This window comes from Bos indicus x Bos taurus, chromosome 27 (assembly GCF_003369695.1).
Source record: "Bos indicus x Bos taurus breed Angus x Brahman F1 hybrid chromosome 27, Bos_hybrid_MaternalHap_v2.0, whole genome shotgun sequence".
Classification (NCBI taxonomy): domain Eukaryota; kingdom Metazoa; phylum Chordata; class Mammalia; order Artiodactyla; family Bovidae; genus Bos; species Bos indicus x Bos taurus.
The window spans coordinates 6,178,681-6,249,507 of record NC_040102.1 but is presented as its reverse complement, the minus strand read 5'-3'; the positions used below and the strand labels follow the sequence as shown (position 1 = coordinate 6,249,507).

General features: G+C 43.3%; 3 protein-coding genes and 1 long non-coding RNA gene across 10 annotated transcripts; 1 reads left to right on the top strand and 3 right to left on the bottom strand.

Moving 5' to 3' along the window:
• Nucleotides 1–16,181: 16,181 nt before the first annotated feature.
• LOC113884826 (zinc finger protein 596-like) lies at nucleotides 16,182–33,855 on the bottom strand. Of its 7 annotated transcripts, none has more exons than XM_027529826.1 (10): nucleotides 33,787–33,853; nucleotides 29,962–30,120; nucleotides 29,428–29,756; nucleotides 24,555–24,831; nucleotides 24,223–24,293; nucleotides 21,797–21,883; nucleotides 19,611–19,737; nucleotides 18,806–18,901; nucleotides 18,260–18,339; nucleotides 16,729–17,810 (listed from the first exon to the last, which is right to left on the bottom strand). In XM_027529826.1, the coding sequence occupies exons 6-10, from the start codon at nucleotides 21,806–21,808 to the stop codon at nucleotides 17,160–17,162; spliced, it is 966 nt and encodes a 321-aa protein (XP_027385627.1). In that variant the 5' UTR covers nucleotides 21,809–21,883; nucleotides 24,223–24,293; nucleotides 24,555–24,831; nucleotides 29,428–29,756; nucleotides 29,962–30,120; nucleotides 33,787–33,853; the 3' UTR covers nucleotides 16,729–17,159. The 7 variants fall into 7 exon arrangements, with proteins under 7 accessions (XP_027385631.1, XP_027385627.1, XP_027385628.1 ...); XM_027529827.1 differs by lacking the exon at nucleotides 29,428–29,756 and adding an exon at nucleotides 23,102–23,111; XM_027529830.1 differs by lacking the exon at nucleotides 29,428–29,756 and having other exon boundaries at nucleotides 16,182–17,807; nucleotides 33,787–33,855.
• A 59-nt stretch (nucleotides 33,856–33,914) lies between these two features.
• Nucleotides 33,915–48,666, top strand: LOC113884830. The gene is made up of 3 exons (XR_003509023.1): nucleotides 33,915–34,025; nucleotides 34,808–34,968; nucleotides 48,493–48,666. It is a non-coding gene; the product is annotated as an uncharacterized LOC113884830 (long non-coding RNA).
• LOC113884829 (beta-defensin 107A-like) lies at nucleotides 46,894–51,788 on the bottom strand. Its single transcript, XM_027529832.1, has 2 exons — nucleotides 50,762–51,788; nucleotides 46,894–47,090 (listed from the first exon to the last, which is right to left on the bottom strand). The coding sequence occupies exons 1-2, from the start codon at nucleotides 50,829–50,831 to the stop codon at nucleotides 46,948–46,950; spliced, it is 213 nt and encodes a 70-aa protein (XP_027385633.1). The 5' UTR covers nucleotides 50,832–51,788; the 3' UTR covers nucleotides 46,894–46,947.
• Nucleotides 51,789–57,552: 5,764 nt separating this feature from the next.
• Nucleotides 57,553–60,095, bottom strand: LOC113884827 (beta-defensin 105-like). Its single transcript, XM_027529831.1, has 3 exons — nucleotides 59,475–60,095; nucleotides 59,095–59,136; nucleotides 57,553–57,913 (listed from the first exon to the last, which is right to left on the bottom strand). The coding sequence occupies exons 1-3, from the start codon at nucleotides 59,542–59,544 to the stop codon at nucleotides 57,786–57,788; spliced, it is 240 nt and encodes a 79-aa protein (XP_027385632.1). The 5' UTR covers nucleotides 59,545–60,095; the 3' UTR covers nucleotides 57,553–57,785.
• Nucleotides 60,096–70,827: the final 10,732 nt, after the last annotated feature.

The following is a 70,827-nucleotide window of genomic DNA, read 5'->3' as shown; positions in this document are numbered from 1 at the left end:
GGGCTGGTGCACTGGGATGATCCTGAGGGATGAGATGGGGCAGGAGGTGGGAGGGGAGTTCAGGATAGGGAACACATGTACATCCATGGCTGATTCATGTCAATGTATGGCAAAAACCACTACAATATTGTATAGTAATTAGCCTCCAATTAGAATAAAAAAAAAAAAAAAGAATCCCTGTGATTGCACATGTGGAAATTGGCCTTGCATTTCTGTTGCCTCCTGGGGTTAGTAGTCCTTGCCTTCAGGGGACACTTTTCATTGTGTAACCGACACTGTGATTCCAACCATCTCCAAGAAGTCCAGGATCTGTACTTGTCATTCCCTTAAGGGAACCTGTACTCTTGTCTACCCTCTTTGTAGTTTGAGTGCTATTGTCAGAATTATATTGTTAGTATCACTAGGATGATAATGATCACAGTTACTGTTGACATTCATGATGATTTTTATTAATGCATATGTTGCCTTTATGTATTGTGTTTCAGTTATATTCATAAAAAATGAATAGAGTCTCTTTATTCATCAAGGGTGTCTGATTTTCTGAAAATGTCTGTGAGGGGTCCCCAACACAAATACTCATACATTGCAGCTCCAAGCTCCTGATACACCTGACTGAACCCTTCGGTTGGAAGACACTCCTGAAATACACCTTGTTCCCCTTCTGGGGCAGAGGTTCTGCATGTTGGGATCTGAGGACCAAGGATGACGTCATGGGCCCTTTTGAGACTAGAAAGATTCACAAGTCCCTGTGAAACCCAGCAATTGTTTGTAGACATCTGGGATCTCCAGCTGAGGGCATCTTTGTACATCTCGAGAAACCACTACATTTCTTACTTCAACTCAGGGACCCAGAGGCAGCTTTTAATGACACAGAATGTGACGGAGTGAATGGTGGGCATAATACTCCAGAAATCTTTCTCAGATGCCCCTAACGACACAAGAACCATCTTGGAAAGGCTACCGAGAAAACTTTTCTCCCTCTTCAGAAATGTTTACTTCAGCTTAAAAGCCAGGGAACTGCCATTGGTCAAAATGGCTGCTCAGAGATAGCTACCTACCTCTTCTTAAGTTGATGAAAACTTTCTAGGTCACCTCTGGTGTCCAGGAAATGTTGATACTGGCCTGGAAGTCCTGAAGAAAGTGACCACCTCTCTCGGGCAACTGCAGAACTTTGTAAGTACTCCAGGGAATCTTGGAATTTTGTGGAGTTTAGTTCATTGGGATATAGCCAATGATTTTTCTTATGATCACATTGGCTTTTGTGTTTTATTGTTTGTTGGGTTTTTAAAATAATTTTTAAAATTATTTATTTTTGGCTGTGCTGGGTCTTTGTTACTATATGTACTTTTCTCTAGTTGTTGCGAGATGGAGCTACTCTTTACTTGCGGTGTGAGGGCTTCTCATTGCTGAGGCATCTCTTGTTGCCAAACACAGGCTCTACAGCATTCAGACTTCAGCAGTTGTGGCCTGTGAGCTTGGTTGCTCTGTGGCATGTAGGATCTTCCTGGACTGGGGATAGAACAAATTCTTTACCACTAAGCCACCTGGAAGCCCCTGTTTGTTGGATTTTTATTTAATTTGTTTTTTGAGAAAGATGGCAGAGGTACCATCCACCATTCTCATCATTTCATTTCAAGGCTACAAGTCTGAAACGACTTAATACTAGGATACTAGTGTTGTTAGTCCAGCTACTTAGATTAGATTTCTCCAGTGTAAAGTTATGCTTATATCATGTCCAAAAATGTGTTGTTTTGGAAGGATTTCACTACGTACAGCCTTTGAGGCATGGAGAGTTATGCTCCACCTCCTTGACTGCTGATATCCACATAAATTATCAGGAATTCCTCTCCACGGGAGATTTGTACTGTCCTCCAATTTGTTTATATAGATAATCCTTTATACATTTATTTATTTATTTTGGCTACACCATGCAGCATGTGGGATCTTAGTTACCTGACTAGGGATCAAACTGTGTCCCCTGCCTTGAGAGAGCAGAAGCTTAACCACTGGACCACCAGGGAAGTCCCATTTTTTATTTAAATCAGTATGAACTCTTGGATATTTACTTTGTATCCTAGGATATAGTGAGTACAACTTTATCCTGTTGCTCAAAATGTTCCAGTTTGGGCCCTTGGGAACTCTTTTAGTTGACTTCTGTTTTCTTTTGACATAATCCCATTTATGCCTCTATGTGTGTGTGTGTGTGTGTGTGTGTGTATGTGTGTGTGTGTGTGTGTGTGTGTGTGTAGCTGTTTTGTTGAATTAACACTTCCTCACTTTCTGGAACTACAAGAATCTACAAATCTGTATATTTCCTGCTCCAACCCTATACTATGCTATGCTATGCTAAGTCACTTCAGTCGTATCCAACTCTCTGCGACCCCATAGACGGCAGCCCACCAGGCTCCTCCGTCCCTGGGATTCTCCAGGCAAGAACACTGGAGTGGGTTGCCATTTCCTTCTCCAATGCATGAAAGTGAAAAGTGAAAGTGAAGTCGCTCAGTCGTGTCCGACTCTGAGAGACCCCATGGACTGCAGCCCACCAGGCTCCTCCGTCCATGGGATTTTCCAGGCAAGAGTACTAGAGTGGGGTGCCATTGCCTTCTCCTGCTCCAACCCTAGAATGAACTATTTATCCAAGGAATATGGTTTTGTTTTTATTAGCAAATATGATTTCAAAAACAACAGCATAGGTCTGAATGTGTTCATTGCTAGAGGGGAGTTCTTGTTTCTTGGCTTTTCAGCGGACAGTGTGAGGAAATTTTTGTTTGTCCTGACCTGTGTATTCCCACCTAAGTTGTGTCTATCAATCCACTGATCAATATATACAAATAGACAAAGACATGGCTTCCCTAGTGGCTCAGATAGTAAAGAATCTGCCTGCAATGCGGGAGGTGGGTCTCAAAAAGTCAGACACAGCTGAGCGAGTAACACACACATAGACAGAGATGCATGTCCGTAAAGAATAACTGTCGTTTATATTAACATAGACCGAGCTTAATAATTCATCCTGATGTTCTCGTCTGTCATCCACGGGCACACGGGATCTTCTAGCCGGCCCCCGGCCCCCCGCTCCCCCCTCACCACCCGCACTCCCGACCTCCGAGCATCCTGTACTGCGCCCAGCCGCCTGCAAAGGGCACCAGAGCGCGCCACCTGGAGAATGCGTTGCTGCGCGGGGAGCTCGACACCGTCTCCTGGTGAGAGGACAGGAGTTTCGAACCCTGGGGACCCACAGGGACCAGGAGATATTTCTCTCAAATGGAATGTGCTTTTCATTTTCTGGGCTTTTTCCGTGTCCTATTATTCACGTTCTTGTGCACTATAAATTAGACTCCTATGCACTATGAACCAGAGAAGGCAATGGCGACCCACTCCAGTACTCTTGCCTGGAAAATTCCATGGATGGAGGAGCCTGGTAGGCTGCAATCCATGGGGTCGCTAAGAGTCGGACACGACTGAGCGACTTCACTTTCACTCTTCACTTTCATGCACTGGAGAAGGACATGGCAACCCACTCCAGTGTTCTTGCCTGGAGAATCCCAGGGACGGAGGAGCCTGGTGGGCTGCCATCTATGGGGTCGCACAGAGTCGGACACGACTGAAGCAACTTAGCAGAAGCAGCAGCAGCACTATGAACAAGACTTCTTTTACAGAAGTATTCTTTCATTAAGTGGTTTGGGGTGAAAAATCACAGCCTGCTTTAGTATTTTTATGGATTCGGAATGGCTTCTGAGGAGAAATCTCTCTACAAGTTTGGAGGAAGGGAACCATGTAGACGTGTGGATGGTGGGAGCAACCATGAGCGGCGGTTCGTCGCATGTCTTGGGGACGCAGAAGGGTCTGGTCAGCAGTCACCCGGTCTCGGGGGAAAGGAAAGTGTTTGCAACACTACAAGCGTTTGTTTATTTTTAGAGGGTAATTTTTCTGTAAAGTGGAAATAGTTGGAATATTGAAAAATTGAAGAGTGGGTGTTTTAAAACTTCCAACCATATTTAAATATTGATTCCCCTCCCCCGACATCCAAATCAGAATATATCGTAAGTTCACTTTCCAGGCTTTAAAGAAAATTGTCTTCTCTCTCATACCTTTAAAGTAATGCTTCTCCACGTATCCCAGTTTCAAGTTGAATTATTGCATGATTAACTTTTTTTGTGTTGTGACCCAATAACAGTTTTTTTATAATTCTGAGTTAATTTCATCCTAGGGCAGGTCTTCTGCAGAACCTAGGTGTGGTAGGAATTGTTGAAAGAAACCTAGGACAGTTGGAAGTTTATAAAATTGTCATAAAAAGAAATGAAGGGAAAATACTGATTTTGAAACAAAAGCTTAGACTCACAATGATAATCGGTTAACACTTTTTCAAAATTGCATGTTCTTTCTTGAGACGGAGGGCGGAGGGCAGGTGGAGGGGTCAGCAGGATCGGCGAACAAGAAAGACCTGCCAGGCTGCCATCATAGCCGGATAGCCTGAGACATCTCAGTTCTATTTTTTTTTTTTAAGGAAAAATTTTTTTTTATTTTTGGCTGCCCTGGGTCTTCACTGCTGCATATCAGCTTTCTCTAGTTGCTATGAGCAGGGCTTATTGTCTAGTTGCGGTTTGGGGGCTTAGTTGCTCAGTGGCAGGTGGAATCTTCCCGGGTCAGGGATTGAACCCATGTCTCCTGCACTGGCAGGCAGATTATTAACCACTGGACCACCAGGGAAGTCCCTAAGTTTTACTTTTTAAAATATTAGTTAAGACACACTTTATTTATACCAAAAACATTTGTAAGTTGTGATTCAATTATTCTGAAAGGGCATAATATTTTAAAAATTTGTAGTAGTGATTTACATAGTTAGGGTATAGCTAAAGCATAGCATAAATATGCTTGCAGAAATGCATCCTGGGTTGACTCTCTCTTACTTTGAATTAAAATATGAACTCTTCATAATCACCAAAATGTTTGCTTCTTGGCAGTGTCCCCAGTGTGTTTTTATCTGAAAAAAATTTTTTTAACAATTTCAAATCAGGTGACAGGAAACTAGCTAAAGACTCAGAGTTGTTGAATAAAGATAGTCATTTTTGTTTTACTTCTTTTTTTTTTTTCTGTGACTAAGAGAATCTCCACATGGCAGGAGTCAGGTTCTCTTAGGATTTGCTGCCAGTGAAAGTGAGTGAAGTGAAAGTCACTAAGTCATGTCCGACTCTTTGCGACTCCATGGACTATACAGTCCATGGAATTCTCCAGGCCGGAATACTGGAGTGGGTAGCCTTTCCCTTCTCCAGGGGATCTTCCCAACCCAGGAATCTAACTGGGGTCTCCTGCATTGCAGGCGGATTCTTTACCAACTGAGCTATCAGAGAAGCCCTGATAGCTGCCAGGGATGGGATTAAATAATCCATCTGAATAACATGCCTAATTAAACCGTAAAGCCCCATGCTTCTGCTTTGTTATCTTTTTAATGAGGATGTTAATATCTTCTTTATGACTGTCAAGAGCCAAAGACTTATTGCTGCCCCTTCGAGAGGAGAGCCCCCTCCCCATTTGTCTTTGCTCCCTCTCTCTGCAGGTACTTGTGGGTTGTACTGAGGTGGGGAGCATTACCATGTGAAGGTTTGCAGATTCAAGATGGTGGGCTTTTCTGGGGATGTTAGAAATGACTGGAGTCTCTCGGCTTCTTTCTCTTTCCTCAACTTTGTCTGTTTAGTCATTGAACTGTCCTTTGGTGAGAATACACACGAAGACAGGGCGACCAAGTTCCAGACAATGGAACCCCAGGTGAGTAGGACTTGCTCCTTCTTGTGAATTGATACCTATCTTTTCTTTTTTTTTTCCCTGGGGATGAGTGGGTTTTGAGTCTTGGCCTGGATTTCCTGGGGCCCCCATGAAATTAAATTACTGTCAGTCATTTTTCCTCAGGACTCTGGGAGGCTTAGGGCAGGTCGGGGACTAATTGAGAAATTCCCTACCCAGTATTTACACTGCTTTACTCCATTCCTCACTCCCTTAAGGATGTCCTTGAAGAAAAGGTAAAAAGTTGTTTCTTTGAATTTATCCCATGTTAGTGTCTGCGGTGGGCTTAGGCATGTGGTGAACATAGGCAGCAGAAACGAGTAAGAGCAAAAGTGTCTAGTCCTGCAGGGAGGCAGCTGTTTGTTTTTCAAGTGAGTTTAGTCCATCCAGTAATTTGGATGCTGCAGAGGAGGGCTCTGCAGCATGGAGATTGGGGTGAGAGGAGGCAAGCAAGAGAGCAATAAGGAATCATTATTTTCCCCCAATTTTAAATTTTTCAAAATTTTATAGAATATACTTGCACATTTAAATAACTTAAAAAAAGAAAAAAAAATCTCCTTATCCCTTTTGTCCCCAACAACCCAGTTTCCTTCTTTGTAATCAAAACTGCAAACAGAAAGAAATGTCTGGTACTGTTTTATTATTTTGGGCTGTGCATTAAGAAGAAGGATTATATCAGCATAAACCTAGGGTCCTGTAGCAATTTTTGAAGGGCTGGAAAGATCAGGTTCCACTGAGAGGCCTCTATTTCCTGTTAGCATATAAACAGCTTGGTGGTACAGGAGGGACCTTGATAACCCATGCTTGAAGGTCCTAGAGAAGATGGAGATGCAAGGTCCCATCACAGGAGGGTCGGGTCAGGACACTCCTTCTGTGTAGCAGTTCTAGGGCCCCTTGGGGTTTGCTTCTGAACTGTACGTCTTATTCTGTGTCATGAACATATGAGTTGTGCAGAGATGGGAGAAGCCACCTAATTATCACGTTCTCCAGGAGAGTGTTCAGTTCTGCAGAATTTGGCCATTGCTTTGCCAGATTATTTCCACTACAATTACCTCATTCACTGTAATGATATTTTGTTTTCAAAGAAAGTGAAAGTGAAAGTGACTCAGTCGTGTCCGACTCTTTGCGACCCCATAGGTTGTACAGTCCCTGGAATTCCCCCGGCCAGAATACTGGAGTGGGTAGCCTTTCCTTTCTCCAGGGGATCTTGCCAACCCAGGGATCGAACCCAGGTCTCCTGTAATGCAGGAGGATTCTTTACCAGCTGAGCCACCAGGGAAAGCATTTTGTTTTCAAAGTGGTGCGTCTGTGAGTATGTGTGAGAGACACACGGCATGTCAGCCTAGAGAAATGTTTGACCAGAACCCCAAACAAGGTTGAGCTTTTTCTTACACAGCAATCTAACCACAGCCCTACTGCATACAGTATCTTTCCATGGCACTTCGTGGGGAAGGCCCTGGCTGCACAAAATGCCCATGTTTTAGGAAACAGTGACCCTCAAGGATATAGCTGTAGACTTCACCGAGGAAGAGTGTGCCCTGCTGGACACCTCCCAGAGAAAGCTGTTCAGAGAAGTGATGCTGGAGAGCATTAGCCATCTGGTCTCTGTGGGTGAGTCTGTCAACATTGATGCATTTTTAAAACAAGAATCCAGAACAGCTTCTACATATTCCCCTCCCTTCTCAGCCCTCATTCACATTCTTTCATGGTTCTTAAAACTCCTTGAAGTTAATTCGTTTATTTATTTACTTATACCTGTTTTTTGTCAGCCCCAAAGATTATAGTTTTCCTGACCACTCTTCCCTGCCTTTCTTGCTTCTTTTTTTTATTTTTATTTTTTAACTTTACAATATTGTATTGGTTTTGCCATATATCAAAATGAATCCGCCACAGGTATACATGTGTTCCCCATCCTGAACCCTCCTCCCTCCTCCCTCCCCATACCATCCCTCTGGGTCGTCCCAGTGCACCAGCCCCAAGCATCCAGTATCGTGCATCGAACCTGGACTGGCGACTCGTTTCATATATGACATTATACATATATGCCATATATGTATATGTGTATATGTATAAATAACTCTGTTTACTTACCTGATAGTTAAAAATGCATTAATGAAAATTATACCAGCGATCTATTTCCAAAGAGAAATTAGATTGTTCCTGTGGAGCTTCTGTGTTTTGGATTCTTTTTTAAAAGTAAAGTTTATCTTACTGTTGTTGTTCCGTCGCTTAGTCGTGTTCAACTCTTTGCGACCCCATGGACCTATCCTACTGTGGGAAGATTTAATTTCTCCATTGAAAACACTGAGGCTTCTTCACTCTACCTTTGACCTCAGGCCCACACATCAGCAAGAAGAGTCTTCCTGCTCAGAAGGAACAGCTTCCTGAAAGAAGCTTTAGTGTTGTCAGGGGTGCTCTTCCTGGGCTGTTCTCCGGTATTCACCATGTCCTTCCTTGGCAGCCTGCCCTGAAATGAAAGAATGCGCATAATTCTTTAACCCTGAATTAAATCCAAGACAAAAATACCTTTTCCCACCTCTAAACAGGGCATCAACTCTGCAAGTCAGATGTGATTTCCCAGCTGGAGCAGGGAGCAGAGTTGTGGAAGGAAGAGAAAGGATTTCCCCAGTGCCCGAGTTCAGGTGAGTTCCAGGCTCCCGTGTGGTCAGTATCAGGAAGATCCTGATACTAGGGGAGCAGATGCCTGTAAATGTCAGCGGCAGAGGTTCCTGAGTGAATTCTGTTTTCAGGAAAGTGGTGGAGGCCACTGGGACCTGTACTCTCTTTCGCATTTTCCTTGGGCCTCAGAAAGGAACTGTTCATGTCCTCTTAAAGTTTTGTATAATGTTCTTTGTCCTGTTTTCTTACCTTTGACAAATTTCCTTCTCTTTACCTTATCAACAACCAATCTTGATTTTATTTTGTCTCTTATTGAAATCCTGAAAATACTTTTTAATTTTCAGTTTTCTAAAATGGGTTTTAACTCACTTTACCTCCTTTCCACATTCTTGCTCTGTGTCAGGGTCAGTATTTGAAACATACTCACGCAGGCCTTGCATGCTTTCAACCGTTTTCTTCCTCCAGTGCCACACTAGCATTTTTTTTTAACATTATTTTAGACAGGAAAGGTGACCCTGTGAGACAAGAAGAAATATTCCTGCAAGATACCTACAAGGAAGACTTATCTAATTGTAAATGGTAAGTCTCAAGGGGGTGAACCCATCCCTTTTCATTAAAGGCATGGAAACTGAAAGGCTTTAGAATGCAGGACACCATGGTTATTTGAGGTGAACGTAAATGCTGCTGCAGCAGAAAGTTTAGATGGTTTCAATTTAGGGAAAAAAATTAATTCATACTTGCAACCATAACCTGAGTACTTATAAAATAATTGCATAAACATGGCTTCGAAACTAATGAAATATTTAATAGATTTGCAGTTGAGATGTTATGAAACAGGAAATCTCTCTGTGTTGTAGAAAATAACACACAATGAGTATGTAAATAGCATTCAACAGGAGCCTATTCATGGCATGGTCAAACTAGAAGTTGTGTAGAGAAAAATTAACGTCTCCTTGTCTCCTTGGAACAGCAGAGATTTCACACTAGAGAGGATATACATGGATATAATGATTTGGGGGACATTTTCACCCACAGATATACAGTGGCAAGACATGTGCTAAATCATATGGGGGGGAAAAAACTGTAAATGTAATAAACATGGGAAAGAATTCTACCAGAGCACTCAGCTCTCTATACATGAAAGGACACACACTGGAGAAAAACCCTATAAACCTAACAAATGTGGTAAATGCTTCAGCCATCAATTCAGTTCAGTTGCTCAGTTGTGTCCGAATCTTTGCAACCCCATGGACTGCAGTGCACCAGGCTTCCCTGTCCATCACCAACTCCTGGAGCTTGCTCAAACTCATGTCCATTGAGTCGGTAATTCCATCCAGCCATCTCATCCTCTGTCGTCCCCTTCTCCTCCTGCCTTCAATCTTTCTCAGCATCAGAATCTTTTCCAATGAGTCAATTGTTTGCATCAGGGGGCCAGAGTATTGGAGTTTCAGCTTCAGCAATAGTCCTTCCAATGAATATTCAGGACTGATTTCCTTTAGGACTGACTGGTTTGATCTCCTTGCAGTCCAAGGGACTCTCAAGTCTTCTCCAACAGCTTCAGCCATAGGGCTAATGTTTACTTGCATGAAGAATTCATGTGGGAGAGAAACCATGTAAATGTAAGGTATGTGGGAAGCAGTTCAGCCAAAGCACTTACTTACATTCACACAGAACAACTCACCCAGGAGAGAAACCCTGTAAATGCAACACATGTGGCAAAGAATTCCATCAGTGCACTCAGCTTTGTGTACACTGAAGAACACACACTGCAGAGAAACCCTATAAATGTCATGAATATGCGAAGTGTTTCAGTCAAAAGGCTAACTTACATTCATACAAAAGAAATCCTCTGTCTGTAATAAACATGGTAAAGCTTCCTGTCATCCTTTCCTTCATCTTTAGTCAACAAAAGAGAATCACACTGGGGAAAAACTAGGAATCCTTTGGTTAAAACTCTGGCCTTAGATAGCACGAGAGAGTTCACACCAAAGAGGAATCCTACATGTGAAATAAATGTGGCCAAAATTCCAGGCATATGTCCAATCCTTAAAGAAAATAATCACGTTATGGAAAAGCTTTCAAATAGTTCTTTAACCTTAGTTGATGTGAAAGAACTCACACTATAAATGTAATGAAGGACTGTCTTCATCCTCAATTTTAATATTTATACACACCAGAGAACCTACACAGGGACAAATTGTGTGTCTGCAATTAATGTGGAAATGCCCTCAAAGAAGATGAGGACAGCAGGTGAGCTAGAGCTTTCAGGGTGTCTGCTCTGCACTCTAGGTCCAAGAGAAAACAGAAATGGAGTAAAAACCTGATGGAAAATATGGGAGCCAGAGAGCCTACTGGAGGAGGATGGGAGCTGGGCTGGTGGTAACAGCGACCTTCAGCAAAGGGATGAGCCAGGGTCCAGGCCGCCCGTGAGCCCTGGTTCATTCCCCTTAGGGCTGATCCCTCCGCAGTTTCTCCTGATGTTGGTCTCTCACTTTCCCTTGCACCAGGAACAGATGTCAGTTTTCTCTCTGCACCCCAACTTGGGTATCACTGCACTCAGCTCAGTCTCAGAAGCTGCTTTAATGCCCGCCCTGTCAGATTCAGGGCTGGTAAGTGCAGAGCCTGCCTTACTCCAGATGCCAGCTTGGAGTGAGTGAGATATTCAAAGGCTGATCAGTGACCTACGTTTATGTGCCACAGTGGCTTCCCTAGTCTCATTTGAGAACATTTAAGTAGTAAGTGAATTGATACAAAATAGACATTTCTATCACAAAATTCATTTTGTATGGAGCATTCATGACAGTGAAAAACTAGTTGAAATGAAAACAAACGAAAAACCCCTTTGGCTTTTACTCTGAATGTGTAAACTGTATGTGATGTAACAATGAAACGCCAGTGCACGTGGGATCCACCAAGCCTGTGTGGGTGTGCTGGCAGGCACGCTCACAGCACACGCTCTGGGCACTGCAGCACTCACCTGGGCCTAGTGGGCTGAATCTCCCAGAGGAAAATGGCCTCAAGTGTTTACAGTTTATCTCACCAACTATCGTACAATAATACGTTCACTCCTGCTTTCTGGGGACCAGTGGTCATTTTCTCCAACAGAAAGGTGAACTTTCTATTTCCCAAACTTCTCTAGTTTTTTAATTTGATTGAGGAGAATAACAAGGAAAGTTATGAATGATTGCTAAGTCACTTCAGTCGTGTCCGACTCTGTGCGACCCCATAGACGGCAGCCCACCAGACTCCCCCATCCCTGGGAGTCTCCAGGCAAGAATGCTGGAATGGGTTGCCATTTCCTTCTCCAATGCATGAAAGTGAAGAGTGAAAGTGAAGTCGCTCAGTCTTGTCCGACTCTTAGCGACCCCATGGATTGCAGCCTAACAGGCTCCTCCATCCATGGGATTTTCCAAGCAAGAGTACTGGAGTGGGGTGCCACTGCCTTCTCCGTATGAATGATTACTAAATGCTATTGTATGCTCTGTAACATAGTATAGGAATGTGTGCTGTTTTGTTATTGTCACTATTAAATCTGGATTATCATATTTAGAACATACATTAAAAGTTTACTTTTTTGTGCCACGTGGTTTGAGGGATCTTAAGTCCCCCATTTAGGGACTGAACCTAGGCCAGGGTAGTGAGAGCACCAAGTCCCTAACCACTGGGCAGTCAGGGAACTCCCAAAAGCTGATTTTGGAAATCTATTACAGCTTATTTTTTAGAGAGCCAGCATAGTGGAAAAATAAATGTGTTTTGATTTATGCATAATGTACCCTGCTAATTCATGTGATAATATGTGGATTTTTATGTTCCAGGCATATAAAGAATAAAATAATGTCTATTTTTAATTCTATCTTAGGGTCTGTCATCTAGCAACATTTCATGCTAGGTTCATTCACGTACCCACATAACTGTTGATGTACAGAGGACATTCCTCCAAAAGAACTGAAATCAAAAAATTACATAAAATGAAAATTTTACATCAAAATATAATCAGTTATTATGAAATTTAAAATCAATGGTATTAACCTAACAAATCTTTTTTTTAGCACACATAGATTAAGTTGTAGATTAAGATAATCTAGTTAATAGTAATAAAACATTCAGATAAAGTGTTCTTTACCAAGAAATGATATATGTAAAGTATGCCAGAGTGTGAATTACTTGACATTTCAGATGAGAACATTAACCATTCTAGGAATTCTTCATAAATAAATGGTGGCAATAATTTTATTACATGGAAAATTAAAACTATTAAAATATAACTTCAGATAACTCATTCTTTTGTAAATGTACACTTTTTAAAAAGTTCATCAGCAAAGAGGACTTTTAGAGCAGTGAAAATACTCTGTATGACATTATAATGATGGACACACATCATTATACATTTGTCCAAATTCACAGAATGTACACCACCAAGAGCAAACTGTAGACCATGGATGGTTATGGGGCGTCAGTGCAGCTTCATCTTTACTAAAAAATGGACCATCTAGTAGTGGTGCCCATACTGTGGGAGACTGCATGGTTTGGGGGAAGGAGCAGTCTCTGTACCTTCTCAATTTTGTTGTAAACCTAAAACTGATGTTGAGAAATGTTACTTTATTTGTTGAATAAATATCTCACACAACTTTTGTATAACTATTACTGAGAATGTTAGAAAGCATTCTATTAAAATTTTATTAACGTATCTTTCAAATTCTGATATACTAGTAATATAGACTATGTTAACAGCACTTCATTATTTGATATTATCATTGTTTAATTACTGCATAATTCAGTATAAGCACATATTACATGTTAATGAAATTGAAATGTTTACCATTAAAATATTCCATCATTATTTAATATTTTCATTAATTACTGTATTATCATTATTGTAGTTAGTATCATTTAAATTCACCTTCTACTTTAATACTGGAAGTTCTAGTATAGGTTATCTAAAATCTTACTGGTTTTTCTTTTGAATTCCAGACATGACTATAGTCAACCTGTCCTCAAATCCTGTTCTAGTCTCTGAGGGCTCTCACTGCCTGGGGGCTGCAAGAAGAAATTCACTTTGTTTTCATCTCAATCCTATTTGACTTGTAACACTGTAATTAAGTTTTTAAAATGTGAAAATCCCTAAGAAATACTGTCTTTATTCAATGCAGTTTAACTTGAATACAACTATAGTTCTCAGTCAATTCAGAGATGCTTTTCAGAAGGTTCCATACACGTGATCATGAATCACCAGTTGGTCACCTTCCTCTGGGCTAGTTTTCCCTAAAGGACAGATTTGTCTTCAGGAACTAATAAACTGAGTAAGGGGTACCTTTGAATATTAAATGTGGTGGTGATATCAGTCTTCTGAGTCCAGTCCAGTTATCACCTGGAGGTTGTCCTCCCATATGGAAAAGGCTGGAGACCCGGTGGTTGCTCTCTTGCCGCAGTTATGGCTGACTGCTCACAAGGCTGTGACTAGACTACGGGCGTTGTGATGAGGAGGGTCACGGAGCGCTGGGGAAGGGGAGACCCGTGCACGTGGATGGCTTTTTCTCTGATGTGGCAACACTAGAGCCAGCCTTAGAGGCAGTTCTGCATATCATTCAATCTTTCATGTATTTAAACTTAGAGGAGTTTCTAGATCTTACACGTCATATAGAAGAACTTCTCAAAGGATTTGAGGATCTGCTTTCTTACCTATTTCTAGGTTTTAGTTCATGTTATTGGGGAGGCCTCTCACTGGTGTTTTCCACACAGGAAATGAAAACCACCCTCTGTGCTACCTACCTGTGTGTTTTCAGATGGTGCAGGCTTTCTATCCTTGGTGTAGTCCATCATCTCACACTATAGTTATATATACGAGGACAGTGCTTCTCAAAGAAGGTGGATCCTCAAATCTTGCACGGTGATGCAAGACAGTAAGAGCGAGCAGTGAGTGAAGGCTGAGACAGAGTTGTAAACTTCCTGGCTAAGCTTTAAGCACCAACACGGAGATCTGTTAATACTGGCAGAGTATTTTGTGCGGGGCAGGGGGGGGGGGGCACTTTTTGGTTTTGGCTCTAGTATTTAAGGAGATCTCTCTCAAATCACAAGGTGGCCACCAAACTAATACAGACCTCAATAGCATATCATACATAACAAAACCTTTTACACAAAGTTCAGAAAATCATTAAACAAATAAGCACAAACCACATAAAATGTCAACAAATCTCAGGAAGGCAGGAGAGTCTCATTTCTAGACACATTATAATATTCAAAATATCCAGTATTTCATGCAAAGAGATAAGAAAATACATCCCATCCTTAGAGAAAAAGAAAACTAATGGATACTGTCCCTGAGGAAGGACAGACATTGGAGCTACTAGAAAAAGGCTTTCAATAACTGTCTCAGTGTTGCTCAAAGAAGTAAACCAGGCAAATGATGCTTCATCACATCACAAGTTTCAATTAAGAGGTGTTTTTTTTTTTTTTTTGGCTGTGCCCTCGGGATATGGGACTTTAGTTTTCCAACCAGGGATTGAACCTGGGCCCTCTGCAATCAGAGCACAGTCCTAATCCCTGGACCACAAGGGAATTCCCAACATAGAGATCATAAAATGGAGTCAAATAGATATTCTGGAGTTAAAAGTACTATGGGCTTTCACCTGTGTTTATTATATAAAATATTAATAGGGACTTCCCTGATCACAGCCGATCCCTCTCCCGCCAGAACACCAAGATGTTGAATTTTGCTCATCATCCTCACACATGACCTGTTTCCACCCTAGTTGAACAGTACAATCACTTTTCAAAAAATTATGTCAGTTTCACCCTGGGATGTGCTTATTTAATTGGCCTCAGGCTATGATCTGTTAGTAGTTGTAATTGTGTTAGTTTGGGAAGTAGTAATTGTGTTAGTTTGGGAAGAACACCCATCTGCTTAGTATTGAGAGCACTTCCCCTATAGATATAGGTTCAGTGTGGAAGTCTGTTGAAAGGCAATACATTTCCAAGCCTTGGGAGCAAAGCAGGGGAGACCTCCTTTGAAAAAACTTTCATTTTTGCTTGGGGAAAAGAACATTAAGTTAATGATAAGAAGGGCTTCTGTGGTGTCTGAGAGGTTAGGGGATATTATAATATATTGCTTGGGTATTCTTTCCAGGGCTGCTATGTGGGGGGGAGGGCAGGGGTGGCACAGCATTGACTCTTTGGAGGGTGCTGCTGCTGCTGCTAAGTCGCTTCAGTCGTGTCCGACTCTGTGCAACCCCATAGACGGCAGCCCACCAGGCTCCCCCGTCCCTGGGATTCTCCAGGCAAGAACACTGGAGTGGGTTGCCATTTCCTTCTCCAGGAAGTGAGTAGGTGCATAACTAAGGACTCACCTGAATAAAATGTGGAATGGGGTCATACAATGAACTCTGATTTTTCAGAGGCTTCACAGAAAAATCCTACTAAGGAGTGTTCTTGGCCTGCAACGGCAGAGCTGGCTGTCTCTCTGGCCCCATGTAGTTGCCCCAGGGCAGAGACAGGCTGGGGACTGCCCAGCGGTTTACACTCAGTGTCTATGACACTGTGCACAAGGTCAGCCAGGGTCACGTGCCTGAGAAACCAGCCAGCGGGGTGAATATTGTCACCAGGGTGTGGATGTAGACAGCTGATGGTGGTGGGAAGCTGGAATGAGTGGAGCTGAGCTGTGTGGAAGGAGCTGTTAGAGAAACAGGGAAGACTCAGAGTTAGGCTGAATCTTACCCACATGTCACCAAATGCAGAGCCAGATCTGTGTTTACAGCTGCATGAAGAAAACTGGAACTTCATCAACATACTAGATTTTTCAGCAACAGACTTTATTATTTAAATATTTACAAATAATAATCTATTGAAAAAAGTTTAGTTTCTTACAAAATTTGGCATTCAGCGTTCCCAGATCACTTTACTATCTTGTATTTATATGTCAGATTTTTCTTCATAAATAGTTCACTCAAAATCCTGAATTACTTGCTAAATTGTACATTAAAAGCTCTTTTAAAGGATTTTTCACCCCACCTTAGTTTTCTGAAATCTAGATGAAGTTTTCTCCACTTGACTTTAGGATCACTTGTTTCTTCAACATGAGAGCCTTAATGTTGATTATGAAATGAGGTCACTGAAGACTTTCCTTCTTTCATGACAGTGTTTTGTACAGTCTGAATCCACACATGTACCTCAGGTGTGGTTCTTATGAATAAAGGATTTGTCATATTTTTCAGTGAATCACTTCTTTAGGATGAATTATTTGGTATTTCTCAAGAGCCTTCACCCTCTTACTTCCTGTCATAGTGATTATTCCTTCACTGAGTCTTCTTGTGCACATCGACTGTGCTTGGCTTAATGTTTGTTCAGTGATTAGACCCAGAGGCTTTCCCAGATGGAGTCTGTTCATGTTGTTTACCATGGATTATAAATGAAAGCATTTTCACACTGATTGCAGACTTGGATTCTCCCCTATGCAAATCCTCCAGTATGTTGAAAGTTTAGAGCTGTTGTTAAAGACGTCCACATTCCTTATATTTACAGTGCAAGTTCTCTCATGACATCTATGGCCACACAACAGACTGAAGGTTTTGCTATATAAATGTCACACATGTGGATTCTTTCATATAAATGTGCATATGTCAAATGGAGTAAGGATGACTGAAGGGTCTTCCCCACTGATCAGTGTTTTACAGTGATTACAGCTTTCTTTGATGTGACTCTCTGATGTGTTCAAATATTAAAACTATGGTTGAAGTCTTGTCCATGTTTATTACATTTACAATACCATGTCATCTAAGGTCAGAATACTTACTGAAAACATTCATAATTTTCTCTCCATTGTGGGTTCCCTCATGTCGCCTAAGGGCGGAACACTGACTGAAGGCTTTTCCACAGAGATGACATTCATACGGCTTCTCTCCAGTGTGAGTTCTCTCGTGACGTCTAAGAGCAGAACATTTACTGAAGGTTTTCCCACAGAGCTGACATTCATACGGTTGCTCTCCAGTGTGCGTCCTTTCATGCTGTCTGAGGTTGGAGGACTGACTAAAGGCTTTTCCACAGAGATGACATTCATACGGCTTCTCTCCAGTGTGAGTCAGATTGTGTTTTCTAAGGTCAGAGCTTTGAATAAAGGCATTCCCACAGATATGGCATTCATAAGGTTTCTCTCCAGTATGGGTCATCTCATGTCTTCTAAGGCTAGAGCAATTGCTGAAGGCTTTACCACACAGATGGCACTCGCATGATTTACCTCTGCTGTGGATCTGCTTATGTGGATTAAGGTATGACTGGTCACTCTGGGATTTTTGATACTGTTTGCTGATATTGGGTGTCTTTTCTGTGTGAGTTAACAAATGTTGACTCAGTGTGGAGCTAGGACTGAAATCTTCTCCCAAATCATTACATTCACAGGGATCCTCTGGAGTGTGAAATGTCTGCTTTTAGAAAGGAGATGAAAGGCTGTTAGTGGTTTGTCTACATACATTCATACACTCCTTGCTCTACATACAAATCCAAAACAAATCATTCAGTGAGAGCTTCCATTTACAATCTTTCCAATATTACCTGCATACATACAGTGATTTGCTTTTTATGTGTTGCAAAGACTTTCTCTAAATAGTATCCCAACTTCAGTTTGAGCTTATAGGTTAATTTGGAAGACTGCAATATGTTTCAAAAACTAGACATATGAACAATTTGTGCATTTGCCCACCCCCTCTTTTTTTTTTTTAAAGATCTGAGTTTATGGTTTTGAGGTCAGGTTAATTTCTCCACTAAATGCAAACCATTTAAAACTTTTTGCTCAGATATACCTTAATCCAAATTATTAATACCCACTGCCAGGTTTTTAATGTTGATGACCAGGGTTAACACTCAGGAAACTGACCATTGGGATGATTGTAGATGTGTCCTTCTTGCTGATATGCTGTGTGGCTAACAATTCTTCTTTAAAGGCACTTTCCCTGCCTAAAATAATTGGGGAAAAAAAATTAGAATGGCATTAGTGAAATGAAAATGTTGAAAAACTCTGACCTCTATGTTTCAAAAACTGGCATGTCGATGGGGAACACTCCAAGAAACAGAAACACATTTATAGGGCATTGACAATTAGTAAAGATTTTCAGGAATGAAATATGAAAAAATGGAGATAAGATGCTGAGTAGGTAAAGAGGGAAAACCTTCAGAGGGGAGGATGAGAACAAGAGTTATATGTGAAAGTTTAATAAGTACATGAATGTCCTTTTCCCTAAAGCCAAAAAAAAGATAATGGCAGGAGGACACATGAGTGAGCCTGAAATATGTAAGGAATAACAACATCTAAAGAATTTTGCACCTACATCTTAGAAAATATCACTCAGTTAACAAAATCTTCAGTTGATGTTTGCTAAGTATGTACTCACTCACTGACTAGGCACAGGCCCCTGATGCATACCTGGACTGTGGCTTTGGAAAAATCCTCTTCCTTCAATCCACAGCTCTTCACCTTGCTCCAACTGGAAAATCACATCCAATTTGCAATGCTGATACCCTGTTCATAGAAAAAAGGTGGATTTTGAGTTTTGTGTTACTAAAAGCACATTATCATCAAGTCCAGGACAGGCTACTGAGAAATAAGGAGGCTGACCACTGAAGTTTGGCTCAGGCAACACCTTGAACACAGAAAACACTGAAATACAGATCGTGTGTCCAAAATAGTGAAGACCTCTAGATGCTGATGTCCATGTTCGAAGACAGGACACACAGAATCCCTTAGTCTTTCCAAAAATGGAAAAATTAAATGTCTCCATAGTGGGTTGAATATTATTTTCAAACAGATGCCAGTAAGTTCCACGAGTATAATCAAGGTTTTACTATTTTCTCTAGTCTGCTGTCAATCCTCAGCACAGTGACTAAAGCAGAATAATTAGAAAATATTTACTCAATTTATTGATACATCAAAAATATTAAGTTCCCAGGTCTGTTCTGAATATTAGAGACTGAATAGGAAGAAAGAGATTCAACTGTGGTCAAGATTACATTTAGTGGGGTAACAAACTAGATGTATTACATAAAGAAACAACTTGAATGTAGTTATAAGGCCTACAAAAGAATCAGGACAAAGACTGGGTGAGTATGTAGAAGCTGTTCTAGATACTTATTGACTGAATCAATAAATATCTACCTACCTACCTACCAACCAACCTACCTACCTCCTTATCTACTCACCTGCATACATACATAAATGTTGACAGACTCACCCACGAAGACCAGGTGACTGATATTTTCCAGCATCACATCTCTGAATAGCTTTCTCTGGGATGTGTCCAGCAGGGCCCACTCTTCCTGGGTGAAGTCTACAGCTACATCTTCAAATGTCACTGATTCCTACAACATGGATATTATGGTTCTGACAGAACAATCTCTATTAATGTCCAGGGCAAGAGGGTTGATATGGCAGCGCTGAGTAAGGGGGTGGAGACACTGGGTGTACAGAAGGATCAAACCAAGTTTGGGTTCTTGCTGAGCTGGTATTTGCTTTTCAGATATGTCACAGAGATATACACAGTCTGAATTAATACAGACTTTATTAATTTCTTTGTCATAAAGAAATATCACATGAAGTGTGGTATGATAAAACCTGAAAAATCTCCCCTAAACTGGTAATTATGAGTTCAGACATGTAATTAAAACTTTCATTTGAAAATTCATAACTCTCTTCTTAATTTCAAATAACTTACAGACATATCACAAGGCAAACATTAACCATGATTTGCCACCTTTAAACCATAACTATGGTTATATCATTCCCCTAAAAGAACTTCAGACTCCTCATCTATTAAATGGTTTACTAACCAACCTAGATAGCACATTCAAAAGCAGAGACATTACTTTGCCAACAAAGGTCCATCTAGTCAAGGCTATGGTTTTTCCAGTGGTCATGTATGGATGTGAGAGTTGGACTATGAAGAAGGCTGAGCGCCGAAGAATTGATGCTTTTGAACTGTGGTGTTGGAGAAGACTCTTGAGAGTCCCTTGGACTGCAGGGAGATCCAACCAGTCCATCCTGAAGGAGATCAGCCCTGGGATTTCTTTGGAAGGAATGATGCTAAAGCTGAAACTCCAGTACTTTGGCCACCTCATGCGAAGAGTTGACTCATTGGAAAAGACTCTGATGCTGGGAGGGATTGGGGGCAGGAGGAGAAGGGGACGACAGAGGATGAGATGGCTGGATGGCATCACTGATTCGATGGACGTGAGTTTGGGTGAACTCCAAGAGTTGGTGATGGACAGGGAGGCCTGGCGTGCTGCAATTCATGGGGTCGCAAAGAGTCAGACACAACTGAGCGACTGAACTGAACTGAATGTGCTATGAGTGTTGAATGATCCGATGAACTAATGAATGAAGTTCTTCCTATCTAAGTAAACATGCATTAAATACAAACCTCAGTCTATTACTCAGTAAAGTGTCCAAGAACCTTGAAACCATCTCCATCATTCTTCAGAAATGAACAAGTTTCATATAGAACTTGGTATCAGTAAATGTGGTCTCACTGAACTCAGTAAGAGTTGGATGTTCACAATAAGGTATGGGGTCAGATGGTTCAGCAGCATAGGCCAGGGACTCTGAGAGAGCTCTCTTGAAGGACAGTTCTAGCCTGACCATGCCTGTTCTCAGTTTTCTCTGGGACCTCAAACACCACTCATCACTCTCTCCTGTCTTCGGCTTGCCTCTCTGCTAAAGGATAACAGAAGCCTCTTGATTGGGTTTGGGCTATCTAGCTCTTCAAAACTATCCACAGGGTCTTAAATTTTTACTCTGCTATCCTCCTCCTGAACATGCAGCCACAATAAAGGAAATAATACCCCCCTATATATTAATTTCAGTTACCAAGTATGAAAAAAGGGTTAATTTTCTTTTTAAGACGTTCCCAAAAGAGCAGATATATTCTATCAAAACTTTAAAATTAGAAAAAAAATAAATGAATGATTCCTCATGCCTTCTCTGTCCTCAACTTCTCTCGTCCTCCTTTCAGAGCCCCCACCGAGGACCGGTGAAGACTGGACTCACTGAATTCAGGTGATGAGACCTCAGCCTCTCCACTGGATGGTAATCTTCTGCTCCTCCCTCATCTCTGGTCACCACAACCTTAGGCTATTATAGCCAATAACATGATTAACAAGTGAATTATTCCCTGATGAGACCAGGGACAGATTAGAGAAAGAATACTTCTCTCACCTCTTCTATAAATACACAAGCTGCACGGAGGCTGAAATAAATCAGTGTGATGTTAGGAAGGATACTAGTTACTACATTTCACTGGTGCTCAGACCCATGAATACTTTCTGATTGCACTTAGAACATCCATCCAATAAGAGAAACCTGCCCATTTCCTCTCAGGAGCAGGGTATGCAGTTTCAGCAGAAAAAGGCATTCCCTACTCACCAATGGCTGCATTGTCAATAACTCAGTTGCCAGCAGTCTTTCTCTGGGTTTTCACTCACAGACAGTCCAAGCATTAAGCAGGCAAAGCTGAGGATGGAGAGAAAAGTCAAAAGACTCCAGTCTTATGCACAAGTTCCAGTCCAACATCTCATGAAATCCCAAATCTTCACCTGGTTGTTGACTCCCAGTCACACCAACAAACATGCCGTGCACATTCTATGAGAAACACACAGAGGATGCTACTCCTCTCCCAGGGTCAAAACTAAGAAGACTGTAACTATAGTCATTAACAACAATGGAAGAAACACAGATAACTTATGGACATTTATGGACAAGAACATCAAAGCTCAAAGTATTGACCTTCATATCAATAAGTAACTTCAATAACTCTGTGATATCCAGAGTTATTCTCTCCCTGACTCCAAATCACAGTGACCCCTGACTCATGCCACATGTAGATTTTGGTTTTCATTTGTAGGTAACACTATGGACATTCTCAGATTTCATTATTCTTGATTTATGCACCCATAATGGTTCTTCAGCATTCACGGTGGCTCTCTGAAAACTCACTCCCTTCCAGCTCTCCCTTCAACTCTTCTAGATCTGTCCCCCATGAACTCAGAAGTCAGTTAACTAAAAATCTGCATTATGATGAAATTAATTTAAGAATTTATTCCATTTGGAGGAATCATGGCACCTATCCTGCCAGCCTTGTCCTTAACATCCCCTGTGCCAGAAAGTAGCAGGAGTCCAAGAGTCATAGTGTTACCATCATGGACTGTTTCAACCCTGTAGGTCAAGGGTGGTTGGAGTTTAGGAGGAAATCTAGTTAAGGCCACGTGATTATCTTAGTAAAGGGGTAGCCGAAATTCTTGAAATCCCTGCATTAATCTTCATTGGCTGCCATACGCCTGCATTTCATTATATACAAACACACTTATGTGTATAGGCATACATATACATATGCACACAAATGTGTGTGAGACACACAGAGAAAGCATTTATAAAGTGTAAATTCTCCCCTTTGTTGTTTAGTTGCTAAGTCATGTCCAACTCTTGCGACGCCAAGAACTGCAACCCTCCAGGCTTCACTGTCCGTGGGATTTCCCAGGCAAGAATGCTAGAGTGGGTTGCCACTTCCTTCTCCACCATCCTAAGTACTGAACCCATGTCTCCTGCATTGGCAGGCGGATTCTTCACCACTGATCCACCAGGGAGTTCTCCTCTAAAATACCAATAATAACTAAATACATTTTATGGAAAAATGATGATAATGGATCATAAATGAAAGTAAGATTAACTCACCCATTTGTACCTGAGGTCCACAAAAGGAAAAAAAAAAAAAGATACATTTGCATCAAATATGACTCTGTGCTTGGATATTTACATACTCACTTAGTCCTCACAGTAACCTGGCGATTTTAGTTTATCAATTTAACAGACAACATGGATAGTTTAAACCTCAACTAGCAGAGACTTTCACTAAATCCAACCAGAGCTAAACCTTTCCCTTCCCCTCTGCCCTGATCTGCACAGAGCTCTACCACTCCCTGAGGCCATTCATCTCACTAGTCACTAGGTATTTATGTATGCTCTGTCCTCCCAATGGTCTAAGTCTACCTAAGAATGATACGATTAAGCAAGTTCACCTCTGACCATTATGTATTATAAATACAGAGAAATGTCCACCGTAAGGTAACGCCCTCAGTGCCTTGCCCACAAGTGGCTGCAGTCCTGTAAACGATTATTTTCTGATTATAAATTCCTTTCCAAAATAATGGAGTCTGTCCTTCCTGGTAAAATTCTAATATTTACTCCAGTTCATGGAAAAGCTAAAGAAGCCAACTATTAGGGATACAGTCATTCACCACCCAAAACTACACAGCATATAACTGGTTAACTATCTTTCAGGCTCACGTGTATCTGGCTCCAAAGTCTATTCCCTGACCACAGTTTAATGTGAGTTACGTCCTTCCATGGTTTAAAATGCCTCTGAAAAATCAGAACCCCAGAGGGATAAACATTCATCCCCTCCCTAGGGGATGGATAAAATTGGCGCAGGGTGTGTAGGTGAGCTGGGATGATTTCAGAAGGCTTTATGCTTGAAATCACAAAGAGTTCCATACTCAGTGACCAGAATCTGAATCCCATGAATCTTAGGAAGAGAAGCCTGACAACTGGGGCCTCTCCCTCCAACAACCAAATACTCTGATGACCAAAGGACTAAAACCAACTGCCTTCAACCAGAATCAGGGAGAGGAATGACTGAGATTCTGGGCCTTTGGACAACATCAAAGCTGCACTAAGCCATCATATATATCCCCTCCCCACTCCAAGGAGCCCAGCGTGGGTTCTGTGTCAGAACTGCCATGCCCGGTTTAGAGCAGAGACCTTCGATCGCTTTCCCAAGTAGAATCCATACATACTCGGTAAGATGTCAGGCACATGTCTCCATGGAGCAGACTGTTCAGCTAGCATCTTCCAAAGCTGACAGACTCTGCAGAGGGAGAAAACGGACATTCCTTCATTCTCTGAAACCGAGGCAAGTCTATGGTTTCACCTCTGAGCTCCGACCGTCCTACACACAAGGCCAGGAAGTGGCTGGATGCCCTGCTCCAGGTGGGCCCTAAGCTCTATCCCGTGTTCCTCCTCACTGCGTGTGGACTGGGTCCTATGCTCTACACCCCTTAGACACCTGCCTCTACCCTGAGCTCTTCAGAAGAATGAGGACACCCCTCCCCCCGACACTGGTCCATACCTGGAAACCTGAATCTTCTCTGTGATACACAGGAGGGAGAATGTTGTCAGCATCCCAGAGACAAGCAGTGCCAGGGTGGTTCTCAGGCTTGCTCTCTGCCTGTTGTAGGCACACACTCTGAAGAGTAACTGGAATCTTCTGGGGCGAATTGAGGGGACTAAGGATCTGGAGGGTGATTTAAATGGCTGGGGGTGGGGTGAGAAATAGAATTCTGGGCACTGTTTCCTCTTATTTTCCTCTGTGAGTCACCCAACAAGGACAGTACTGTCAATCAGATCTGTAAGAAAAGCCCCAGATTAATACAAGGATCTGATAACTGGGGAACGGCTGTCAATACTGAGGACAGTTCACAATATCTGGAAGCTACTCCGTCAACATAGTTTACCTACTGAGTCATAAAGAGAAGGAAGATCTAGTAAGACTACTCGGGCATTGTCAATGGGGTTAGGTTAGGTTTTGACCTCAAGGCAGATTTAAATTGAAATGTAAAATAATTTTTTTACCTTTAGAGTTTTTCTTCTAAGGACATAAGATATCCAGGGAAGCCCTCTACACACAAAACAGAACAGCCCTGTGAATGGGAAGGAACATATCTAGCTGTCACTGCGCTTTGCCCACACTTCCAAACAGAAGGCATCAAAGGTCACCAGTAGGTGAGAACTATAAATAAAGGTAGCCCTGCTGGAGCTGATATCTTTCTCCAAACTATCACCATGTATGCATGTGGCTTAAGGAGAACCCAACTCAATAAAAAAGACTTAGAAAAAATAACCAAAGGAATAATAATTAAAAAAACTAAAGCGTAAGACCCCGCGTCCGAGGTAAGGAGCAGCGGCTGTGCTTTGCTGGGGCAGCTGTGAAGACAGACTCCAAGTCCAAGGTAAGAGAAACCCAGGTAAGACAGGCACTGAGAGAGGGGATCAGGGGGCAGACTGAAACTACAGTCACGGAAGACTAGCCAATCTGATCACACGGACCACAGCCTTGTCTAACTCAGTGAAACTAAGCCATGCCGTGTGGGGCCGCCCAAGACGGACAGGTCATGGTGGAGAGGTCTGACAGAATGTGGTCCACTGGAGAAGGGAATGGCAAACCATTTCAGTATTCTTGCCTTGAGAACCCCATGAACAGTCTGAAAAGGCAAAAAGATAGGACACTGAAAGAGGAACTCCCCAGGTTGGTAGATGCCCAACATGCTAGTGGAGATCAGTGGAGAAATAACTCCAGAAAGAATGAAGGGATGGAGCCAAAGCAAAAGCAACACCCAGTTGTGGATGTGACTGGTGATAGAAGCAAGATTCGTAATGCTGTAAAGAGCAATACTGCATTGGAAATTGGAATGTCAGGTCCGTGATTTAAGGCAAATTGGAAGTGGTCCAACAGGAGATGACAAGAGTGAACATCGACATTCTAGGAATCAGTGAACCAAGATGGACTGAAATCGGTGAATTGACTCAGATGGACCATTATATCTACTCCTGTAGGCAGGAATCCCTTAGAAGAAATGGAGTAGCCATCATAGTCAAGAAAAGAGTCCGAAATGCAGTACTTGGATGCACTCTCAAAAACGACAGAATGATCTCTGTTTGTTTCCAAGGCAAACCATTCAATATCACGGTATTCCAAACCTATGCCCCAAACCAGTAACGCTGAAGAAGCTGAAGCTGAACAGTTCTATGAAGACCTACAAGACCTTCCAGAACTAAAACCCAAAAAATATGTCCTTTTCATTATAGGGGACTGAAATGCAAAAGTAGAAAGTCAAGAAACACCTGGAGTAACAGCGAAATTTGGCCTTGGAGTACAGAATGAAGCAGGGCAAAGGCTAATAGAGTTGTGCCAAGAGAACGCACTGGTCATAGCAAACACCCTCTTCCAACAACACAAGAGAAGACTCTACACATGGACGTCACCAGATGGTCAACACGGAAATCAGATTGATTATATTCTTTGCAGCCAAAGATGGAGAAGCTCTATACAGTCAGAAAAAACAAGACTGGGAGCTGACTGTGGCTTGGATCATGAACTCCTTCTTGCCAATTCAGACTGAAATTGAAGAAACTGGAGAAAACCACTAGACCATTTAGGTATGACCTAAATCAAATCCTTTATGACTCTACAGTATAAATAAGAAATAGAGTTAAAGGACTAGATCTGATAGATACAGTGCCTGAGGAACCATGGAATGAGGTTCGTGACATTGTACAGGAGACAGGGATCAAGACCATCCCCATGGAAAAGAAATGCAAAAAAGCAAAATGGCTGTCTGAGGAGGCCTTACAAATAGCTGTGAAAAGACAGGAAGTGAAAAGCAAAGGAGAAAAGGAAAGATATAAGCATCTGAATGCAGAGTTCCAAAGAATAGCAAGGAGAGATAAAAAAGCCTTCCTCAGTGATCAATGCAAAGAAATAGAGGAAAACAATAGAATGGGAAAGACTAGAGATCTCTTCAAGAAAATTAGAGATACCAAGGGGATATTTCATGCAAAGATGGGCTCGATAAAGGACAGAAATGGTATGGACCTAATAGAAGCAGACGATATTAAGAAGAGGTGGCAAGAATACACAGAAGAACTATACAAAAAAGATCTTCAGGACCCAGATAATCACAAGGGTGTGATCACTGACCTAGAGCCAGACATGTTGGAATGTGAAATCAAGTGGGCCTTAGGAACCATCACTACGAATAAAGCTAGTGGAGGTGATTGCATTCCAGTTGAGCTCTTTCAAATCCTGAAAGATGATGCTGTGAAAGTGCTGCATTCAATATGCCAGAAAATATGGAAAACTCAGCAGTGGCCACAGGACTGGAAAAGGTCAGCTTTCATTCCAATCCCAAAGAAAGGAAATGACAAAGAATGTTCGAACTACCGCACAATTGCACTCATCTCACACACTAGTGAAGTAATGCTCAAAATTTTCCAAGCCAGGCTTCAGCAATACGTGAACCGTGAACTTCCAGATGTTCAAGCTGGTTTTAGACAAGGCAGAGGAATCAGAAATCAAATTGCCAACATCCGCTGGATCATCGAAAAAGCAAGAGAGTTCCAGAAAAGCATCTATTTCTGCTTTATTGACTATGCCAAAGCCTTTGACTGTGTGGATCACAACAAACTGTGGAAAATTCTGAAAGAGATGGGAATACCAGACCACCTGATCTGCCTCTCGAGAAACCTGTATGCAGGTCAGGAAGCAACAGTTAGAACTGGACATGGAACAACAGACTGGTTCCAAATAGGAAAAGGAGTACATCAAGGCTGTATATTATCACCCTGCTTATTTAACTTATATGCAGAATACATCATGAGAAATGCTGGGTTGGAGGAAGCACAAGCTGGAATCAAGATTGCCAGGAGAAATATCAATAACCTCAGATATACAGATGACACCACCCTTATGGCAGAAAGTGAAGAGGAACTCAAAAGCCTCTTGATGAAAGTGAAAGAGGAGAGTGAAAAAGTTGGCTTAAAGCTCAGCATTCAGAAAACTAAGATCATGGCATCCGGTCCCACCACTTCATGGCAGGTAGATGGGGAAACAGTGAAAACAGTGTCAGACTTTATTTTTTGGGGGCTTCAATATCACTGCAGATGGTGACTGCAGCCATGAAATTAAAAGACACTTACTCCTTGGAAGGAAAGTTATGACCAACCTAGACAGTATATTCAAAAGCAGAGACATTACTTTGTCAACAAAGGTCTGTCTAGTCAAGGCTATGGTTTTTTTCAGCGGTCATGTATGGATGTGAGAGTTGGACTATAAAGAAAGCTGAGTGCTGAAGAATTGATGCTTTTGAACTGTGGTGTTGGAGAAATCTCTTGAGAGTCCCTTGGACTGCAAGGAGATCCAACCAGTCCATCCTAAAGGAGATCAGTCCTGGGTGTTCATTGGAAGGACTGATGCTGAAGCTGAAACTCCAATACTTTGGCCACCTGATGCGAAGAGCTGACTCACTAGAAAAGACCCTGATGCCGGGAAAGATTGAGGGCAGAAGGAGAAGGGGATGACAGAGCATGAGATGGTTGGATGGCATCATCGACTCAATGGACATAGGTATGGGTGGACTCCGGAAGTTGGTGATGGACAGGGACGCCTGGCGTGCTGCAGTTCATGGAGTCGCAGAGTCGGACATGACTGAGCGACTGAACTGAACTGAACTGAAAGCATAAGAGAGACTGGCATGGAAAAGAGATTGAACATTAATATTCAGATTCCTTTGCCTTGGAGCAGAACATCATTTAAAAATTATATAACAATTTTAGTGATAAGACTACAAACTATTAAAAACCTTAATTAATAGAACTTCAAAGCTTAAGTACAGGAGTGAAAATAAGAGATTATAAGACATCAGAAGGAAAATTGACTTGCAGGGCTCCAAAACTTCTGAAGTAAAATAAAGATTTATTAGTAATTTAAGAGAAGAGACCATATTGGGAGATCAGAGAGAAGAGAACAGTCAGTGCTAAAAACTCATTCATTTATGTGGATGACAGGCTTTAAAATGAGCAAAAGATAAAAGAATTAAGTAAAAATCAAGTAAAAACTATTGAAAGGATCAGAGAGAAATTGAAAACTGTGAAAGACAAGTCTGCAACTTATAAAATCCACATTAATGGTAAAGATAACAAAGGAAATGATATGACAAAAATAATGTAATGATTTAATTCAATAAAGAAGGATTAAAACATATTAAAAAAATACACAGAACAATACAGTAGAGACAAAAGTCTTAGTTGACAGGAGACGTGGAAGCAGGGAATGGAGAGCTATTGCTCCCATCATAGGACCATTATCATTACTGACATTCATCACCGTGACGGTACTTATTACAACAATTACGATTTATCATTGATGTTAATAAACAGTGACTCACCTTTCTCTGTTCACACAGGGCACCGAGTTTCCTGAACGGACTACAGAGGGTTCCACAAATATATACAAATACACTGATCCTTTCAAGTCATCCCAGGCCCCTTTGCAGAAACAAGTGTCCATCAATTTCCCAAGTTTCTCTCAGGAGGCCGGAAGCGGCCATTTTGACAGAAAAGACTAGATGAGGACATCCTGGCTTGCCTGAGCCTCTGGAAAATGTTATAAGTCATACTGGGGACCAGCAACCATTTGATCCTGCCTGCAAGGCCTGGGAAGGAAGCCCACAACTGGCCAGGCTCAGTGAAAATTTTCCTATAGTCCTTGGAGGCCCTGGAACAGACACAACAGGAGAAGCATGAAACCTACAGAGGAGGTCCTTGCCACCTGGAGGCTCTGCAGCATTTTCTAGGTGTGCCCAGAACCAGGCAACTGCTCACCTGCTCTACATCCTACGAGTATAGAGGAGGGCAAGAAGGGACCATCTGGCTGCCCACTCACAGCCCCAGGCTTGGAAGCAAGATCTCAGAGTACATACCTTTAGGCTGTAGGGTGGAGCAGATGGCAGAATGTGTAGCAAGACAGTCCAGGCTGAGAAAGGCTCTAGTCTTATTGTTCAGAGTAGGTGGGGCCCTGGAGGGCTGGGGAACAGGGCATAGTCCCTGAGTCTGGCCTTCTTCCTGGGAGGCCAGATTCCCTGAAAGACACATACACATATACATAAATGAACATAAATGTACATTCAAACTGTGGAGACTTTTTATCTCCATTTATCCCAAAGGAGAGACTTCAGTTCACTCACTGCATCCATCAAATTTGACTGTGTAATTAGCCCCAGAGAAGATGTTAGCTAAATGCAAGAGAGTATGTCAAATAGGCCACATAGGCTTATCGCAGTAAAGTTAAAGTGAAAAAATACACAATAATCAGTAGTAGAAACAAACTATTCTAAAGACAATGACAGTTTAAACAATAGGGTTACAATACAATCAAATGACCAATTAACGGTTACAGTTACTGTCACCATGGAGAATGAACATGATCAATACCACAGAACAGGGCCATGGTTGTTATCTTGAAAAAAATGTTTAACTTTAAATATACTTAACAGAAACAAAGGGCTTGGAAATGAATGAGCCAGTTGTTCAACCTTATAAATCAAGAGAAACTAAAAGGAAACAAGAGTAAATTGACATTTCAAATTGTTAGGAATTAAGATATTAGTAAAAGTTAAAAGAAATACAAAAGATTAAATAAAAGAGTAAAGAATAAAATGAAGAAACAGATTATTTGACAGAAATCAATTAAGTAAAAGTTTTGATAGTCAAATCAAGGAATTAAAAAAGACACATGAAAAGCTTCTTTCTCAGGCAAGATCAGTTCTATGATCACTCCGAAGTGTGGAGCACATGCCTTCAAGGCTTCGACTCAACACACCCTTTCCAATGCCACAACCACACAGGGGAAGGAATTTACTGAGTGGCACAGATAGTCCTCCTGGGGCTTCCCTGGTGGCTCAGGCGGAAAAGTGTCTGTCTGCAATGCAGGAGACTGGGGTTCAATCCCTGGGTTGGGAAGATCCCCTGAAGAAGGCAATGGCAACCCTCTCCAGTACTCTTGCCTGGAGAATCCCGTGGAGGGAGGAGCCTGGTGGGCTACAGTCCATGGGGTCGAAGAGTCAGACACGAGTGAACAACTTCACTTCACTTATAGTCTCCTGCTGTCTAAAGATTCAAAAGGATTCATAGGGATTCAGAAGCAGTAAACACGAGATGAACAGGTGGATTTTTCTGTCCATTTCTTCAGAACACCCTCCCACCCTACAAGAAGCCCCACATATTTGGTTGCAGCAGTGGGTATGGGACCTGGACTGGCCTTCCCTGTTAGTCACAGACCCCACGGTCTCCTTAGCATCTGCCAAGCACAGGGTCACCTCAGGGGAGGATGGAAGAGACTTCCCTTCCTCTGGCTCCTGAGCTTCTCAGTCTCCCTCCCATTCCTGGCTCCTTAACCCCTCAACAGCACTCCTGTTCTTTCTTCCAGCTACCTTCACAGAGGCAAGCGCCCGCTAAGCCCTTCTCATTGGAGAGATACTTTTGACCTGCGCTTAGTTTAAAAAGTCTAGACGTGGACTTCCCTGGTGACACAGTGGATAAGAAGCCGCCTGCCAATGCAGGGGACATGGGTTCAGTCCCTGGACTGGGAAGATTCTGCATGCAGTGGAGCAACTAAGCCCATGAGCCACAACTACTGAAGCCCGTGCCCCAGACTCAGTGCGACAACAAAAGCCTGGATCCTCCCTTATCAAGCAGACTCATGACTTCCGCTTGATGGAGTCAAGTGATGGAGCAGGCTAGGGGGTCAGCAGGAGAGGCCCTTAGAGAGGAACCAGCACTGTCCCCATGGGAATGACATGGCCTGACAGGGACAGTCACAGGGTCTGCCCTTCTCAACCCTGCCTGCCCCTAAAAATCACATCTCCTTATTCTGAGCAAGAGCTACTTCCTTTCATGACTTTAATCCCAGTAATCTCAAAGCTTGATGCTTTTGAACTGTGGTGTTGGAGAAGACTCTTGAGAGTCCCTTGGACTGCAAGGAGATCCAACTAGTCCTTTCTGAAGGAGATTAGCCCTGGGATTTTTTTGGAAGGAATGATGCTAAAGCTGAGACTCCAGGACTTTGGCCAGCTCATGAGAAGAGCTGACTTATTGGAAAAGACTCTGATGCTGGGAGGGATTGGGGGCAGGAGGAGAAGGGGACGACAGAGGATGAGATGGCTGGATGGCGTCAGTGACTCAATGGACGTGAGTCTCAGTGAACTCCGGGAGTTGGTGATGGACAGGGAGGCCTGGCGTGCTGCGGTTCATGGAGTCGCAAAGAGTCGGATACGACTGAGCGACTGAACTGAATCTCAAAGGACTTAACTCCTCTTTCCCAGAATATCACACTACAGCTATCAAAAAACATATTAAGAAGACCTAATCAGCAGCACTGGAAAACATGAAAGAAAGGAGTAGTATTGGAAAACATGCAACGGAAAGAGCTCAGCAGCTTATTCACCACGAGCAGAAGCACTCTCTTCCAACTAATTCTGAGAACAATCCAGCTTACCCTTGACCACTTTCCAAGACAAGAAGAAAGGATGTCTAGGGGGGTCTCTGAAGAGGAGACTGTGAAGAGATGCCCTGGGGAGCAGCAGGGCCCCAGGACCAGGCGAGGCTGGGGAGGGGGACCCAGGAGAGGACAGGGGTCAGCAGAATCCAGAAAAAGGGCCCAGACTTGGTTGGAAACCTCAGTTCACAGCCCACTAAACTAAAAGCTCATCTAAGGGGATAAAGATGTTGAATATTAGACTAAGTGGTTAATCCAGGGTTTGACTGTGGTAAAAAATTACCAATATCTTTAGCAAGAACACATTGAGATAGCATAAACTTATTTAGCACTAAGGAATATTTTCAATATATGAAATGATATACATTGGAAAATCAACTGAATCTGACACAATACATGTGAAAGGGAATTAAGTTGGAAATTTAAGAACAAAATGAATGAATCTGGGATCTACTTTTCTTTTGCCCCCTGCTGCTACTGTGGCTCATAACTCCCTCCTCCCATTCTGTCCTTTTCTATCTGTGGATCATCTTTTTCTGTCTTTTCGTTCATCCCCCTGCTTTTTGCCCAGGTCACGCTCCTTCACTCTTTACTGTGTCTTTCTAAGCCCAGGGGACCCACTCCCCCAAGCTCAACTGCCCCCTGCTTCTATCTCACGCTGTCTCCCTGGTTCTCCCTCGATCTCCCTTTCTCCTCATCCCCTTGCCCCACGCATTCACAGGACGAGCACGCCTTCCGGTGGGGCCCTGGGAACGTAAACACACCCTGACAGGCACTGCCAATGGGATGGGATCTGAAACCGCCCCCACCCCGGGTCTCGGGGGCCTCTCTGAGGAGGTGACTGCGAAAAGATCACCTGGGCAGCAGTAGGGCTGGGGCCCAGGACGAAGCAAGGCTGCAAAGGAGGACTCCAGGGAGGACAGGGGTCTGCGGGACCCGCGGTCAGGGGCAGGCGTGACGGCCCGACTCCGCCCACCAGGGCCGGGGGACACGCCGGGAGGGACCTGACCAGGCGCGGGGAGTGGAGGGAAGACGGGGACGAGGACCGAGGCTGGAAGGTCGGGGCGAGGACCAGGCGCGAAGCGGTTTTACCAGAAATAGGTGTGGGTCCGGCCCCCGCGGCAGAGCGCCTCCAGACTAGGCGGGGCTCCCCGCGGCTGGGACGGTAACAGCCGCGGGGGCCCGGGAGTGTGGAGGACCCGGCGCTGAGCGCGTCAGCGCGCAAGTTTGGACGCGAACTACTGAAACTCACTTGGTGAACCGGGCCGCCAGTCCTGGAGATCTGCTTCCCGGTTGGCAGGAAATGGCGCCGCCGGGGGTGTGACCAGGGGGCGTGGCCTTGGGCGTGGCCACCCGCCTCCCCGCCCCTGGGAGTTTCCGGTCGTTGGGTACCGCGTCTCTGAGACTCCATCGCCTTGGGACCTCGTCTCGTGTCCAGCCACTGGCGCCGCGCCCACGTTCCCTCCAGTCAGATGTTTACGGTGCTTTCAGGTAAAAACCTAAGGTCGTGAGGCCACTTATACTGAATGCAGAGATCTTTCTTTCTCAAAAAATAGAAAATGATTTAAGTCAAAAATCCTTTCTGGGAGCGTGTCCTGTGAGTCCTGTGATACGTTTGACATTTGGGTGGGAATGACATCCCACATGTTGTGTAAATCATTACTCTCTTAATATATTGTAGTTTCACATTTTCGTTCGTGTTTATTATCGCAGTTACTTGAAAGTAACAAGGGACACCAAGTGGCCCCTCCAGAACCAAACTCTGACCACCCCTACCCCGCCCCGCCCCCCGCAGCCCCTGACAGCAGCTGTAGGACTTAAATGTCCAGCCCAAATCCTGCTCATGTGCCCTAAGGTCTCCTGAGAGTACCCGGCCCCCTACCTCCCCGTTCCAGGATCTTCAGCAACAGGATTTGTTCACTAACAAGTGGTCTAGTGGGCTCTAGACCACTCAACCATTGATATGGTGCTATGAACTGAATTGTGACCCCCCACCCCCAGTTTTCATACATTAAAACCCTGTCCCCCAGTGTGATGGTGTTTGGAAATGAGGTCTCTGGGAGGTAGGTAGAGTTAGATGAAGACTGGGGCCGGGGCGGGAGGGGGGGGGAGCGGGGGGGGGGGGGAGCGGGGTGGGGGGCAGGGATCGTTGGAGGAGGTCACCAAGAGAAGATGGAACCACTGGTCGACTCAAGAACTGGACCTAGGAAATTAGAGGTCCCTCATCCCCTCCCCTGTCTTTGAAATGTATATTCTGCTCTGTCCCTCACTAGGGTCATTTCTAGGAGGCAGCTTTGAGAGTAATGTGGTGTTGAGACCACATGGATGGTGTGTGTGACTGAGGCTCCATTAAGGCCTCTCTAAGTGCTTAAGATTCTGGGAGATGGATGTGGAGATCTACTCACCTTGTAGCTGCCCAAGACAAGCCTCAAATGTAAGTTCCCTTTCTTATTAAAATAGTCGCCTTCTGTTCTCGGGCCAGGCTTCCTTCATAGCTCAGTTGGTAAATCATCTGCCTGCAATGCAGGAGGCTGAAGTTCGATTCCTGGGTGGGAAAGATTCCCTAGAGAAGGAAATGGCAACCTACTCCAGTATTCTTGCCTGGAGAATCCCATGGACAGAGGAGTCTGGAGGGCTACTGTCCACAGGATTTTAAGAGTTGGACACGACCTAGCAACTAAACCACCACCATTCTCAGGCCAGAGGGTACCCAGATATTTGGTTAAATATTGTTGTGGGTGTGTCTCAGGAGTGTTTCTGGGTAAGATGGACATCTGTGTTAGCAAACTGAAAGAAGCACAGTTGCCCTTTCCAGGGTTGGGGAGGAGAAGCTCATTCAAGCCTTTGAAAGTCTGAATGGAACAAAAGGCTGAACAAAAAGGAACTTGCTCTCTCTCTGCCTTTTTGTCTTCAAGCTGGGAAATCTGTATTCTCCTGTGTTCAGATTTGGACTGTGTCGACTGAAAAGATGCTCAACTTGAGAGCTGCGAGTTAAGTTTTATTTGGGGCAATAGGAGGACTGCGGCCTGGGAGGCAGCACCTCAGGTAGTTCTGAGAGACTGCTCCAAAGAGGCAGTGGGGAAGGTCAATACATAAGATTTTGGTGAAGGGGGAGTTCAATATAATTATTTCAGTTCAGTTCAGTCACTCAATCATGTCCAACTCTCTGCAACCCTATGGACTGCAGCACCCCAGGCTTCCCTGTCCATCACCAACTCCCGGAGCTTGCTCAAACTCATGTCCATTGAGTCAGTGATGCCATCCAACCATCTCATCCTCTGTCATCCCCTTCTCCTCAATACCATTAAACACTCATTTTACAAAAGGTTTTCTGCTAGTCAGGTGGAGCTGATGTGATCATGAAGGGATTTAGTGCTTTTCTAGATATGAAGAGATGCAAGGGTTGAGATCATGAAATCAGCTTCTGAAAACATCTTAAATATCTAAAGACCTGTTTGTTAGGGTAATTAAATGAATAGTTTTGTTTAGGCTTCAGAGGCAAAGCAGAGCAGGCCTCTGACCTTGCTTCTAACCTGCCTGGACACTGCCCTGGGAGTGACTATGAGTGACTACCTGCTATGAGTGCAAGACTTGCAGCACTGTAGATAAAATGGGAGAGAAATCTTGAGATTGTTGAGACCCTGGAGGAGGCCTGGCCAACCAAGCCCCAGGCTTAACTACATTTCAAGTTTTACACAACAAAACAAACAGCATTAACATGAAACCAGAGCTGCACTGCCAAAGCATGCTCAAACTACCTCACAATTGCACTCATCTCACATGCTAGGAAAATGATGCTTAAAATTCTCCAAGCCAGGCTTCAACAGTAACTTCCAAATGTTCAAGCTGTTTTTAGACAAGGCAGAGGAAACAGAGATCAAATTGCCAACGTCCGCTGGCTCATGGAAAAAGCAAGAGAGTTCCAGAAAACCATCTATTTCTGCTTTACTGACTATGCCAAAGCCTTTGACTGAATGGATCACAATAACTGTGGGAAATTCTGAAAGAGATGGAAATACCAGACCACCTGACCTGCCTCTTGAGAAACCTGTATGCAGGTCAGGAAGCAACAGTTAGAACTGGACATGGAACAATAGACTGGTTCCAAATAGGAAAAGGAGTACGTCAAGGCTGTATATTGTCATCTTGCTTATTTAACTTATATGCAGAGTACATTATGAGAAACGCTGGGCTGGAAGAAGCACAAGTTGGAATCAAGATTACCAGGAGAAATATCAATAACCTCAGATATGCAGATGACACCACCCTTATGGCAGAAAGTGAAGAAGAACTAAAGAGCCTCTTGATGAAAGTGAAAGAGGAGAGTAAAAATTAGCTTAAAGCTCAACATTCAGAAAACTAAGATCATGGCATCTGGTCCCATCACTTCATGGCAAATAGATGGGGAAACAGTGGAAACAGTGGCTGACTTTATTTTTCTGGGCTCCAAAATCACTGCAGATGGTGACTGCAGCCATGAAATTAAAAGACACTTGCTCCTTGGAAGAAAAGTTATGACCAACCTAGATAGCATATTAAAAACCAGAAATATTACTTTGCCAACAAAGGTCCATCTAGTCAAGGCTGTGGTTTTTCCAGTGGTCATGTATGGATGTGACAGTTGTGAGAGAGTCAGTTCCTAGGCAGGTTGATAAGGAGTCTAGGGGTCCCCAAAGAGAGAGGGGTCTGGAATTCTCAAGGAGGAAGAAAGGACAAATCTTTTCTTCCTTCTCTACATTCCTTAGGATTATATAACAATAATGTATCCTGCCTAAGGACGGTCTCTGGATTAAACTTTCTGTTATCTTAAAATGTAAATTATGGGAGTAGGTCTGGTGAGGTCTTTATGACCTCCAGACATTCTTTGGATTCATTGGAGAGTATATAACTTCATTGCTAACACTAGCAAGTGGGTACTCTTTCTGCCCCCTTCTGATGCCTATGTCAGAAGCTTTCTCTATCTCCTTTATACTTTAATAAAACTTTATTACACAAAAGCTCTGAGCGATCAAGCCTCGTCTCTGGCCCCGGATTGAATTCTTCTCCTCCGGGGGTCAAGAATCCCGGTGTCTTCGCGTGATTCAACAACAACCTTTCAGTTGGGCCATAAAGAAAGCTGAGTGCCGAAGAATTGATGCCTTTGAACTGTGGTGTTGGAAAAGATTCTTGAGAGTCCTTGAACAGCAAGGAGATACAACCAGTCCTTCCTAAAGGAAATCAGTCCTGAATATTCATTGGAAGGACTGATGTTGAAGCTGAAGCTTCGATACTTTGGCCACTGATGCAAAGTTCTTACTCATTTAAAAAGACCCTGATGCTGGGAAAGATTGAAGGTGGGAGGAGAAGGGAATGACAGAGGATGAGATGGTTGGATGGCATCACCGACTCAATGGACATGAGTTTGAGTAAACTCTGGGAGTTGGTGATGGACAGGGAGGCCTGGCGCGCTGCAGTCCATGGGGTCACAAAGAGTCGGACATGACTGAGCGACTGAACTGAGAGCTGCACAGATTGATGATGATAACAGTTTGTGACCCTCCTGGGATTATAAGCGGGAACCCGAACTGCAATCTTTTAAGTCTCACCCATGGAGTGGCCGTGCTGCCTGGGACCTTTTCCCAGTTGGGACTCCAGATATGCTGTGCCATGGGACTCCCCAGCACTGATTAAGTCTGGATGTTCATCAAAACCCAATTTAATGTTAGTAGTTGAATTAATATTCATTCATTCATTAATTATTAATACCCATTAATTAATATGAGTTAATATTAATAAATATTGAATTAATATTTGTATTACTTATTTGTATATAATGAGTGGCTTATTTTGTTAACAAATTCTTTGAACCTGAGATGAAAGTGAAAACTTTTGGCAAAACAAACACAAATTTACAATGACCTATGATAACCAAAATGTTAAGATTTTTAATAGTATATGTCTTGTGGCGAGTTTTACTTTTCTTTGTAAGACTTTTTTTTTTTTTCCTTAAGATTTCACCCCAGTTTGAGTACATATCCAAAATCCACTGTTCTATTTTACCATGTTTGAATTACTACTTCTCGTATTCCTCTGAGCGGCCTAGCAAAAGAGCCCTGGTCCTCTGAGAGGCCCTGGACTGTGAGAGAATACATTTCTGTCCTTCTGAATCACCAAGTTTGTGGTAATTTGTTATGGCAACCTTAGGAAATCAAGGTTGCCTAAAATGTCCTAAGTAAGATGCCATTTGTGATATCTTTCATTAAAAAAAAATTTTTTTGTTGTTATTTTTGGCCGCATTGGGTCTTTGTTGCTCAGAATTGACTTTCTATAGTGTGGTGAGCGGGGCCTGCTCTCTAGCTTTGGTGTGTGGGCTTTTTGTGGGAATGCCTTCTCTTGTTGCAGAGCATGGGCTCTAAGGCATGCCGGGCTCACTAGTTGTGGTGCTCAGGCTTGCTTACTTTCCCTGTAGCATGAATCCCCTGGGACCAGGGATGGAACCTGTGTCACCTGCATTGGCAGGTGGATTCTTAACCACTGGACCACCAGGGAAGTCCCCATCTTTCAGTTTTTAATTGAAAGACTTTTAAGTTGATTAAATCAAATTGATTTTAGACTTTGAAGCGATTTCCTAAATTTTGCAGAATCTTAGGTAAGATGCAAATAGTATACACACACAGGAGCTGTAAAGGAAAAATCTTACAGTAAATCCAGCAGATACAGGTCAACTTGTAGAAATTTTGGTATCCAGTATTTTCTTCCTGTATTTACATCTGCCTTAACACATAGTGTCAGACTTTATTTTTTTGGGCTCCAGAATCACTGCAGATGGTGACTGCAGCCATGAAATTAAAAGATGCTTACTCCTTGGAAGGAAAGTTATGACCAACCTAGATAGCATATTGAAAAGCAGAGACATTACTTTGCCAACAAAGGTCCATCTAGTCAAGGCTATGGTTTTTCCAGTGGTCATGTATGGATGTGAGAGTTAGACTGTGAAGAAAGCTGAGCGCCGAAGAATTGATGCTTTTGAACTGTGGTGTTGGAGAAGACTCTTGAGAGTCCCTTGGACTGCAAGGAGATCCAACCAGTCCATTCTAAAGGAGATCATCCCTGGGTGTTCTTTGGAAGGAATGATGCTAAAGCTGAAACTCCAGTACTTTGGCCACCTCATGCGAAAAGTTGACTCATTGGAAAAGACTCTGATGCTGGGAGGGATTGGGGGCAGGAGGAGAAGGGGACGACAGAGGATGAGATGGCTGGATGGCATCACCGACTCAATGGACATGAGTTTGAGTGAACTCTGGGAGTTGGTGATGGACAACGAGGCCTGGCGTGCTGCGATTCATGGGGTTGCAAAGAGTTGGACACGACTGAGCAACTGAACTGAACTGAACTAACACACGCACGCACACACACACACACTTGATTTGAATGATATTACACCATCCATAAGCACCCATTAAGCCCCACACCATACTGTAGCCAGCACCTCCTCGCTGACCTTCTGCCATCTGTTCTGCCCAGACCTGCAGAAATCCAGACACCTGGGTTTGCATTCTATTAGAGAAGGTGTAGACAAGAGTTGTGCATGGTGCTTCTGACCAGTAGGGGTGTCAGTGGCCTGCAAAAGCATTTCATAGGCTTCCTAGAGGACAGAAAATTGTGCAGTGGCTCAGGCTGGCATGGCCCCATCTCCATGGCTTGAAGTGCAGCACAGGCATTTCTTGGGCCAATAAGGGGCTCAGGTGCAGAGGCTCAGGTGAGCCCAGGACTCCCACCTTGTGCCTCTGCTTTTGGCAACAATGATCCTGGGTCCTTAGCTACAGTAGAAAATCTCAGGATTCTCAGGCAGTCGGTAACATATTTTTCAGCCTTTCCAGGATGGCAAGAACAGTGCCAGGACCCACTGGTGGAGTTAGAAGTTTGGGGTGGCTCTGGAGAATGAAGGAGGCTTCCTGGGTCTTCCAGGCCTGCACAAGACGGTGCTGATCCCTGGAGGGAGGTTGCTCACACCCTAGAGGCTCAGCCAACCTGGGGATGTCCTCCACTGAACCCCCCACCAACAGGGTACCTCAGAAGGGGGACCAGGAACATTTCAGGGGGCTAGTCTCACGAGAGGAGACCAAGCAATAAAGCTTCGGTGTACATGTCTGAATTTGGGGGAAACATCAGTAGTGGTCTCTAGTGAATGGGACCCTCCTCCTGAACAGAGAAAGTGTAGTCAACGTTATACAACAACCACCACTGAAATAATCCACCCTAAGACTCATAATAAATATAGTGATGGAAACAACAGCAATAATAGGGTGCTGGTCACAGTGACATTAATGTAATGATAATAATAAACCCAAGGGGATGGGAGATTAGAGCACAGACTCCTCAGAGTAAATGACTAGGTACCCAAACCTAGTCCTTGTGGGGTATTTTAGACCTGGACTCCTAGATTTTCACACAGGAAATTATGCCTTAAAGCAAACACAGGCAGCCTGCTGGGATAAAAAATCAACCAGGCCCAAGGCATTGGTGAACTTGCTGTAAGGCATGTCTGGGCAGGATGGCTCATGCCTTCAGTTCCTGGTCCCCCCACCCACCCACCCCCAAATGTAGATAGGCATGCACAATTTTGGGGTTACCTTGAATCTCTATGTGTAGCTTCTATTTTAGAAGAGCAGGGCTTGAAAGGGAAGATAGAGAACCAAGGTTTGGAATAAGGCCACCGGGACATAGTCAAGCTCTAAAGATGTTTAGTCCTTGGTCAGTTTACTTAGACTCATAGTAATCCTTCCAAGTAGGGCCCTGTTGCTTCCCTTTGTCCAGGTCTACAAGACTTTGTCATGGCTCTGTCTTGCCAGCATTTTAGAACCACTAACTCTTGGAGAACTTGAGCAGAGGAGTTTTTGAGACAAAAGAATTATTAGGAAAATGTCCTGTTTTCTATGACTCTGATCCTATTCATTTTCTTTCTTTTTAAAAAATACTTATTTGGCTGTACCAAGTCTTAGTTGCGACATGTGGGATCCTTTTTTAAGTTGCTTAAAAAGGTCCCACTTTTTTTTTAATTTTTTAATTAATATTTTTTTTTTTTTACTTTACAATATTGTATTGGTTTTGCCATACATCAACATGAATCCGCCACGGGTGTACACGTGTTCCCCATCCTGAACCCCCCTCCCACCTCCCTCCCCATACCATCCCTCTGGGTCATCCCAGTGCACCAGCCCCAAGCTTCCTGTACCCTGCATCGAACCTGGACTGGTGATTTGTTTCTTATATGATATTATACATGTTTTAATTCCATTCTCCCAAATCATCCCCCCACCACAGAGTCCAAAAGACTGTTCTATACATCTGTGTCTCTTTTGCTGTCTCACATACAGGGTTGTCTTTACCATCTTTATAAATTCCATATATATGTGTTAGTATACTGTATTAGTGTTTTTCTTTCTGGCTTACTTCACTCTGTATAATAGGCTCCAGTTTAATCCATCTCATTAGAACTGATTCAAATGTATTCTTTTTAATGGCTGAGTAATACTCCATTGTGTATATGTACCACAGCTTTCTTATCCATTCGTCTGCTGATGGACATTTAATAGCCAGGACATGGAAGACCTCAGTGGGATCTAGTTCCCTGAGCAGAAATTGAACCTGGGCCCCCTGCAATGGGATCATGGAGTCTTAGCTACTGGACCACCAGGGAAGTCCCTGATCCTGTTCATTTTCACTGATGGGACAGAGATAGTTCCAGAGCCCTGCAAAGCCTCTGACAGCCACTTCAGCTACGTCAGCCTTCACCTGACCTGGTGTGTGGTTCATAACAATCAGAAGCGATGATTCCAAGGTCAGGTGACTTTCCACGGGGCTCCTCCGTGTGTAGGTCCTGGGGATTTTGTCTTGGGTGCAGGATTCTCTCAAGCTCTCATGTTCTCTAAACTTAACCAGGGTTTTTTTTTTTTTTTTTTTAATTATTTATTTGTTTATTTTGGCTGTGCTGGGTCTTCATTGCTTTGAGGGCTTTTCTCAGGCGGCGGTGAGCGGGGGCTATTCTTCATTGTGGTGCTTGGACTTCTTATTGCAGTGGCTTCTCTTGCTGCACAGTACAGGCTTTAGGGCACACGGACTTCATAGTCCTGGCTCATGGGCTTAGGAGTTGCGGTCCCCCCTCCAGAGTGCAGGCTCAGCAGTTGTGGTGCACAGGCTCAGTTGCTCTGCAGCATGTGGGATCCTCCAGGACCAGGAATCGAATCTGCATCTCCTGCATTGGCAGATGGACTCTCCACCACTGATCCACCAGGGAAGTCCCTTCCCGTGCTTTTATAAATTTGTTCTGTTACCTGGGGAAATGTGGTTCAAGAAAGAATAAAGTGGCAGAGGAGAACAACAGAAGTTCCTGTGCATGAACAGATGGCGTGATGTCCCTCGGCAGCACACTAGGGCCAATGGAATGTCTTTGTTTGGATAATGAGGACATTTAATACTTAGTCAGGTATATCCAGGGTCATGGAGGTCCCATGAGAGCAGAATGGGCTTCCAGGGAGGACAGGGAGTCCTGGTTATGCTGGCTGCTCTGTTCTTCAGTGATGGGAATAAGCAGTTTGAATGGAAATGATTGTCAAATGGGAACATACGATGTTTATATTGACAATAGAATGGAAGATTACCAACAGCTGTCCTTCTGTTTCAGTTCAAGTGACTTAGGCTAGTTTGAGGAACCCATGGTTTTAAAGAGTAACTGGGCCTCTTTTCTGTGAACCCTCTCAAGACTCCAGTAACTAGTCAGTGGCTCCTCTCCTGTTCTGGGCTCCCCTGGGGCTCCCATCAGCTTGTGGAACTTGCCACCACATATGTTAGTTTGCTGGACATGGATGTGTCATGACAACTAAAATGGCGCTTCCACCCCTTAAGCTGAGCAGGAAGGTGAGCCATTTGTTCATTTCCATTCAGCATCTCTTTTCCAAATGGAAAAGTGCACGGCAGTGAAGTAGCAGTGGGTACAAAGCCCAGACTTCGGATCTGAGTTGCGCCTCTTGATTCTGGGACTCCCTGGAGGTAAGGGGCAAGAGCAGTGACCAGAGTGCATCTCAGATGCTCCTCTGTTCCTCAGTTTCAGATGTTACGGGGCTGGAGACTTGGTTAGAAAACTTGTTTTAAAAATTCATTTTGTTTGCTGAGGATTTCCTAGTATGAAGCATTAGAGTGGGCACAGAACTCTGATTTTATACATATTCTAGGTGATTAGAATCAACTTCGTTCTGGAAACATGGACCTAGATGAAGGCTACTTCTAGCTCTGCTATTGTAGTGTTCCAAGTATTCCTATAAAACTGAGTATGAATCTAATACCAGTTTCTATGATTGAACAACTCACATGGTGTGTGTGTGTGTGTGTGTGATGTGTGCTCATGCACACACATGCAGCGTGAAAAGGTGAAACTATTCCTTATTCCATACAAAGCCCAAACCCAAATGTATAAGTAAACCTTAGGTAACTGACAGTGAGAATTCGCTAGTTTGATAGACTATACAGACTGAAGATGGTGCAGCTCTGAACACCCAACACCTTTAGTGAGGAGAGAGAAGGGAGGATGATAATTGCAATTTGCAGATTCTAATGAGTAATTTATGTAGATTAATGTAATGAGTGAATTGTGTGATTTATGAGGCAAAGAAAGCTTTCCTGAGGAAGCCATTTTTCACCTGAGTGTCTGAGTAAAGGGTAACAATATTGACTAAGATCTAGAATATTAAATGAAGATCAGTTGTGGAAAGAAAGTAATATATTGAAATGAAGGTAAGTTACTTTTGAGGTATCTATCAGAAATCCATTTAGATAAGACCTAACCCTGGTGGCTCAGCTGGTAAAGAATCTCCCTGCAGTGTGGGAGACCCGGGTTCTATTCCTGGGTTGGGAAGATCCCCTGGAGAAGGGGAAGGCTACCCACTCCAGTATTCTGGCCTGGAGAATTCCATGGACTGTATAGTCCAGAGGGTCACAAAGAGTTGGAAATGACTGAGCAACTTTCACCAATAAACTTTGGCAAGAAGTTCAAGTTGGAAACATAGTGTAGTTTTTCTTAAACAGGCTTCACTCAGGTGAGCAGAAACCATACTGAATATTTGAAACAGAGTGGATCTACTGCAGGTAACCAGGTGCACAGGGACTGACAGGTCAAAAGGGCACAGAGACTAAAAACCAGAGGACAGAGTTACCACCTCCATGCCACAAGGACGAATGATGATCAGAGATCTTTGGAGTTGACTCTGACATCTTTTTTTTTTTTTTTTGGCCACACTGTGTGGCTTGTGGGATTTTAGTTCCTGGACCAGTTTTGAACATGGGCCACAGCACTGAAAGCGCCAAGTCCCAACCTCTAGGTCATCAGGAAACTCCTGACCCTGGTGTCTTTAAGATAAAAGAGTGACTAAGAGGCGTCTAAGAGGTCCCTTGTCTCTCGGTAGACGAGTCCCAGCATGAAGTGTGATGAAGGCTGAAGATGTTTCTATAGATTAAGAAGCAACTAGGGTGACAGAAAACATATAGTCTTTCAAGTCATTTGGTGAGGAAAGGGAGAAAAGAGAAGAGGAGAGAAGGGAGAGAAAAAGTCTAGGTAAATTTAGATTCTCAAAGGCAGTTGGTTTTATCCCAGTCTGTTGATCAGGCACTGCTGGGAAAGCCAGAACCGGAGACCATTCCTCTGATTCCTATAGGTCATGTCCTCAGCCTGTTGCAGTTTTAAGAAATGAGCCATAAAGATAAGTGATAATACCAGAATATTTTCCCAAAAAAGTTTATTTCTCAAAGCTTTTTACAAATTGTCTTGCCCCAGGAAAGTTTGTTTTGCTGCATTCTCTCCTATGTATTAATATATCTTTATAGGAAGCAAGCTTAACCCAGGAGATGAGGGAATTGTCTAGAGCAGAGCTGAAGGATTTTGCCTTCTTCTGCTTTGAAAGGGTATGGTGTCAGTCTTCTAGGATGAAAATGGCACATGAGATAGGTTTTGCTCTGCCTGAAATCTGGGACTCCATATTTTGGCAAAACAGGATAAAGGCAAGCCTCAATTTGCTTCAAAGAGCAAGGATCTCAGGAGAGATTTTGGAAAGTGTCCACTTTTTTTTTTGCATCTGCTTTCAACTTTTTGTTCAATCTAACTTCTCATTTGAGCTGCTAAAAACTGTTCCGTCTTTATGTTGGCCTTGTTCTGTGCTCATCTAGCAGTTCTCTGTGGACATGCTAAGAACACAAGACCAAATGAGAAGTCTGAATAGAGGAGTAACTAAGCCTGTAACTGGGTGATCTTGAACTTGGATCGCTTCACCTATAATGAGGGTGTTGAATTAGATAATCTCGTTGGACTGTGAAGAAGGCTGAGTGCCAAAGAATTGATGCTTTTGAACTGTGGTGTTGGAGAAGACTCTTGAGAGTCCCTCGGACTGCAAGGAGATGCAACCAGTCCATTCTGAAGGAGATCAGCCCTGGGTGTTCTTTGGAAGGAATGATGCTAAAGCTGAAACTCCAGTACTTTGGCCACCTCATGCAAAGAGTTGACTCATTGGAAAAGACCTTGATGCTGGGAGGGATTGGGGGCAGGAGGAGAAGGGGACGACAGAGGATGAGATGGCTGGATGGCATCACTGACTCGATGGACATGAGTCTGAGTGAACTCCAGGAGTTGGTGATGGACAGGGAGGCCTGGCATGCTGCGATTCATGGGGTTGCAAAAAGTCGGACACGACTGAGCGACTGAACTAACTGACTGAGGGAGCTTAGTGCTTAAATAGACCATGATTTAATCAGCTCTCACTGCAAGTGGCCAGAATGAGGATGCTACTTAGTCTGTGGCCAGCTTAAATTTGGACAGGTCCAAATCTTTGTGGAACTCAATGTTCTAGATCAGACAGGGAACAGGAGACATTTTAAATAATTCCTCCGTATAAAGGAGAGAGAGGAGGGTGCTGCTGAGGAGGTCACAGTTGGTGTCCAGCAAGGGGTCCGTTTACCACAGAGTTGAGTCTCCTCACATTGCAAATAGCAGAATCTCGATGGAGACAGCCCCAGGTCACATGTCTGGTAGAAGCCAGGAGTATAACCTTAGAACTCAATTCATTAACTTGCTTTTCAACCTTTTCCATTCTACCTCTTTTATTAATTAGTTTACTAATTTTATCCATCAATAAAGTAACTAACAGCCCCTATATGAGGAAGGGGGATGCAAAGCAAACAAGACAGAGAGCTTCCTGCCCCGCCCCCAACTTCTCCCCATCCTGGAAGCTTGCAGCCTAGAAAAGGTATTTCCTGCAGCATCAGAGACTAGACTGACAACTTCAGAGAATCCCGACGTAGACGTCAAGGAGAGAAGATCTAGAGAGGTTCGCTGCACTGAGATCAAAGACAGAGCTACACCTCATTGATTTGTGTAGCTGCTGCTTAGCTTTTAATTATTGACTCTTTTTCTGCAGCAAAATGGTGTCAGTTCAGCTCTGCAGCCCCCTATCTTATCCTCAAAGGAAAGGCATTCGACTTCACAGCGACCATCCATTTTCAGACAGTGTATCTGTCTTTTAAGGCTTCTTGGGGCTAGAAAGCAAAGAAAGCAATTAGTCTTCAGTTATCTAGTACTTAATTACCAAAAACTTCGCCAGCCAGGCCAGCTTAGAATTCCCTGTGACCCGAATTCCAAGGAGATATGGGTTGTGAATCTAGCTATCAGATAAAGCAGATGTGACCTCAACAGCTGTTGTCTGAACTCACATCCCTGGTTCAGTATATACCGTGTCCTCCCATTGGATTCAATTAGGAAAAATGAAAAAGAGTTCCCTCTGCTGTTGTCTTTATTGGACATATACAAACAGAATGTTTCTTCCTGGGAGGAGACGATATGCTTTTGAATTCCAGTGAACAATCTTTTCCAAGAAATGTTTTTTTTTTTTTTTCTTGTCTCCAAAATAATAGTCTCTGATAAATAACAAAAGATAAAGCTTGTTTATTTACATTATAGGCAAATTAGTACTTTGGCATATGGTTGTGGAATTCCACATTTTTGCTATAAAGATCAAAAGAAACATAGTGCACTAACCTGCTCCATAAATACCATCAACGGAATATTATAATATTATCTTTACCAGCAACCTTAGGGCGCCTGAGGCAGTGTGTGCTCATTCAGAACAAAGAGACTAAGCTGAAAAGAGTAAAGTGTTTCAAGAGAGGAGTAATCGAAAAAATATTCTCTGGAAAAATAATTGAAAGAGCTGACAGTTATTCTCAAAAGGTGTAATACTTATGCTTGCAAAGCCACTCTGGGAGGGAAGTGTGGGCTGTCACACATCTCAGACATTACCATGTTGAAAGCTTGATGATGCCCAGGGTAGGGCTAACCAATGGAAAAAAAAAATGTCAAGAACTTAGATTTCTGCTCAGAGTAAAGGGAAACATTTTCAGTAGTCCAAAGTTGAACTTGGGATATTGTGAGTTATAGATCACTGAAATTTATCAAGCATCAGAGCAGTCAATTGACATGTCGTATGTTTACATTGAATTGGGGCAAAGAATAACAATAATAATGATAAGAACAATGAGAACTGAATAATAATAATAGTTAACTCCATCAAATGCTCCTGGCACTGTTTAAGCAGTGCATATAGAGACCAAGAAGTCATTTTCACCTTCCATCTGTTAGTAAGTAGTAGAACCTCTGAGTTTTGTCTGGCTGCTCAGGGAAGATTCCCCTGGAGAAAGAAACGGCAACCCACTCTAGTACTCTTGCCTGGAAAATTCCATGGGATACAATCCATGGGATTGCAAAGAGTCACAGGACTGAGCTACTTCACTTTCACTTTCACTTTTCAGATCCTTAGCTAAAGATGACTGTTTCTGGTTTTCTATTTCCGTCTAGCCTCGTGAATGATTTTGGACCAATAAAATAGGACTGGAGTGATATGAGCTGTTTCTGTTTTACTCAATTTTTATTCCTTCCTTTTAGAGCATCTTAGAATCAGTGACATAGTCACCTGTTTGGGATGGCAAGATTGACCTTCCTCCCTGATCCCAGCATGGCTTACCTGATGGAGAAGAGCCTTCTTCCCAACCTACTCAATTACCTCTTTTGGAACTTTTACATGAGAGAGAAATAAACTTCCTTTTTTCTATTACTCTAGTTTAAGGCTTTTGTTCTCTTTTTAATTAAAACCAGTTGGCCTATACTCTAATTAATATAATAAAATGTCTTAATCTTGAAAAAAATGCCCTATTATTATTATTTCCATTTATAGGAAATAAATTGAAACACAGAGTTCATAAATCTTATGAGGACTGGAGCTGAGATAGGCCTCAAATATGTTGGCATTATAGTCTGTGTTCATCACCTCTTTTATTAATCATTAAACCCACTTGCAATGCTGAGATTCTGTGTGACTGTTGTGGCGGTAGCCCTAGACTGTGCTCCTTATTGAGAAACAAGCATGTCTGAGCTGAGTTTTGGAAATAAGAAGCTCTTACACATCTCCTTCTACAGTTGATTTGAATCAGCTGGAGTCTGGATGGAAGGAGATGGAGCTGCTGCTGCTGCTAAGTCGCTTCAGTCGTGTCCGACTCTGTGCGACCCCATAGACGGCAGTCCACCAGGCTCCCCCGTCCCTGGGATTCTCCAGGCAAGAACAGTGGAGTGGGTTGCCATTTCCTTCTCCAATACATGAAAGTGAAAAGTGCAAGTGATGTTGCTCAGTCGTGTCCGACTCTTAGCGACCCCATAGACGGCAGTCTGTCCAGGCTCCTCTGTCCATGGGATTCTCCAGGCAAGAGTAGTGGAGTGGGGTGCCATTGCCTTCTCCAAGGAGATGGAGAGGACAGCTTAAAACTTGTTTCCTTAGCCTGGATTCGTTGTCTGACTTCACCCCCCGGCCCCACTCCCACCCCCGGCACCCCAAGAAAGAGACTGAGGCCGAAGTTAAGAAACTGACTTTACAAGAGATGGTTTGAAACATGAAGGCAATGTTCCTCAGCTCTGTTCTTTATTTCTAGTCCTGCGGGTTTTCAAAATTTTCAAAAGTGCGATGCAAACAACGACCTTCCAGGAAGCCTTTCCTGGTCTCCCCATTTGGAAACAAACTTCTGCTTCTGTGGCTTCTCTTTTACTTTTCTTCTTCATGGCACTTGTGAGCACTGTTTTGTATCATAATTATTTGTGATATATTTGCATTCTAAACTTATTACATGCTTATTTGTTACTATGGGCAACCTATTTTTGATCAACACAGAAATAATAGACTAATAAACAGTAAGTAAATTAAGAGCAAAGGCCACACTCTAATGTTCACCTCCACTTTACCTCCTTCTGTTGTAGTCCCTAGAACAATTTCTCATTAGTGGTAACACACATTCAATAGATGTTGGGACAGGGGAGCTTGGCTTGCTGCAGTCCACGGGGTTGCAGAGAGTCAGACAGGACTGAGCAACTGAACAACAAAAAGCTAGGTACTGAGGCCAGATTGTGCAGTAAGTAAGTGTAGCAATTCAGAAACCACGAAGAAGAAATAGACAAGATGTTGTATGATGCATGGAGAACCCCATGAGGAAAGGCATCATAACAAAAGGAATGAAGGATGGTTGAGAAGGGAATGAACATAAAAGTTGATTAGGGATAAAGTCTTGGCTGTATGGAGTAAAAAGAACCCATTTCTAAGGACTCAAGGACTTCAAAGAAAACTAATCAAGGTGTTAGTGCTTTAAAGGATATAATTTTCCATCCGTGTGTAAGAGCCAGAAAAAAGGTTCAAGATAATCTAGGATTAGGAGATCTGCACCAGTTAGTTAGACTTGAAAAAATAGACTAAGGACCATCATGAGTTTAGTTTCTAGGCTACAGAGGCTATATTTCTCTAAATTAACAAGTTCTTTTGGAGTTTGTCTCTAACATTTTCTCTCATTTTAAAGCAATCACTTTGTTATACTTTGCAGATAGGTCAAAGATCATAGGAGGAAAGAGATTTAAACATAAAGAGAACTCTGAACCCCTTTGTAGAGCTTTTAGGGAAATTAACGAGATACTCTTCTGATTGAAGGTGGCCTGAATCAGTGTGGCCACAATGATTTGTGTCTAAGCTTAGGAAAAGATTTCCTGTAACTGGTTTGTTCTGGGACCTTTTCAGGACATAGGGCTGAGTCATGTACTCTTCTGAAAGCTGAGCTTTCTTCTCAAAAGACAGATCCTGAACAGACTGCCATCCTTACATCAATAAAGATTTCCCGCTTACCTGAGAAAATCTGAGCAAGAAGAATCATGGCAGCAAACATTAAGAAGAAGGTTTTCATGGCTCCAGGCATCAGTGGAGAGAGGATGAAGGAGGTACAGTGGCAGGAATCTAGCTGTTTTATTGAGGGAAATTGATTAAAACAAGTTCTACAGCTCTGAAACAGTGGAACGTCAATTTTGGTTTGTAGTGTTCATTAAGAGTGAACTATTTTCCATGCCCCACTGAATAATATGTGGGCTGCTGGGTCAGGTTTTACCTAAGTAAACACTTAGGAGAGAGTACCTTGTCTTCTCCTGTCTTCCTACCTGGAATGCTGTCTTCTACATCTCTGTCCAGATTTCTCCTATGTTCCCGAAACCCCTTCTCAAGCCCTACCACTTCCATAGAGTCCATAACCACCATTCCTTTTATCCTTGTCTGAGATTTTACATGCAATTTGCTTTTATAAGATTCACTCAGCCATTATTGATTGGCACTGGGTATATATCTTTTTCAAATTATACTCTATGAAAAAAATTGATCTCCTCATTTGTATTGTAAACTCCATAAAGGAAAATAACTTTCTTCTCATCTTTTTTCTTCCCATTCATTCCTTACAACAGTATTTTTAACAATAGGTGCTCAAAATATATGTATTTGACTTATTGGTTGATAGCTGGCTGGTTAGAGGAATCCGTGAATAATTAAGCAATCAGTATGAGAACTGTCATTAAATGTTCAAAGTTTTTACACATGTAAGATATGATTACTCAGGGTAATAATGTTAGTATTACATATGCCTATAGTTTATATTTTCTGGGAATAGTATTCATTCAACCAATATGTGTTGGACAGTGTGTAATGTCCAACAAATACCATGTGTATTTGTATGTTACTAAGAAATTTGAATTTTATCCTAAAATCAAAGGAAAGTCATCAAAGGGTTTTAAGTAAGGGGGTTATCCGAAAGATTTGAAATGAAATAAAGGGTTTTATAAATCATTAAGAGAAGAATAAACATTCTATAGAAAAAATGGAAAAGACATGAAAGAGCAATTAAATAAAGGAAAGTGAAAGTGTGAAAGTAGTGTCCAACTCTTTGGAGTTCCCATGATCTATGTAGTCTGTGGAATTTTCTCGGTCAGAATACTGGAGTGGGTAGCCGTTCCCTTCTCCAGGGGATCTTCCCAACCCATGGATCAAACCTGGGTCTCCCGCATTGCAAGCAGATTCTTTACCAGCTGAGCCACAAGGGAAGCCCAAGAATATTGGAGTGGGTAGCCTATCCCTTTTCTCCAATGGATCTTCCCAACCCAGGAATCAAACCAGGGTCTCCTGCATTGCAGGTGGATTCTTCACTAACTCAGCTATCAGAGAAGCCCAATTTATAAAGGAAGAAACATGAAAAAAATCAAATGAGGAATTCCATTTCTAATAAACTGAAATGAGCTCCTAACAGATGATCGTTTCCATTGATAACAAGTGAAAGTCTGGAGGAAAAAAACAACCTACCCGAAGGATATGAAAGTTACAATAAAGACAGACATGTTTTGGAGAAAAGTCAAACTTGGAAAAATGGACCAGAATGGAATGAATTCTCTGATTGCAATGTGGCATGAAGCAGTTAGAGCTCCAAAAATAAATACGTAAAAATAATCTGCCACCTTGCTAAACTTAGGACAGGCACAAGGACAGAATCAAAGTTACTTAAAGCTGGGGACTTCCCTGGCGGTTCAGTGGTTAAGACTCCACTCTTCCAATGCAGGGGGCGTGGGTTCAGTGTCTGGTTGAGGAAATAAGATCCTGCATGCAGTGTGGCCAAAAAGAATAAGAAAATAAAAAAGCATTCTGGAGGCCTGAAAGAGGGGCAGGTATTCCCACGCAAGGTTACAAGCCCAATCAATACAGGCTGTGTGGGCTTTTTATCTCTCGATAAAGAAGTGTTCCCAGCCTGAACTTGCCTTTTGTTGCTGAGTAGAGGTCAAAAGACTACACACGCAAGACTGCCATTACCAGCAAAATAATACAAAATGTTATTAACAACTGTATGCCTAAACATTCAACTGCTTACATAAAATAGTAATATTATTATTAATCAAAAGATGGCTTTGAAAGGGCATCTTTTCACTCCAAAATACAGAATGAGCTCCAAATACTAAAAAAAAAAAGTTTAGTTGGCTCTTCATTTTTAGTTTCTAAAGGTAGAAAATGAGTTTTTTGATTTGATATCTTTCTTCTTTCTAAATACAGGCATTTGAAACTATAATTTTTTTCCTCTAAGCATTAGTTTAGCTGCATCCCATAAGTTTTGTGGGGTTTTTTTGTTTGTTTGTTTGTTTTGTTTTTTACATTTTCATTCACCTTGAAATATTTTCTAATTTTTCTTACGATTTTTTTCTTTGGCTCATTATTTATTTGGGGGAGTGTGTGGTTTAATTTTAGGAGAAGGCAATGGCACCCCACTCCAGTACTCTTGCCTGGAAAATCCCATGGACGGAAGAGCCTGGTAGGCTGCAGTCCATGAGGCTGCACAGAGTCAGACACGACTGAAGCGACTTAGCAGCAGCAGTAGCAGTGGTTTAATTTTAACACATTTGAGACTTTCCTAAGTGTGCTTCTGTTATTCCCTTGTGGTTGGAGAGCATATTTTCTATGATTTCAACTCTTTTTTTTTTTTTTTTCAACTCTTTTTATTGAGAATGTTTTCTGCCTAACATATGGCCAGTCCTCGAGAATACTTCATGTGAACTCGAGAGAATCTGTGTTGTGCTGTTGTTGGATGGGCTGCGCCGTAGATGAGGTCTCACGGGGTTTACTTTTTATAAAAATGTTCTTTTGTCTCTAGTGGCCGGTTTGTCTTAAAGTCTGTTTTGTCTGTTTTTCGTGTAACCATTACAGCTCTCTTTTGGTGACTGTGTACATGGTGTATCTCTTCTCACCGTTTTCCTTTCTGTGGTCTGTGAGAATCACACCCATCTCTCTGCCCAATATCCTAAGGGCAACTCCCCGGCGCTTTCTGCTCTTGTCCTACCGTCGGAGGCGGCCCCAGCCACAGCTCTTTTCAGGCGTGAGCACCACAGGGTGACTTGTCTAGCTCTCCAGGCAGCCTTCCTTGAATTTAGTCTCTTAAGCATTGATGTGAACGTGATATTTTCCTCACCTTTCCCCATGAGAGGCTGAGTGAAGTCACAGTCACAGCACCACAGAGAAACCCTGTCCCTGCCTTCTCTAGTTTTCTCTTATACCCTCAAGTAGGTACAAGGGTAAGTGTTTCAGAACGCGTTTTGAGGTTAGCCTCTTTACTCTCCTTACCTTTGCGGTTTAGCACCTCAGTCAGGACTGTGGAAATTAATGATGCTTAGCGTTTTGTCCTCTGCCTTTTGGGAATTCGGCCCATACTGATCCGTCTTGCTCTGTAGGCACCGTTGTTTCCTTTCAGTTATTGTGAGAGGGCTTTCAAGTGGAACCCAGAACCAGGAAAGGGTACTAGCCGTCTAGCATAAGGCCTACAAAAGCTACAGCTTCAGAATTGATGGAGTTCAGAGCTTGCTAACCAGGAGCATTATGTAGACCAACTCAAGTGGGGACACTGTAGGAGAGGCCCAGCCCCCGGGTCTCTCTTCCTTGCCACTTTTCTCTGCCCCATCCATCACCTAGAACCTTCCTCTTCAGAAGATTCAGCGGAAACCAATAATCAGAGATCTCCATAATTTACTGAGGAATCAACAGACACTTATCTGAGGCATCCGCTTGACATCTGAAAGGACTGACTTTTCAAGTAACAAGAAGCTAATGTGAGCTGAGACTATATTATTCTGTAGGAAGGATCGGGTGTCTCAGGGAAAAAGAGGTAACTGAATACAGAAGTTCTAAAAGGAACAAAGTATGGAAGAGAGGAGAGAGCAAAAGGAAGAAGGGAAATTTGTGAATGGTTGAGTGTTAATGAGAGGTACCCTCTGAGACCATAAGCCGTCTGACTCTGGATGCTGTTTAAGGTAATGATTAAGGTAATAACAGGGCACAACCACTGATCCTCCACTCCCTAGGACTCTGAGACATGTACATGAATTCTGTAAAAGAGCATTAGTTCAGATCCAGAATACTTTGTTTTGGAGTCAAGCAGTATGGGATGTGGGATGAGTAAGGAGTACCCTGGCTTTGTGATGTTCTCTGAGTCATCAGCTGCACACTCACTGTGGAGATCCAGGGAGAAGGACCATCCTCTGGCAGATGGTGACTCACCCAGATTTTTAGAACCAGATCCTCCACTAGCCACTTCCCTGAACTGTTTCCTGTGAAAATGAAGGAAACACTGTAGAGTCCCACAAGCATTCTGTCTTAGATCTCTTCTGGAGAACAACTGATCAAATGTAAATATTCAGGCTCTGTTGTCTGATCTATTTACATTCATGTCAGACATGAAATGGTTCCCTCACCAGAAGCTTGAAGAAATAATTTAATTTGGACAGCTGGTGATAAAGTGTTGAAAGAACTGAACTTGTATAATGAGAGCAGTGAGGCAACCCTAACATTCAGTCAGTCAGTTCAGTCACTCAGTCATGTCCGACTCTTTGCGACCCCATGAATCGCAGCACGCCAGGCCTCCCTGTCTATCACCAACTCCCGGAGTTCACTCAGGCTCACGTCAGTGATGCCATCCAGCCATCTCATCCTCTGTCATCCCCTTCTCCTCCTGCCCCAAATCCCTCCCAGCAGCAGAGTCTTTTCCAATGAGTCAACTCTTTGCATGACGTGGCCAAAGTACTGGAGTTTCAGCTTTAGCATCATTCCTTCCAAAGAAATCCCAGGGCTGATCTCCTTCAGAATGGACTGGTTGGATCTCCTTGCAGTCCAAGGGACTCTCAAGAGTCTTCTCCAACACCACAGTTCCCTAACATTAGCCACAGCTGAAATACCCCTCTGCTGGATGGTTGGAGGAAAAACAAGAGGCTCTGGTGTGAGTTCAGGAACAAGGACAAGATGGTGAGAGCTGGGCCTGAATGCAGAAGCTGAAACCAAAAGAGATAGTGAGGGAGGGAAACCCTGAGTTCTCCTGTTCTCTTATCCACCATTCAGCTGCCAGGCACTTGCAATAGACTGATACCAGCCAGAAAAACCAGAAAGCTTAGAGAATGTACTTTGCAGACAATATGCCAGTTATACAGAGCAAAGTAGGAAAAAGACAGGCATGGATCTGAGCGCAGAAAGACCAATGAGGCCACGGTCCTCTCAAATGTGGAGCAACATAGTCATATATTAAAACTGGGTAAGCAAGTTTGAGTAGGGCCTATCATTTTGACCTTTATTTTGTGAACTGCAAATTTTTTCATAAGGCAAAGTTATAGAGTCAACCATTTATACATATCCTATGTTGAACCTTTTAAATTAATTTGTAGCATTTCACCCATTGGCAGGAAGAGAAGGGCTTCCTTGGTGCCTCAGAAGATAAAGAATCTGCCTGTAATACTGGAGACCTGGGTTTGATTCCTAAGTTGGGACAATCCCCTGGAGGAGGGCATGGCGACCCACTCCAGTATTCTTGCCTGGAGAATTCCATGGACAGAGGAGCCTAGCAGGCTACAGTCCATGGGATCGCAAGAGAAGAGAAACATAAACTTGGTGTCCTGGACCTTAACTGAGCAGATGTGAGATGTTTTTAAAAAATACACATCATACACTTTAACACCCGTTGTTTTGTGTCTTCTTGATTATAGCCATGCTGAGTGGTGTGAGGTGTGGTTCTGAGTTGCATTTCCCTGAGGAGTAGTGATGTTAATCCTCTTTTCAAGTACCTGTTGGCCATTTTAATGCCATGTAGATGGACCTTGAACACATTATGCTAAGTGAGATCATCAAAAAAGGACAAGTACTGAACGCTATCTATTATATGTAGACTCTAAAAAAGCCAAACATGTGAAACACAGAGTAAAATAGTAGTTACCAGGAGATGGGAGTGGAGGGCTGAAGTCAATGTTGTTTAAGGGCACCAACCTGCAACAGGTAGTAAATAAGCCATAGAGATCTAATGCACAGTATAATGAATACAGATGACAATTTTGCTGAGAGACTAAAACTTAATTATCCAAACAGTATAAAGAAAGGATAAGTATGTCCTGTGATAGAGGTGCTCAACATCACTACAACAGAATCATATTATAATGTAGAAATGTATCAAACTAATATGTATGTCTTAAATTTACATAGTTTTATGTCAAAGATAGTCAATAAAAATACACCATAAGTACTAGAGTAAGTGAGTGACAACATATTGGCACAGAAAGAAATGATGTGGAAAAAAGTAATTTGTTACAGAACTATAACTCCATTAACAGTGATGCGGATGCCGTGTCCATTTATTTTGTGTTAGAATTAGTCCATAAGGATGAATACACAGAACATGGAGGTGATCTGCACATCCTTTGCTGGTTTCCAACTATGACCTTGAGCAAATGACAACCTCCCTGGTCTCAGTTTCTTCAAATATATACAAGGACAATAAAATCTACCATATAAGATGTTTGTGAGTCATATGAGAAAAGTATATGGGCAAGATTCATAAGTTATAAGGGACTCTATAAATATATAGTAATAGTATCTGACTGTGTGAGTAGCTGTTAGGTACCAACTCATGTCTTGACTTTTTTTAAATTTAAGTATAGTTGGTTTACAGTATTACATTTTTTCAAGTGTACAACATAGAGATTCCATGTCTTATAGATTATACTACATTTAAAGGTATTATAAAATATTTTTATTTTCCATGCCATACAATATATACTTATAGCTTATTTATTTTATACATAACAGTTCGTGCCTCTTAACCCCCCACCTGCTACTCCCCCCTTTGTTGCCTTCTCCTTCCCCACTGGCAACCTTTTTAGAGATTGTCTTCAAAAAGCAGCAAAGGAACAAAACAAAGAGGGAAGGGAATGAGAGTGACCCTGAACTCACACTGACTGTATGACTAGGTTAAGCTACATAACTTCTCTCCACCTTCCTTGAACATCCAGTCCCATTTCCAAAGCCAGAAGAGAGCTGGTGCGGCTTACAGGATCCTCCGCCGGCAGCAGAAAAAGTTCACTTTGCAATTTCCAACAATCTTCTCATCCTCAGTGCATATTTTCCTGCATTTGCCCCGACCGAGCCAGCACAACTCACAGGGAGATACGTCACCTGCACCAAGAAAGAGCTTCTGACTTGACTTTCCTGAGGACTCTCTAGGAATGGGGGAAGGCCCCAAGGCCATAGAAGAAGGGAGGGTTTGTGTTTATGACTATAAAGAGTGTTTTCAAGAAACGGCCTGGACTTCTCCAAAGACCTCCACTTTTTTCAGAATAGAGTTGGGGAGTTTAATGTTTAAGCAAAAGGAAGATGCAATCCCTTTCTCTATATGTTTAACAACTGCATGGGTCAAAAGTATAAGCACAGTTGGACAATGTCATGTATGTTACAGAACTATAAAAAAATACATACCTGATGCTGCTGCAAAAGTTACAAAATGAAAATGGGAGAGAGATCTTGTGGTTTTGAAAGATCTTTGAGGGTAGAGTTTCAAGACTTCGGTTCAGTTTGTTTGGGCCAGGTAATGGCTATGTGTCCTCTCACTAAACTGCTTAGTCTCATCTTCTATAAAAATCGTGGTTATGATACTATCTGCCTCAAAGGGATGTTTTGAAGATCAAATGACATAATGCACATAAAGTTGTTAAGAGCTTGCTTGGGACATAGTAAGCACTCAGCGATAGAGGCAACCTTAGTCGCTCTCCCACTCTGAAATTCTGTCTGGACACTTCTAAATGTTTAGAATTACCCAGGAATATTTCTTTCAGTTCTGTTTATAATATGCTTTTTTCCTATACTGGGTGAGTTTACAAAAAAGATCACTGGGCTATTCATTATGAACAGGTCATCTGCAGTGGTGATGGATTTTCACTGAACCACCTTGACCTCCTTCTTAGACCACTGGTATACATTCGGGACACAGTTTACTGGATTTAGGAGCAGAGGCTGTTAAGAGTTGGGTAAGCGTGCTCTCAGAGCAGAGTTAATTGGCTGGTACAAGCTTGGTCCTGTGACCTTGGTTTAGTTAGTACCATGATCTCATGAGAACAGCCATGAAATCCAAAGCTCCATGACCAAAATGACAAACCAATAACAAAGAGGTTTCCCTGTGAAATGGAAAAATCCAGATATGACACTTAGAACAAGAGGAAGAAAAGGTGGAGTTAGTCTGGTTATCAGTTGGTCTGGGATATCAGGCAGTTAGTTCTATTTCCACGGCTTCTTTGTCTCTGGAAGTTCAAGATACCCGACAGGGCCAGAGTTCCTAAAAGTAAAAGAGGGATTTATCTTACCTGCTGAAAGTGGCTGGGAATACTGGAGTCCTGCCTGGCACCCTAAATTCAAAACAAAGCACATTTTGAATATGAAAACCAATGCAGGGAAATAACACTGGGAAAACTTTTACACAACACTCTGTAAGAGCTTTCCCAGCTCACAGAGGTTGAATCTTTATTCTATTTTTGAAGGCTGGAACTCCTGGTATCCAATAAGTTTCTTTTTTTTTTTTTTTTAAGGAATCATAGTTTGCTTTTAGAAAACACTACTGCTAGTTCAAGAATTGCCATGAGAAGTGCAGTGGGGAGCTGACTGTCTCTCCTCTTCAGGGTGGTACATAGAAGAGTCATCAAGTTTTATGATCTGCCCCGTCAAAATCCCATCTACTCTCTTTTACCTGACGGAAATTGAGCCAGCATGAAGAAGAAGGCCAAGACAAAATAAAACATCTTCCTGCTCGGCGCCATCTCTGCGGGAAGACTCTTCAGAAGGGAGATTTGGGATTCCTTTGAGAGGACGAAAGGCTCCCTTATATTTGAAAGTAATGCAATGTGCTCTTGGTCAGTGAAGTGAATCCATAAAGAAAGCACACTTACATGCTCCGTTTCCCAGGATCAAGGACCAGGGTGACGCCCTTGGCCTCCACAGGTCCTTGTGTTGGGGGAATGCCTACTGGGCTGGTAGAAGGGACGCCAGGCCAGGAGCTGAGAGACCGGGGCAGCTCAGTCCTGGTGCGGGGAGTAGGAGGAAGCCCCACCCCACTCTCCCAGCTCAGCGAGCTCATCTGTCAAGCAAGGACCAGCTCACAGTTGTTGAGAGTGAGCACAGTCACTCTCCTACCTCTTCCATCTGGTCTGAGGATCTGGTGTGATGATGACAAGAATGTGTTGAGCACATGGAATGCTCCCAGGAGCCCTGGTGCCCTGTAAGAGCTCGATAATCGTGGAGTATCACTTCCCTGGCTTTCAGGTGTGCTGTCCCTAACTTTCCCAAGGAGAAAGGGAGGGGTAGCAGTCATTTTGCCTATTTCTGAGTCCTTGAACCTGTAACAACCCCACTGAGAAGACCAAAGTCATAACTACCACACCTCTTTAATTCATTAAGAACACGGGTATTGGGACTTCCTTGGTGGTCCGGTGGTTAGCACTCCTTGCTTCCACTGCAGAGAACCTGGGTTCTATCCCTGGTTGGGATAGATACCACAAGATACCACAAGATACCACAAGCCTCAAGGTTTGGACAAAAAATAAGTAAAGCTACGAAAATGGATGAAATAACCTAGGGAGCTAATAGACCAAACACACACACTCACAAAAAACCATGGGTATTAAAAGTTATACCCCTATCAGGCTTCCCTGGTAGCTCAGTGGTATAGAATTTGCCTGCCAATGCAGGAGACATGGATTCAATCCCTGGTCTAGGAAGATCCCACATGCCCCAGAGCAAGCCAGCCCATTAGCCACAACTACTGAGCTTGTGCTCTAGAGCCCGTGCTCCATAGCAAGAGAAGCCACTGCACTGAGGCGCCCCGCACCGCAACTAGAGAGTAGCCCCCACTTGCCACAAGGAGAGAAAGCCCGCATGCAGCAATGAAGACCCAGTGCAACCAAAAAACAAATAAATTTTAAAAATCAACGAGATGACAAGATAATAGATAAGATAAATGAAACTGTGTATCACTGAAAATATCCGGAAGTTTGTCTTTCCTTGGGGGCTTCAGTCTGCTTAGGTGAGGCTGGAAGGAAATAGGAGAAAACACATTGTTTTGGTCAATCATTCCTAACTGGATATGCATAAAGAAATATCTAACAAAAGCATGCTGACAAAGGCCGAAGTTAGATAGGATATTCCCCAATTGCTTTTTAAAATACGGTTTTTAGTTTGGAAAAATTTTAGATTTTCTGCAAAGTTGCAAAGACAGTATAGAGTGTGACCACCTACTCACTGCCCCCAGTGCCTCCAATGTTAACGTCCATGTTGAAAATTACTCATACTTGTCAAAACAGAGAAAGTCACAGTAGGACATGACTACATGGTAAACGCCAGGATTCCAGTTTCTCTAATGTTTTCTCCTGACGGGGACTGGGTTTGGGGTTTGGAGAAGGAGAACACAGAGTGGTGTGTCCTTCCGAACCCATTCATCACATCAGGGTTACATAATGCGAATGTGACGGACCCCTCCTGAGATGACCTTGACCACCTGATAGGCTCTCCTGCCAGGCTCCCCCAGTCTTACGTGATCTCCTTCCACAGTCTCTTCTTTGAAAGCAACTCATTTTCCTTTAAACTGAAATAATTAAGCTCCAGCTCCTGGATCGGGAGTATCCACAAATACCGATTGGAATTCTTCTGCTCAGAAACATGTCTGTTTTCTCAAATGTATTTATATGTTCAGTCACTTATTGATATCAGCAGAACATGAGGAAATGAACTAGTGAACTTATCCAGATCACATATGAAAACCACCTTTCCATAACATAGCTTTTGAGGCGTTTGTGGTTGGCCTGTTGTTGTTGATTTAATTAATTTTTATGGGAGTATAGTTTTTCTACAATGTTGTATTCGTTTTTGCTGTGCAGCAAAGTGAATCAGTCATATGTATGCATATTGGGGGAGGTTTATGGTTGTTTCAACAAATGCTTCTAAGGTATCTTGACATTAGCAATCATAGCAGTGGGGCAATATGGATGGATGCATAGCCCCCTAATTCCACCTTGTCCTAAAGAGAGGCATCGCACTCCCTCTCTCCCAAGGGGGAGGGTTAAATTGGACAGTTCAGGTCTTCGTCTCCACCCAGGTGTCCGTGGGCTATCTTGAGAGGAGCACAAGCACATCTTTGCTTCTGCCACGCCTCACTGATCAAGAAGTTATCAGGCTGGAGAAATTTATAAATGTGGGTGCTTGCTGCTCCTTCCTCGTGGTCACTGTGCTGATCTCTCAAGACCTGCAAGTCATGAGGACGTCCCTCTTTCTCTTTGCTGTCTTCTTCTTTCTGGCCCCAGGTAAAACGAGCACTTTGGCAGGGAAGGTTATCGGAGGTGGAGGCCCAGAGAGAGGATCTGTCTCAGTGAGCTCCCGGGCATAGCTAGCTCTAGAATGCTGTGACCACCCCCCCCCCCCCCCCCCCACCTCTTAGCCCAGGAGCCCTGCAGAGGGGACCAGAGGCTATTTTCCTCTAATGCCTCTGCTGGAAATCCTTTGCATTTGTTGTTGTCTAAGATGGACTGTCACAGGTTTGAAGACATCACAATATGCCAGGAAAGAAAGCTTTTGGTCCTCCCCAGTCTTACACTCACTAACAAAAACTTAGAAAAAAAATTAAAAGCAAGGTTAGCTATTGGTGGATCTCTTTAAAAATAGTTGTGATAGAGATTAAGTCCGGGAGGGAAGAGAGACAGAGGAAGGAAGAAATGGATAAGAAAAGGGGGTGGAGCTTGGAGACACTGTGTATCACGCTGGTTATGGTGTTAGCACTTAAAACAGGAAAGCTTAAACTGCCGTTCCTTAATCACAGATTGTAGTGCTGGATGCTGAGATGAAGCCGTCATGTAATGAAATGCATTTCTCTCTCAAGTGCCAGAGTCTTTAAGGGAGACTCCGTCTTACCTCTAATTTAGTGATATTCATAGCAACCCTCTTTGGCTTGGAAGGCCAAGCAAATTACATGTTACATGTTATATACACGTTACATAATTCAATACATGAATACATGTTACATGTATTTCATAGCTGTAGAAGTTAAACTTTAAATAGGCTGAGCAGCTCCTCAAAGTCCAGCAGAGAAGCAGGAGCAAAGCCAGGACATGAAGCTGGGTCTGTCTCGACCCAGTGAGGGGAAAGGTCCTTTCCCAATCAGAACCCCCGTCATCAACCCCAGGACCTCCAAGGGCTCCATTTGGATCCCACCCAAAATTATAGTCCAAGGCCAGGCCTGTCCGACATCCTGGAGAGCTGATTGAAGGGCTTTCTAGAAGAGACAGTGAGTCCGAGTTTGTACCAAATACCAGTGATACCCCCTGACTTGATGCTCAGAAGTCCCATGGCAGCTGTGCATGTCTCTGGTCTGCTCTGCTGCAGTCACCCTGTGTGAGCGGATTCTGGGACAAGTACACATGTGGGGATCTAGCACCTAAACTGTTCCTTCCACTGGCTTTGGTGGACACGCTGGAAACTGACCAAGGTACTCTTTATAGATCACTCATCCTTAGTGAACACAAGATGATATACTATAAAGTTATCTAATGTAACTAAATGAAACTGACCTATCAATGAGCCATGCGTGCACACACAGGCAGGCACGGGGTTATGTCACCCTTTCGATGGTGTCTGTAATGATCCAGAAGAAGCCCTGTAGGCACGAGGGCGCGTGCTCATTCCAGAGGCGTTCTCTTTCTGGGCCATCACTGTGAACTGGACCTATCACAAGGACTCTTGTCAGAGTGAGGTCCAGCACCCCTGGCCTGAGACAGCCCTCTGCTGTTAGGACGGCAGAAGGAGTGTAGTTTCCTGGGGTGGGAGCCAGCGTTCACTGAGCTTTGAAATACTGCGGTATTTAAACTTATAAACTTACATGCTGATGCTCATATGATTAGCACACATGCTGACACTAATCCATCTGGTTTTAATTTTATAGGTATGTGAATTAGGTGCCTTTATAAGTTGACGTGAATTGCAATTTGTGTACATTTGACACTTTCATTACATACACCCAAATTGTGCAACTCTAAAATGTTGATACTGCTAAGATGCACCGCCTGGGGAATCCTCTGGCAGGCCAAACTTCCACTGCAGGGTCACGGGTTTGATCCCTGGTTGGGGAACTAAGATATCGCATGGGATGCCATGGCCAAAAACATAAAAAATAAGCAAAACAAAATGTTAAAAAAAAAAAAAAGAAAAGATGCACTGCCTGTCTTTAAGTTGAAACTGGCTACTCCGGTGGTTGCTCTTCATCAAGTACTAAGGCCAGAACTGGCCTCCAGTGCAGAGCAGCAGAAGGAAAGTCTGGGAGAACCACTCCCAACAGAGTCCACCTTCCTGGTCTTGAACACTTTTGATGGAATGTGGTGAGAAAATGAGACTGAGCCTCTTAAAGCAATCTCTCAACTTCTATTCACTACAGTAAACGTTTTGCTTTCTATGCATTTACTTCTTTTCACTGCAGCCCTGGGACATCTCCCCTGCCTCAGGTCTTGCTCCACCCTCACCAAATAGCACTTCGAGAGTGTGTTGGGGAAGCTTACCAACACAGGTGTTTATAAGAACAAGTTGATGATGTCCCAACAGATTTTGATAAAGAACATTAGCTTCTGTTTGCCAAAGTTCCCCCCACCCCCCCAACCCAACCTAATCCAACATGCTGGAAGACAGATCTGTCCTTCCTGGGCTTTCATCCTGTGTGACAAAATGACAGGAAAGTCAAATGGGAAACACTCGCCCACTGCCATCTCACTGAGATGAGGCACTATAACAACTCATAAAGAAATCCTCATTGGTTGATTAAATGACTGTACCTGGTAAGTAGGCATCTATGAGAGAAGAATTAATCCAGGTGGCTCTTTCTTCCTTGTGTAGCCAGGAGTGGATTTTTTGATGAGAAGTGCTACAAGCTTAAAGGGAAGTGCATCGAGTCTTGTCAGATAAATGAAGAACTTATAGGTCTCTGCCAGAAGTCTCTGAAATGCTGTGTGGCACTCCAACCGTGTGGGATAAATAAGGAAGGCAGTTAAGATCCCAGAGCAACACGGATGACTCAGCTCCATCTTGCTTTTATTCTGGCTTCCAGTAAGAAGACACTTTAATAAAAATAAATGACTGTCTTTGATCCCTTTGTCAAGTGCTTCACTTAGAAGGGGAATATGAGTAGCTAACCTTGATGGTTCCCGACTCTTGGCTTAATTTTCTGTAGTTTTTTGATAAGGGGCTTGTCCCTAAGCCACCTGATATTTCTTTCTAAAAGGGGACTAGAAGTTATTGTAATCAACAAACCTCTAGTTCGCTCTCAGGCCATCATCAACCTCTACCAACCTACTGAGATAGATAGATGACAGATAGATTATGGGTAGTCAGAGAAATGAACACATATCTAGATGGATTATTAATGATATATGGATAGACAATCAATTTATCAAGGACTATCCTGTGTTACACACCTGTCTAAATTTATCATCTTGACTCCTTGCCTTTAATTGTATTTGGAGACAGTTCCTATGGACTTGTTTCTTATCTGTAAGTCTGGAATCAAATTTGCTGCTGGGCACAGAGATTGTCAATATCTCTATAATTGCTAGTAGCTCCAGTGACGAGGATTCTGGTCCCACATTGACTTTCTACTATTTTCCTAGGCAATGGCTAACCGCCAGATCACCTTCTGACTCTAGACTCTAATGTTACCTAGTTCAGTCCTTACCTGAACTAGGTAATAGGAGAGCTAAGGACTCATGACAGGTAAGGACTCCCTGTCATGTTCCCTAGGCTTAAGATCCAACCTGGGTTCCCTGCTGGGTCAGAAATCTTGCCTTACCTCCCTTTTAATTCCTCAAGGTCAATGTGCGTAATCCTATCGGAACCAATGTCCCTTTTAATGACATCTTTCTGTTTCGAGACAACTGTGGAGTCACACATGACTGTAAACAACACAGGAACATCTTCAGCAGGTAGGGCTACACAAAAAGTTCTTAGACTTGCTAAAAAACAAAGATCCATAAAAAGAAAATACATGTGATCTCACAAAATTTGCTCTGCAAAATATCCTGTTAAGAGTTTGAAAAGATGAACCGTGGATTGGGGATAAGTGTCTGAAAACCATATATCCAAACAAATAACTAATGTCAAGAATATATCAGGGACTCTCAAAACTCATTAGTAAAAACAAAAAGCAACCCAATTAGAAAATAAACATGTGACAGATATTTTACTACAGATGTTAAATATCACTAACATTTAGAGAGTTGCAAATTAAACTCACAATGAACCATTAATATACTCTTACCAGAATGGCCAAAAAAAAAAAAAAATGGTGACCACTATTTCTAGACAATCCTGGCTAGAATGTGGACAAGCTAGATCACTCTTATGTTGTTGATAGCAATGTGGAATGGTGCAGGCATTCTGGAAAAGAGTTTGGTATGCTCTTTAAAAACGTCCACTTCTAGCACCCAAAGGATGCAGCAGTTGTACCCTAGGACATTTATCTCAGAACTGAACTGAACTGATGAGAACTTGTGTGAGGTTTTATGTTAATCTGACTGGGAGTTGGGCTGAGTTTACTCTTTATTGCAGCTGTAGGTGTCAGAAGCTTCAGCTTCCTCTGACATCCTTGTTTTTGTCTTCCCTGGTATTTTTGGGTTCCCTGGAAGCAACTCCTTTTTATTTATGTTTTATTTAACTTTTTATTTTGTACTGCAATATAGCTGATTGGAGGAGGGCATGGCAACCCACTCCAGTAAAAGAGCTTCTCTGGTGGCTCAGTGGTAAAGAATCTGCCTGCAATGTAGGAGACCCAGGTTGGATCCCTGGGTCAGGAAGATCCCCTGGAGGAGGGCATGGCAACCCACTCCGGTATTCCCATGGACAGAGGAGCCTGACTGGCTACGGTCCATAGGGTTGCAAAGAGTCAGACATGACTGAAGCAACTTAGCACTCATAGCTGATTAACAATGCTGTGATAGTTTCAAATGAACAGTGAAGGGATTCAGCCAAACCTCTTTGCAACTCCATGGACTGTAGCCCTCCAGGCTGGAATGAGTTGCTATGTTCTCCTTCAAGGGATCTTCCTAACCCAGGAATTGAACCCATGTATCCTGCATTGGTAGGCAGATTCTTTACCACTGAGCCACCTGGGAAGCCCATGCATGTATCCATTCTTTCCCATTTCCCCTCCCGTCCAAGCTGCCACATGACGTCGAGCAGAATTCCTTGTTCTATACAGGTCCTTTTTTGTTATCCGTTTTAAATGGAGCAGTGTGTGCATGTCCATCGCAAACTTACCCTGGCAACCATAAGTTCATTCTCTAAGTCTGTGAGTCTGTTTCTCTTTTGTACATAAGTTCATTTGTATCATGTCTTTTTAGATTCTGCATATAAGGGATATCATATGATGTTTCTACTTCCCTGTCTGACTCACTCCACTCACACAAGTCCTTTTTAAATAGTTTGTATATGCAGCTTTTGCATCTGTGACCTGTTGTTCCTACACTGGAGCCCCATGGATATGGGAAAGGGAAGCAGTTTATAATCTTACAATTAAAGCCCAGTCCTCTCCTGTCTTGTGTCTCTGCAAAGCCACCTTCACAAGATTTCTCAGCCTATCCCTGCCCCCCACCCCCCCACCCTGCACTGAGGTGAGGCAGGAAGGCTTGTGCGGCGAGCCCCTTCCTTCAGGATGGGTTGTGGCTCTAGTGATGCTCTCCCCGGGGAGTGAGCTCTTGTAGAGAATTCTCTGGACATATTTCGCACAATTACTCTTCCTTTCTTCCTGCCAGAGTCAGTGGAGGTGTGTTTTTGGTTTTTCCACTGGGATAACTTGGTGGGTTTCCTGGAGTTAAAACCCAGGAGGAGGGGGCTGGATCTTGGCCTGGGGCATTCAGGACTTTCCACCTTTCCTGCTTGTCAGACTCTCACAGCTTGTCAGACTTTGAATTTAGGCTGTCTTTTCCCTGAGGCTCATCATCAAAGATCACTAGGCCTAAACTGTTGACTGGAGAAGGAAATGGCAACCCGCTCCAGAATTCTTGCCTAGAGAACCCCATGGACAGAGGAGCCTGGTGGGCTGCTGTCCACGGGGTTGCACAGAGTCAGACGTGACTGAAGCGACTTAGCATGCGTGCATGCATGCAAGCTGTTGACGGTCAGGCAGAGTCCATGGATTACACCCATGGACGCTCCATTTTGTCTGCTGCGCTGCAGTCCCAGGCTCCTCCGACCCGCCCCCACCTCGCCTCCACGGAGGTCAGGTCCCAAAAAGGGTCGCAGACTCTCCCTGCCCAGTCCTGCTGCCCCTCCTTTAGCCTCCACAGTCACGTGCTGTGCCGTCTTTCTCTCCTGATCCCTTTCACCTGCTCCTTGGAGATGCCCGTTGTCCTCATCCCACAGGTTTTCTGTCCCCGAAATGTGCTGAGCTCTCTCCCGCCCTCACACCATCTTTCTCTTTCACATTATGTGCTTATCGATCTCTGTATGTTTGTTTCAGAGTGGTCCTGGGAATGACAGACTGCGTCCCCATTTGCCTCTGCTATAATGTCAACAAGAAGCCCCAGGCTGCAATTTACCTGGGGCAATTTAATGCCAGTTGAACTGAAACAGAACTGCAAGTCCTTTCATCTGAATCAAAGAATATCTTAGAGATCATCTAGATCCAATTCTTGTTTCAGATAGGGAAACAAGTGGAGGCACAAACAACTCCTCATCGAGGGTCTTTCCCCCACCTCCCCATCCTGAGCACTGTCTCCAGGCCACTAGGGTTGTCCCTAGCACCTGCCTTCATGCTGCGTGAGTGCTCACCAGTAAATGCTGCTTTTTAAAATTCTTCTGGCCATGTTGCACTGCATGTGAGATCTTAGTTCCTGGACCAGGGATCAGACCTGCGTCTCCTGCATTGAAAGCATAGAGTTTTAATGACTAGACCACCAAGGAAGTCCCAATAAATGCTGTTTTTGATAAGCGTGGGCAGTCTACAGCATCGCTCTGCCGTAACCAGATCTGCTCCTCTCCTGCCCTGTGGTGACTCTTGCAGATCAATTCTGTGTCTCTCCAGCGACCAAGGAACCATGAGGATCCTTGTCCTGCTCTTAAACACTTTTCTTCTGCTCTCCCAAGGTTCTCCAAGTAAAAAGAGACTCTCAGCTAGAAGTCTAGGGAACTACAGAGGACAGGGGGTGAAGAAAAAGCTTGACTAAGAATAAACATCCTGCAGGGGCCGCAATCTTCTTCCATCAATCTTTAATCTCAGCCCTGATTGAGACCAGGAGTAATCTGCAGTGAAACGCTGGGCTGGTGTATACCTCCCAGCAGCAAGCTTCGTGACTCAGAAACATAGGGACTTTAGATGTCACTGGGAGATTCACTAACCGTCCTGACTGCATTGCAGGAGTTGCAGTTATTCACTTGGGATTTTGTGGAAAGAGATGCCTGCCTCTCCCCTTCCCATTGATGGCCCCCATCTGCTCCTGAAAACCTTTGATCTGCTCAGAAAGGGACCCCGCTCACACTCCTAAAATTTTCATATCAAGTCTGAGAGTTAGGATGAAGAGAAATGCTGTGATTTCGGTAGGCAGAACAGAAACGTATGGATAACACAAATAGCAGGTGCCTTTGGACACTGCTGAGGAAGTTTCTAAATTACATTGAAATGTCGGCAATCTCCTGATCCCTGTGGTAATCTGTGTACCCAGAGGCAAACCGTTAGCTTCGGCAGGGACTCTAACTCCCGCCTCCTACTGCTGCTGCTGCTGCTAAGTCGCTTCAGTCATGTGCAACTCTGTGCGACCCCAGAGACGGCAGCCCACCAGGCTTCCCCGTCCCTGGGATTCTCCAGGCAAGAACACTGGAGTGGGTTGCCATTTCCTTCTCCAGTGCATGAAAGGGAAAAGTGAAAGTGGAGTCGCTCAGTCGTTCCCAACTCTTAGCGACCCCATGGACTGCAGCCTACCAGGCTCCTCTGTCCATGGATTTTCCAGGCAAGAGTACTGGAGTTGGGTGCCACTGCCTTCTCCGCCCACCTCCTAAAGGCTGAGCCAAATGCTCTACAGCACAGTGAGGGTAAGTCAGGTCCTCCGAGCCTCAAATCCAGCTGTGCTGGGATGACACCAATTGTTTGACTCAGAGAAACTCCCTGATCCTCTCCAAACCACTTGGTGGATTTCCAAAGCTCCAAAGGGTACCCAACCTTGTCCCCATCTAGAGTGAGTTCCTGCAGTAATTCACATGGGTTATTTCTTTATCCTGGAGGATTCACGTTTAGCTTAACTCTTCCTTCCTTGTTCTTTCTGTCTGGGCTGTTTCCCACGGACATCTCTTTGAAGTCCTGCTGTCAGCATATTCTAGGCCTGTCAAAGTATGGTGGTAATTTATTTATCAAAAACCAGCTTCCCTTTGACCTGTAATCACACAACGAAGAATCCATTGTGACAGTAACCTGGGTCTGGGGTCCCTCCAGAACAAGGGGATGTTCACGTCAAGCTGGTCACCATTGCCTGAGTTTGGCTACTAAGGGCTGGGGCAGGGTAACCACTAGAGTCTGAGCTTGAGAAAGGCCCAAGGATGCCAGCAATGTTGGGGGTGAGTTGGGGAGTGGAGTCCAGATTGCCATTACCAGCCGCCCACATCTCTGCCACTCCTCCTCTCGGTGACTCTAGCTCTTACATACCTGCAGCCCTTTGAAATGCCCATGAAGCAGGAAAGTGGGTACATAGGAGGATGATCAGTTATATAAGAAAGACCTAGAATCACTTGGTCTACTCTGAAATGCATTCGTCTGGTTCCTGCTGAAGGCACGAAGCATCTGGCTGTAGAGCCGCCTTAAGCAAAGTTCCGGAGGGAGGTTCTTTTAATCCACCATCCACCTTCCCACCATCGTCACCTGTGCTTCCAGGGCTCTCCTGGCTCCGCTGTGAGATACGACCAGCTTGTCATGTGAGAGCTGACTGTTCAGCCTCAGAGCACACACTGAGTGAGGAAACCGCCTCTCCCGCTTCTGCTCTCGGTCAAGGGTCATAGGATCAGGATTCCACCTCCTTCTCCCCAGTCCTATA

What these genes read in the sequence shown, in the direction of transcription:
- LOC113884826 (XM_027529826.1), bottom strand. An exon ending in CAGTCACCTGGTCTTCGTGG is followed by an intron (nt 18,902 to 19,610) that starts GTGAGTCTGTCA and finishes TTCTATGAACAG; the next exon opens with GGTATCAGCATTGCAAATTG. An exon ending in TTTCCAAAGCCACAGTCCAG is followed by an intron (nt 18,340 to 18,805) that starts GTATGCATCAGG and finishes CAATTATTTTAG; the next exon opens with GCAGGGAAAGTGCCTTTAAA.
- LOC113884827 (XM_027529831.1), bottom strand. Translation starts at nt 59,544, where the DNA reads ATGGCGCCGAGCAGGAAGATGTTTTATTTTGTCTTGGCCTTCTTCTTC. An exon ending in GCTGGCTCAATTTCCGTCAG is followed by an intron (nt 59,137 to 59,474) that starts GTAAAAGAGAGT and finishes TTTTGAATTTAG; the next exon opens with GGTGCCAGGCAGGACTCCAG. An exon ending in TTCCCAGCCACTTTCAGCAG is followed by an intron (nt 57,914 to 59,094) that starts GTAAGATAAATC and finishes TTCTTGGTGCAG; the next exon opens with GTGACGTATCTCCCTGTGAG.
- LOC113884829 (XM_027529832.1), bottom strand. Translation starts at nt 50,831, where the DNA reads ATGCCTGGAGCCATGAAAACCTTCTTCTTAATGTTTGCTGCCATGATT. An exon ending in TCTTGCTCAGATTTTCTCAG is followed by an intron (nt 47,091 to 50,761) that starts GTAAGCGGGAAA and finishes TTTGCTTTCTAG; the next exon opens with CCCCAAGAAGCCTTAAAAGA.